Here is a 60,948-nt window from a genome sequence, read left to right as displayed (position 1 = left end):
AACCCTTTTTGTTTTTTTGTTTTTTTTTTTCACTTTTTTCCACAATTTTCTTTGTAATTGCTTTGATCCATTTTTCACTTTATTAGCTTTTTTTTTTTTTTAATATACATCCATGATTGACTGGATGATGGTGATTTAAACCTAATGGACCTCATTAGGTCTTGTAGAAATGTTTTCGTGCTTTTCCCTCTGTGCCTTACTTTGGCGAACTACATACTAGTGTTAGTGTTTTAGCTTTGAGTGCTACAGTGTAATTTTCTTGTGCTGGTTTGCCTGCAGTGCACATCCAATAAGTAATATGCAATCAGACCTGCATGAGGCTGACTGACCAGTCATTGATCTCAGCCCAGATCAGTGATACGTCAGTGTTTTTTATATCAACCCTTGTCTGAATGTTGAGTGACTATCAATTTTTTTGGGTGTTTGTTTTTATATCACTGGGTTTTTGAGGGTCAATCCTAAATACATGCTTTTGGAAATTGACTTTCTTGGGGTTTGGGAAACTGCAGTGCCTCCAAAAGTTGTGTTTTGCAAGTTCTACAAGGTCACATTAGTTTTTTTTGTGATCTACTTGCAAATACACAGTGGACTGTGCTTGCTCTCACATGTTCTCATGGAAGTTTTACTTTATTTTCCCGAGAAGCATTCTATGAATCAGCCCATCCACACACACGTATACGCGTACTCGAAGCCCCTACCTCTTTTCAAAACCCAGCAATCCAATGGAGTCTGTAAAACTTCTGTTCTCAAACCAAAAGCCTTAAAGCCAACAGATGCCTTTTCGTTATCATTGCCAGTTATCACTCTTAGCTTCCTCTGATAAGACTTTACTTTCTGACCCACATGTTAAGGAGTTCAATTTATCAGATGCACCAGAAGCGCGGATGGGGAGGTGGAGGGATGAGCGAGTCTCAAAAATACCCAGAGGCTTGAGAGATGAGACGTAATATGCCTTTTTTTCCCTGCCAGGCTGGTGGTGTTTCTGAAGCGGCGTTAGTACAGTAAGGAGCTCAGCATCTAAAGAGGCTTTGGTACATGCGGAAAGATGGGACATATTACAGCGAGGCTAGAAGCCTGCTTGATTAATGGGCCAGGATAATCACCTCATCAAATCACTCTCACTTATTAAATCTTGTTTAATATCGTAATGAGGGCCCTCCCGAGCTGCTTTGGCAAATTCCCCTCTCTCCCCGACTCTCCACTGCTCTTGCTTTTCCACTTCTGCCTTTCCGTTTCAGCAGGAAGGCTGCCGGTGCCAAGTTCCCCTCTGTCCTTGTCTGTCTCGCTTCCTTTTGTTGTCTTAACTTCCCTTTTCTCTGTCTTCACCACCATATCCTTAATATACAGAAAACTGAACCTTTAATTTGCTGCTGTAGCTTTCGAGACTGTGCAGTTACAATACATCATCTCTAAAGCTGGAATTGTTGTATCCACAGCCTCAGTCTATTCACCTAATCTCCCTTATTTATGATGGATGATGTGCTAGATTGTATGATCATAAATCAAAGTATGTGTGGGTCAGGACCTGATTGAAGAGTGATGCTACTTCCCAAGGCTTTGGTACACTGGAGTTTATGGAAACACTTCAGGTGAGGTAATATCTCACCTGTCTCCTTCCGCATGATTTGTGATCTATATCTGTAGTATCACGGCATTCCTGAGGTTACTTCTACGTGTGCATAATGTGTGTGAGGTTTCTGGAATGGGCTGGCATCTCCTTCACTTGACCTCCGAGCGAGACGATGTGCCTCAGAAGAAAACAACATGCCATTGTCTTATTTATGGTGTTCCATGTGTCACTGTGCAATCTTGGTCGCACAGCTGTCACTTTGCAATTCTTCCAAGGAAATAAAAATATTTCTCCTTCCCTCTTTTGCCCGCTCTCTCTTGTCTCTCTTGCGAATTATATATGCCTTTCAATATTCATCCCCCTTCCACTAACTTCATCTCAAAGTTGTATTCTGGTTTGTCGTCTCGGAAGGCTGGCAGGCAACAACTGGCTCAAGGTGACCAGTTCAGGCTTGGGATAGAGGTTAGGGCTGCATCTTCTCCCTAAGTGCCTTCCATTTTTTGCCTTTATTGTTGGGGAGCAGCTGTTGTGTACCTGGACCCCATGAGTGGCGCCTATGCTGGGTATCTTGGCAGCCAAGCTCCCTAGCTTTGGATACCAGAGTGAATCAATTCTTAAAGATGACTGTCTGCGTGCCGTGTCACATGGACAGGCCCAGAGTGAAGGGCTTAGGGGGCTCTGGAGCTGGAATGCTCTTTGATGGAGGGGCTGGAGAATGAGGAGGGAGGGGAGGAAAGGAAAATATGGAAGGGTATGGTCCTATTGTTGTGCCAAGGAATGCCCTTGACGGAGATAGAGGGGTATTGTTTTAATGTCCATGAACTCTTTTGGACATGGAAACCTAAAGGTGAAGGAACTGCAAGGGTGATGAACATCATAGCATCTTTGCTGATTTCATACATGCCTGGAGAAGTTCAGCTGTCAGATCCTGCTTTTTGCTCTTAACTACGTGCTGAAAGTTTCTCTGGGATGTGGCATGTGCTAGCAGCTTAGCATCAAGCAGCCATGTGAACGTGTAAAGGTTGGCCAATTATTTGGGGGCTGATATCGCCCCTCTGCCATAATACCCACAGAACCAAACTCATCCTAAGCAGCGACTGACAACAGCTGACCAGGACCTTGGTGATCTACCTGGCTCATAAGACTAACCTGTCTAAAGTCTGCTCAGAAACCTGAGAAAGTGAAGACTATAAAGGATGATAAAAACACATTGCCACATAGCCTGACCTCCCTCCCTCCCACACTCTATCTCTTTTTCCTTCTTCTTATCCTCCTTTGGAAAACAATACCATTCGGACCGCCCCCTCCCTACCTTTCTACCTTGGAAAAAGCAGGTTTATTAATAGTTCATAGCAAGGTGCTTGGGGCAAACTGCACTAGAAGGTTAAGGATGAGGTGAGTTTGCAGTCGGTGCTCAGCAGCCATAGCAGCAGCAGTAGCGGTAGCAGTTTCTTTTTTGGAGAAAGAACCTCATGGTCATCCCGTGTCCGTATCCATTTCATGACAAATGAAATACCACAGGCCCTCGCCAGAAACAATGGCTTGTTTGGCTGGCTGGAGGCTGTGGTTGTGGAACGGTGTGTGTGTGTGTGTGTGTGTGTGGTGGCGGTTGGGGGTAGCGGGGATGGGTGAAGGGGGGATTGGAATAAGATTGGCTTCCAACCCTTGCAGCTGTCCCGGTTGTCACTCCTTGTCTTAAGGCTCACTCCTGGCTCAACGCTCCAGCCCATGGATCAAGGGGATGTGTGTGTGTGTGGGTGTGTATGTGCATGCATCCCGAACCCCAAGAGATACTGCATGTCGATTCTCGGTACTGAAAAATGGCTCCAGACACAAAAGGCAAGTTGTACGGTGTTAAGACCCCTTCGGTATGGAGCAGACCCCAGGCATGAGGTCATCAGCCTTGCTTTAGCAGCCTTTGTCCTACTGCTTGATTGACAGGAGGGGTGGCTATCAAAGACAATTGTGGGATCAGTTACAGCTATGGGTGTCGCTCAAGATACAGCAGATCTCAAGTCAAAACACTTGTGAATGTAGTTTAGAAACGTAAAACTAGAACCACGTAGACTGTGTGCAAATGCGCTGCGATGTTCAAGCATGATAATGGTTTCGCACCTCAGCCCTGGTGGGCTCACCTTAATGTCAATTATAAAGTCTGTGAATCTTTTAATCTGCGTTGATAACAGGTGATGAACTTTAATACGCAGCTAAAATTCCATAAGCAAGCCTATGTGTGCATTACAAAGAATAAGACAAATTTCCCCCCCACCCTTTATCGCTCTCTCTCTCTCTCTCTCTCTCTCTCTCTCTCTGCCTCTCTCTCTCTCTCTCTCTCACCCTTATGTCTCAGAGATTAGCCTTTGCTCAAACACCTCCTGTTCATCTAAGTAATTAAAACATTAGAATTACTGGATTATAAACTGCTTTCCATTTAATCCAGCACTCGATGCTCCCATCATCTTGCCAAATGGGTCAAAAGGAAATATAATGGGGCTCTGTGATTTCTGTTTCAGGGATCTGGAAGAGGCAAAGGATGCCAATAATGGCTATTAAAAGAGATGTGTGTTTGTGTGTGTGTATGAGGGAGTGATGGAGAGAGAGAGAGAGAGAGAGAGAGAGAGAGAGAGCGAGAGATCCCAGACTGGCTTTGCCCCGAGTGCCATCTGTCTTGGACCCACTAGACCCAGTTTAGCCTGGAAGAAGCCAAACCAGTTCAGCTTCTATCTCTGCCCCCAATGCACAGTTATGTACACACAAACACGTTCCCTGTGAACGTATCTTCTTTAAGTGATTAAAGAGCTTCTTAATGAAGAAAAACATCTAAAAGGGAGTCTTTCATCATTATTTGAGAACTCTACCAAGGTTGGGTGTTTGTGTGTGCGTGCTTCATAAAACCTGTTAACAGGTGTTTGCCCTTGGGACACCCACCTCATCCTCACGGCCTTAGTGGGTGTCTTCAGTGGGCTGATATGTTTTATATATAAAAATTTCTTTCTTTTTCTTTTCAACTGGCTACTTTTAGCACATGTTCTCACATGTGCACACATTCACAAACATTCACTTTTCTTTCAGTTTTCAGGGAAGTCCCTCCCTTCTCACTTCGCCCCCTGTGACATTTCTTGGCAGCTAAAATGAAGGGGTGCTGCGGGGATTCACAGTTGCTGTCTTCTCACCTACACTGTCTATACTAATTTGGATGATCAGTATGTGCTTGGCATGATTTCTGTTCGTGCGTGTCTCTGAGTTTACATCCCATATCTTTGTGCAGCCTTTTTATTTATTTATTTTTATTCTGTGGTTATGGAAGCACGCGCGTAGTCTCCTCCGCAGCATGTTTTCTGTCGGTGTGTGTGTGTGTTTTGTGCGCTCGTTCTTGATGGTTTGTGTTTGTGCTCCTCGCAACAAGAGGTCCAAGTTGACACAGTGACAGTTCCTCGCAGAGCGACAGTGGGGCCCTGCCATCCAACAACAGAGGCTTTGTTGCTTTGCTCCTCTTGGCTTGTTACGGACTTCCTTCTTTCTCTCTTTCTGTCGCTTTCTCTCCCTTTTTTATTGAGCCCATTTTCTTGTCTGAAGTCTTAATTTGGGGCGCTGGCCAGTGGGGAGAGGGAAGAGAGGGTAACCGAGGGAGGGAAGAACAGGGGGAGAAAGAGAGAGAGAGAGAGGAGAGGAAGTGCAGAGTGGTGATAGCTGCAGATGGACGGCACTTTGTTCCTTCTTTCCCAGGCTCCTCTCTTGAGCCTCCGAGGCTCCAGTTGCGTTCAAGCCTTCCAGGGAGAGAGAGAAAGAGAGGGAGACTGGGAGGAAAAAGAGGCCACAATGAGCTGCCCAACTGGAATCTTCCAATTGCACAAACGAATTTGCACACATGGAGGAAAAATGAAAGCAGAAGAATTGAAGAAATAAGTGAATGAAGAATAAACAGAAGCGCGCAAATAGGGACAAGATGGGACATGCTTAAAAAAAATCAGTGAGTCTAAACTGTGCATACTAACCACTAGGTGTCCCCATCACTGGTGCCAAAATGTGGGCAGCCCAGAGTTAATCCCATGATTCTGCCAGTGGCTCTGGAGCAGATCGGTGTGCTGCTCCATCGACAATAGCTGAAATCCAGTGTTAAATCACCAACACATGCAGAATGAATCCATCAATCTGTGCACTGCGGAAATCGCTTTTCATGGTTTCAGATTAAACCCGAATCATTTTTTCTGTTTAATTATAGGTCCAATAATCAAATAAAAGCACAGATGAGCAAGAAAAGGTGATGCACAAATGCGGGCAAATGTCCATTATCTGTATAAGGACGGAATTATTCTACGATTCAGGCTTTTAGCCCGCAGTCATTTTGCAGGAGTAGGTGTCAAAATGTTTCAAAGAGTGGACAGCTCATTTGGTCATTAGTAGGAGGATTGCACAGAGAAGAAATCGAAATGAAATCCTAAGTCCTTGTGTTTCTTCATCACAAAGGTTCCCCAGTACGGGGAATTACGTCAGCTCTTGTGTGTGGTAATATTTACTAAAAGTTCTTCTATTTGTTGTTGGGTCGGCGTGCTGTAAATCCCTCGCTGCCACAGAGCTGTAAAACACACTTTTAGACTAAATGCATGATGAAAGCTTAAAGGAAGCCTTTCCAGCTTAAAACAACACTCTTAACTAAATGGAAAATGTTCTTGAACCTGAGTGTGTGTGATAACAAGTGATCACGAAGGGAGGAGGGACTTGGATAGGGACCTTGGGGACCATGTCAACGTTTTGTGTGCCAGAGCAGGGACAAACATTGGACAAACATTGGGAAAGGCTGGCAGCCTTTGAGATAGTGGGCCGTTGATCTAAGACTGAGGAGCTAAAGTCCACTATCTCCTGTGTGATACGGCAGCCAAGGTCTTTCTGACACACAGAACAAACATGGATACCTGAAGACAATGACCTTTGAACCCTCAGCAGGGTCAGTGGAAAAAACAGGAAGCAGGGAAAGTGACTCTAGTGACTTCCTCTCTGCAGGCCAAGAATGAATCAGGTGGAATGATTGTAAGTACACGGGTCACTGTACATAAACCATGCGCGCACACATACACACACAGGTGCACACACAATGTTCAAGAGTAGGAAGCACAGATGTGGTGTGTGTGCATGTGCCTGCTTGCGAGCTTGTGTGTGTGCGCGGAGGAGGAAGCGAGGGAGTGAGTCTTCAGATGTAGCGACAGATGGTATTTGATTACAGAGCAGACGGTCGGTGTTGTACAAAGATGCTGTCTCAGCCCAACCTAAGGAGCTGTAGCCTCCGGTTAAGGCGAGCGCAGGGAGGCAGGCAGAGGACGAGAGGGAAAAAAAGAACACGAGAGAGAGGGAGAGAGAAAAGAATAAAAGCAAGCAAGCAAGAAAGACACAAAAGAAGCAACTCCAAAAATGAGCATCAAAGCAAAAAGAGTGAAAAGCAGTCAGGCAAGAACAAAGGAAGAAAAGGAACAGCAACGGGCAGGCGTGGTGGAGAGTACAACCGAGGTCACCATAAGAAAAAAGCAAAATGATACAGAGAGAGCGAACCGTGCCTTTAAAAAAAAAAAGAAAAGAAATAGTCCCACGTTCGTAAGTGATTCCTAAACTCACAAACACATATTTTTAGAAAACTAACAAATAGGGAAAATATAACGGGATGAGTCATGCATCTTCTTGTAAAAAGATTTTTTAATCAGCGTCTCTTTTTTGTGGCCAAACATTATTGTAATTTGAAGAAACACGCACACACGCACATAATTTATTGGTTAAAACTGCAACGATTACATGGATAATTGCCCGATGGACAAATAATGAACATTAATGATGACACATTTTTGAATAAAAACATATACAATGCGTCTCATCTTCATTTCTTTTGGATTGTTAGCCGATCAATAGAAACGCAACTGCTTCACAGCATTTCTCACTACTAAAAAAAGCGTGACAGAGACAATAACCACAGATTAATAATGAAAACGACGACTCCTCAGCTTCAGTTGTGAATTCACTTTCAAGAGGTTTGTCTCTTTGCTCGGTCCTCAGACTGTTTTCTAAACATTTATAATCCCCCTTTTCCCACTTTACAAAGTCTTTCATAAATCCTTTAATTATTTCCTGCAACCCTTTTTTCTAATGAGGAGAATACTTCACTGTGTGTGTGCGCCCGTGCTCGATTGTTGCATTTAGCCTGATGAGGCAGCACCTGCAGTTGTCTCCGGAGCCTGTAGAGAAACTATGATGGGAGGACGGTTCTCTGCAGCCAAACTCCTAATTAATGATCACTCTGCGAGCAGGACAGCTCTGATTCACTCAAACAGGACAGAATAAATTGCACTGTCGCCAGTGATCCTTTGGTAACCAAAAAACCTGGGAAGCAAGGTAGTAAATTTCAAGCGAATACCATTCACCATTAAATTACAGTAAAGTACTGACAGATTTCCCAGCATGAAACGGTGTACCTTCGATAATCCATAACATTTTGTTACTCTAAAAAAGATTTGACTGTTATCATACCGTTATTCTTCTTCTATTCTTCTATTATTTTTGTCTTTCTTGACAAGATATCCCCTTTGTTGCAGTTTTCCTATCCCTTTTATCATGCGGTTAAATGAATTTGTTACATTCAAATTTTAAAAGCTACCCTGAAGCTGATTAGTCATTACAGAACTCTCAACTATGGCCATTACTAGCTGAACCCTATTGCTTTTTGGCCACAGAAACCCAATAAACTGCTTTATACACCCATCAGCTTATACAGAAACTAACTGAAATTACCACAGCACTTCTAAATTGATCACTTGATTATTTCAATTTCCATGATTCTTTTTTTTAATGCTTGCTAGCGGAACAAAATAGATTTCTGCTAGTATGTTCTTCACTGAAAGCACCAGCTTTTACAGCATTCATGTATATTTCTAAGTATAGATATCTTTATAAAGTCAGATTCCCCCCCCCCCCCCCCCCATGCTTTAAACACAAACACAGAAAACAAACCACAAACAGCTGCCACTTTTCACTCTCTTTTTCATTTTTATTTCAATTTTTTATTCATTTTGCACAAGCTTGCATATATACTGCACATACATTCAGTTCATAGAGGGTGAAGGCACGAAAGGCAATTTGACTACTGGTTGTTTTTGGGCTGGGCCAAAGCAATACAAGGGAAAAAATCTCAAGAGAAAATACAAAACTGCTTCAAACTAGTTTCGGCTTTCAAGTCCACCCTCTGCCCTGTCAAATCCAGTTTTTTTTGTTTGTTTTAACTGTCCAGTTTCACGTAGCTGCCAAAATCCCCACTCATCTTTTCTGTCAATTTAACTTTTTTTCTTTTTTGAAATTGTAAATTCGTTAAAGTGTAAAATCTTTTAAGTTGGTTCTACTTATTCAAATGCAGTACAGCCTTCCCTGTTTGAAAAAACAAAATGAAACAACATCAAATAAATTAGGATAAATTAAACCAATAAATTACACAAAATCTGCAAGACAAATAGACACCGATAACAGGAAAAAAAAAAAAAAGCAGCCATGTCATGAGTTTTATTTTTACAACCTGTGTAACTATTCAGACTGTATCTGAAAAACATGGCTGTTCCAGTTGGAATTACTGCACTAAAATTGAATAATAATGTCATACAAAAAGCATCAACAAAACATTATTTACATAACATATTGCTAAAGTTATACAAAGGCAGTATTTATCACTGTAAGTCCACGTCATTGATATTTACAATAAAAGAGGAGCAATGTGATAATAATAAAAAAGGAATTACTACTGAAAGCATCGAGAAACAAAAACCTCTTTCAAACAGGTCAGAAAACAGATCAGAGGAAATTATCGCAACACACACACACACATGCGCACACACCAAACACATGTTGCCAAACGCTTAATGAGAGTCATTTACATGTCAGGATGGTACTCCCAGGGGTGGGGGAGGGGCCACAGTGTTGAGAATTGTGTCACACACTGGTTCACAGGTTCTCATAATCGGTATTTTCTCTCACGCAGACACACGCAGTCATATACAGTGCACACACACACATGCGCACGTACTGCAAAGCATACAGAAATTCCACAAAATTCCAAACTTTCATCAACTTTTAAACCCAGTGAAAAGGGGGTACAAATCGCTGTTTTTTTTTTCCCCCTTCAATCCGCAATCTGTTTTTTTTTTCTTTCCCCCCTTTAATCTGTCACTGTACAGTGTTCCCCATCCATGGATGGCACTAGTCTTCTGATGACAATGAGTTCCTGTCTGTCTCTTGGGTCAAATCTAGAGCTACGTTGGCGGAAATCTGCCCTTGTTTTTTTGGATGACACAAAGAGCACAGGCTGCCAACGGGCCGCGCTGTGACATCACCGTTACCCCACCGTTACCCCACCGCTCGTCTGATGCATCGTTCTGTTCGGAAAATTAAAGAAATGAATGCTGGTGCAACTTCAAGGGCACTGCCGATGGGAAACCGTTTCCCGTTAAAGGCATGGCAGAGGGAGGGGGGGAACAAACAAACCAAAAAAAATACCCCACTCCTCTGTGGATATTTCAGAAGAGTGCTTATGAGTCCAGTTGGAGAGTGGGTGAAGTCTCCTTTTTTTCCTTTTTTAACCACTCACCCCTCTCTAGCACTCTGAGTGATAATAGAAAAAAAAAATCTGTACAGCTATTCTTTGTTTCATCCTGACAGTATTTACAGCAGCGACAACAATATTTCATACTCTGAAAAGGTATTCCAAGTTTATTTTTCTTTTCTTTTTTTGATCTCCAGAAGACAGCCATTCAGCACAATACAAAAAAGGTAAAGAAACCAAAAGGAAAAACTGGTCACAAAACCTGCAAAAAACCTACTACTATTGCTCCTAATCTACCAACAACTCATTCAGAATACAGATTGCAACAAAACTGTCACTAAAAATACCCTCAGGATTTCTTTTATGAAACAGTTTCTAACAGTGCCTTTCAAAGAACTTCCACTATATATTTTTTCCCATAGATTTATACTTTACATTATAAAAAAAAGGCTATATATGCATTTCAATAATGTTATCCTAAAAATTAAACGACCCCAGAAAACAAAACCTGACAAAAATATTCTCAACACGGCGTTAAGGTCTTGCTAATCCTTATTTTATTTATTTATTCTTTTTTTTTTCCTTTTTTTTTTTTTGCACACAAGTTCTTCATTATCCTGAATTAATCTTTTTAGACGCAGGAACTCTTTAAGTTTAGGGTGGAGTTGCAGGAAGGGAGAGGGCATGGAACGATAATAATCTGCGCATCAGATAAAAGTGTCCTTTCCTTTCTTTATCCTTTGTCTGTGGCGCTTTAGAGCCCTTGGCTGGTGCTTTGAGACTGAGACATGCAGGGCCTAGCCCATCCTTCAGTGAGAAATGTGCGCCGCTCGCTCTCTCAGGGCTCCGGATCTTAAGAAGAACACTGTCCGGGGACGAGAAGGGGGACATAATGAAGGGAGTAGCTCTCTGTCTTTCTCTGCCTTCTTTTGTCAGGCCTTTTGTCTCGCTTAGACAAGTCAGCAGGTTAAGCAACCTGCCCCTTTTGATCTTTTGTGCCGCACACACAGACACACTATAAGCCAATGTCGCAAGGTGAGATCACCAGCTAGCTCGCACGCACCAAGCAAAATATCAAAGTCCACTCATTGCTTCAAACTTACCTCTTCAAAAAGGTCATCTAATATCTAATACTTACTGCTTCGTAAAATCTTAACAGCCTGAGAGGATGGGTGAAGGTAAAAAACAAATCAAAAACAGTACATATAGAAGTTCAGCTCAAGTGAAAAAATTTGGGATTAGAACTTCAGGTAAAAGTGAAAGGAATGCCGTTTAACAAACTGGGCACAGTGGCTTGAACAGAGACACACTTTGGGTCTTAAAAGCTGCCGGTGTGGGACGGCAGGACAGAGCAGAGGGCTTCAGGTGCATGTTGCTCCTTGCTCTGCGCCTTTGTCCCTGGTCTTTGTAGTGCTGAGAGCTTCTCCGTCTACCCCCTGGGGGAAGAGTGCTCACCTCTAACCTCATGTTGTTGCACTGAGAGAGAAGCTAAATCACTCAGCAGCAGGTGAACATAGAGGGAAGGAGCATTGTGTGTGTGTGTGTGTGTGTGTGTGTTGTCATCAGGGTAAGTTCTACTTGAGGCAGAATTAATAAACGGCTGTTTATCAGCCTCAATAGATTCCTTTTATCTTCACGTCTGTTCAGTTAACAAACCGGTACTTCAGGTTTTGATATATTCAAGTATCGACTGCTATTAAAGTAACTTCATAATGCCATTTACACCATATATAAGCTAACCACATTAAGAGCCAGCAGTGTAAATATGTTAACTTCTTTCACGTGAGCTGTTTAGTGCTATAAAAATTAAAAACAAAACAAAACAAAAAATCAGACTTGCACTTATTATGTATGTTCACTAATTCAGAACACAGACGTAGAAAAATATTTTGTTATTAGATGAAGAAGTGCTCTTTAAGGGGGAGCAGATTAGTTTTCAAAGGTGGAACAGCTATAGTAAATCAAGAAAACACACTTTTACCAAATACTTCTTATTTACTTTATGTTTCTTTAGACTATGTTGGTTATTTTTAGCATCATTACTGGACTGATCCTGTGCAGGATGAGCTTGTCACTACAGGTGAATAGAGAAGCCCACTCTAATAAATTCCCTGGAATAAAATCCAAATCCAGCAAAGTTGCCCCAGCAACCAAACAGCGAAACAAACAAAACAAAACCAAAGTCCACGCCAGTGATGAACAAACTGAGGAAAGTGAGTAAGGAGAAGGAAAATGGGGAATGAGGAAGGTGGAGGAGGAGGAGGGGGGAAATACTTCAGAATCTAAAAATCTTTTGGAATAATATTCATAGCAATAATTTATTTCTTTCAGCAACGGCATCAAGGGACAAACAAATCTTGAAGTGCCAATCTTCAGCAAGCAGTAGTGACAAATAATAATCATAAACAACAACAATAAGAATAGTAATCAAAAATAATAATGTACACCCAATAAACACAATGCCCCTATTTGCAGGGAAAACACACTTCAAAAAAAAAAGAAAAAAAGAAAAATGGTAGAGCTCAGTAGCTATTTGAAACTGGTCCAAGTCTCACAGACCAGTACCAAAAGTCCAGTTTTAGTCCAGTCAACAACCTCACTAGGCCTTGCTTTTTGTGTGCATGTGTGCATGTGCCTGTCCTGTTAGGGACATCTTCAATAGCACAGTCTATTAGGCACCCACTTTGTATTAGGGAAAGAGGGGGTAGGGTGGGGCAGTTCACATGGATACCCCCCGAATTGGAGGGGCCTCTGTGGGTGCCACGAGTCAAGTCTTCAGGGAACCCAGCCTATGTTCTTAGCAGTATAAATGGGAACTCGGGAACTCTTTCCACACATGGAGGGCGCCGTTAGTGTTGATCACAGAACAGGCCAAACAGAGTGTTCACACGGTCCAAGAAAATAAAAATAAAAACACCCAATAAGATCAGAGCCTCTTCAATTCAGAGTCATAGAAAAACAAAACATATAATAACCAGCATAATATAAGAACAAGAACACAATAGCTAGGTCATTTAGGAACTGCCACAAGGGGCTTTAGATTGGGAATGCTACTCCATAACTTTCATACATTCAAAAAAAATAAAATAAAAATAAAAACAAACAAACAAGAAAAAAAAACAGGAAATCAAAAGTAAAGTTGAAGAAAAGGGAAAAAAACAAATCATAATATAATTTTGAAATTCTATGAAATCAGAAAAACAAAGAAAGCGCAAAGCGGTAAGCAAGGAGGAAGAGGAGGAGGAGGTGAAATTTACTCATGTAGAAGCTCTTGGAGACAGTTTGGGGACTTAAAGATCTCTGGGACCTCGCTGTCCAGTTTGCAGATGACCTTGTAGATGGCCTTCTTCCAGGACGGGTCCACGTCTTTGCCGGCCACGATGGCATTGAAGAACTCTCGCAGTGTGATTTCTGCCACCTCCAGGAAACGATCAGGGACCTTCGCGAACACAGAAAGGAAGGAATGAGCAATTGTGTAAACAGATGTGAGGAGTACACGGAGGAAATCCTATTTTAAGGTATTTTAAGACTCACTGCAAAGTTTGCGTCCTTTATGTCACTCGACACAAAAGCACCGTTGTAGTGGTTTGATTTTAAGGCACTTCGTTATAATGCCAACCCTAAAAGTGTTTCGACCACTGAATACTGAGGAAAATGGGAACGAAACTTGACCGACTGCCAAAACCCAAACCAACTTTCCCAAACAGCGACAGTCTTCGCCCCCCCCAGTTGTAGAATATGTTCATATTTTCAAAGTGGATGTAAAACCATAAATCTCCTGTCTCTTGAGTCGCTACTTCCTTAAACGCCGGTTGAGGTGTTGGCCTGAGAAAAGTCACTTCTTGCGAATTCTCAGGTTTCTCACACCTCCCACTTCCCCCACCTTCCACCAGCAGCGTGGCGGGCGTGACATGTTTATGAGTCCCACTGTAAATCTGCGACCAAACAAGAGAGCGGAGCTGAAGAGCGACAGAGAGGTGCTGGCGAAAGAGGAAGTACTAAATGCTTTGGGAACGGGGAGACACGCTGCCTCTTTAGTGTCCCTGACAGCAGCGCTCACCGACACCATGGAGATGATTAGTCTGGCAAAGATCTGTGACACCTTCCCCCAAGCCAACACTCTGTCACACACAGACACACACGCTTATGCTGGTGTGAGCACACACACCAGCGGACACACCTCCTTGTGCCAAGGAGATGACACATCCTGTACTGTGACAGAGCTCTACATAATGCTCGCTGCACGCACGCACACACACATACACACTCACGCACCGGGTACCCTGGTGTATTTGGCTGAGTCTCTTTCCTCGACTCAGAGCTCCAGGGCGACGCAGCCTTCAGGGGTCACCTGCTTGGATAATGCTGACTGTCTGCCTGCCCGCCTCCCTCGATGCTCACACACACAAACACATATTGTCTCACACACATACAGCAGCAGCCTGCCCAAATGCCTGACAGTGCGTACTCCACTCCTCTCCTCCAGTGTCCTGCAGATACTCATCAGGAGTGTCAGGACACAGCAAGGTTAGTGGCCACTGGAACACACACACCGATGGACAAGGACCCACACACACCGACAGGCCTCTTCAACCACACACATATGCACTTAAACACACATGGGACAGCTACCAACCCCCCTCGGGGTGATGAATGGAGGCTAAGATGCCTGTGTGTCTGGTTGGTGTGTGTGTGTCTGTCCACTACTCAAGTGAAAAGGTGAGTTGTGAATAAGGAGCTTGTGCACTGTGTGTCTGTGTGTGTTTGACGGAGAGAGAGAGAGAGAGGGAAAGGAAAAAAACGAAAGATAACCCAATTCCCCAAATATTGAATTCCCGTCTGGTGGGATAAAAGTGGATATAATTCATTGTTTGGGCTGCTTGTCGTTCACGGAATACTGGCACAATGACCCCGCTTTGAGGCCAGCTACAGTAAGTGTGTGTGTGTGTATGCCCGCGTGCACTTTTCCCGAAAGACCTCGCTAACGGGACGGTGCCGCGTAGCGCCCTGGTGTTAGATGCAGGGAGTGCCGCATTACTAAGAATATTCCTGCATGGAATTTCTCCTGACGTTTTGACTATAAAAGGACAGCAAAATGCTGACTGCAAGGAGAAAGCAATGTCAAGGAGAAAAGGGTATTGGTATTTCAGATCCTCTTGACTGAGAGAGTGAGAATGGGAGGGAGGGAGAGATGGCGAGAGAAGGAGGGGCCGAGAAGAGTCTAAGGAGAGAGAGCGGCGCAACAGAACAAGGGAGTTATTCCTGTCCCACAAGCCTTTGTTTTGCGAGTACATGTGAGTTGTGTGTGTGTGTGACTGAGCTTCCTCCTGACCAGCAGTGAGCCTAAACTGTTTGCACCCCCTTCCACCTTGTCCAATTCTAACCCCCCCCCAAACCGCCTCACTGCCTCCCTCCCTCCCTCTTCATCTTTCTATGTCTCTCTAGGGTCAGCTGTTGGGCCTTTGTTCCAGAGGCATTGTGGGGGATTATCCAGTGTGGCCGTTCATTCGCTCGGCTGTCCGGTAAATGGGGCCAATCGCGTGGCTCACAATCCTTCATACATATTTCATAGGGGTTTTTAACAACTTCTCAGCAGAGCCCAAAATTAAAGGACAGATGTACAAACAGAGAGGGAGGAGAGAGGGATGGATGGAAAGAGGCAGCGAGGTGGTGGAAAGGGAAGGATGTGGAGTTGCATATGTGTGTGTGTGTGTGTGTGTGTGTGTGTGTGTGTGTGTGTGTGTGTGTGTGTGTGTGTGTGTGTGTGTGTGTGTGTGAGAGGAGTGACGCCTGGAAAAGGCAAACAAGGTGATAGAGTGAATCTATTGCTAAGCAGGCTAAATCTGAAAACGAACCTTTTCTCTTTGACTTTTGGTCCATTTTTCAAAAGTGGAGTAAAAAAGTAAGCTTAAATGTAATGCCTTTAATTTGGACTAGCAAAACACGGAAGGGGTAAACTTTCTTGTCTTGCTCATGTTGAATTTTGGCTGGCAAACGCGTGCGGCAGGCAGCGGCAAAGCATTCAAAAATCAACCAATAAAGAGCTCTCATGAAAATGAATGCTCTCGCCCTGTGTAACACAATATGAAAAGCGGAAGACGGAGTGGGAAAAGGGGTGGAAAGAATCGGCAAAGATGATAAGGCTGCAATACCCTGACATTTACATTGTGCTTGGTGTTAGGGGGCCTTCTAATCAAGGAGAAAGGCAGGGTGGAAGAAAAAGGAAAGTAGGGTTGATAGCACTAAGGCGGTAAATCAGTCTTTTTCAATGGCTGCCCCCTCTCCCCCACGACACTCTCTCCCCATTCTGTCCATCTCTCTCTCACTCGTGACAGGTTGCTTTGAGACAGAAGGATAAGCTCTTTTTCAGAGAGAGGGAATCGGATTTCCTGCTTTTTGATGAGATAATAAAATATGACGGAGGACAATAGGAGCCTGTGGACGGCTTGCTGGGAGCTATTCACTCGAGCAGCAGCCCTCATCTTAAGACTGCTTAGACAAACGTTTAAAAAGGTAGCCAGAGGCCCAAGCCCTCAAAATAAAGGCTACTGTTACACACTCTGTGTGCAAGTGTGTGTGTGTGTGTGTGTGTGTGTGTGTGTGCGCGCGTGCACGGGCCTGTGTCTTTCGCATGTGTTTCGGTAAAGCCTGAGAAATCTCTTCTCTCTCGGTGACTCAGGGTTGGCTGTTTGTTTGACCAACGTGTTTCTCCCCTTTGCTTTTGGGAACTGTCAGGAGATGTATTGCACCTTCTATTTGCACAGTGTTAGCCAAACAAGACAAGACCCTGGAAGATAAGGCTGTATGCGTGTGTTTGTGTGTGTGTAAGTGTGAGTGAGTGTTCTAGCAAGCTTTTGCCTTGAAGGATGAAATGCAGGGACACAACATAAGCCCTCGCTGCAAGCCAGGTTAATTCCTAACCCCAACTCAGCCTGGGAATACCAACACTTCCCATGCTTTTTTGGTCACTGTGTTTGTGTTTGTGAGACGTGGAATTTATAGATTTTGTAGCGCACTCAATGCCACAGATGGGGGGTTATCTGACTCTGATATCCAATAAGTATTTTTGTGATACCCGTGTCTTAAGTAATCTAAAGTTTGCACACAGTAAAGGGTCTGAAAACAAGAGCTGAAACTGACATTTGAGCGAGTCAAGCCAGAGGTTTGCAAACCTCGAACATGCACTGGCCCATAAGCCTCCCGTGCCTCACATATCTGCTCCAATCAATAATCTACAAAGGTCTTGATAAGCCCTTGGTCCATACTGTCATTTTGGACAAACACAACCCATGTCCCCTCTCTTCCTACCCCTCACCACGCTTGCCCCCCCAGCCCCCCAAGCCTCCCATCCGATAAGATTGTGCCACAGCTGAAGAATCTGACCAATCGGGAAAAGTCACAGAAGATCCGTAGTTAAATTTTTTTCTTCATTTTCGCAACATTGTCCAAAATATAATTTCATTCTTGACATCTCTCATTGGAGAGGTTTGCACCAGCGTTTAGGAGACTGCTGGGACGGGAAATGGGCCTCAAAGCTGAGCAAACATCAGCCACCCTCACTCCACTGATAGCCTTGAGAACAGGGAGCCTTGAGGGTCTGTCGTGCATACATGTGTGTGTATATCTTGCTGTCTGGTGTGCTTATGTGGACACGAGCATAAGCGTCACATGGACTTTTCTCAAGGTGCACCTCTGCTGGCGAGTCAAGGGCATGCCAGGGTCAAAGACACTGATGAAGTCGCTCTCCTATCCCATCCACAATGGTAATTTTTCTTTCCTCTCCTCCTGCTGTCCCTTCAGTTTCAAGAAATTGTCAATTGTTTGAAGGCTACAATCGACAAAACGTGGTGTGTACAAAGAATAGCTGCTAACAGCAGGGGAGCTCTGAAATCACAGTTTGTCCCATGTCTGGAGACTTAAAAATTCATCGACTCAGCTTGCATGGGTGAGAGAAGCCAATCTGGGAGGGGGGGGGGGGGGGGGTCACTGAGCGCTGTAACAGGGCCTCCTGAGGTCAGGAAGTCAGCTCAGCTTTGAGAGACTGAGAGCGCAGGAGGCAGAAGGGAAAGAAAGGAGCAAGGGAGTCTGGAAGATAGGAACAGGACATCTGGAGAGGAGGAGAAGAGGGGGAGGGAGGGAGAGGAAGAATAGAAGGGTAGGAGGAAGGAGGGTGTTGGGTGGGTGGGTGGGCAAACAATAAAGGATGGAGCGCAAGGAGGTGCGGCAAAGGAGGGAGGATAGAAGATGGATGGACGGATAGGAGTAGATGGAATGGAAGGGCAAGTGAAGGAGCAAGATGGCAGGAGACGAAAGAAAAATAATAAACTGCAGATTGGATTGAAGGAGGGAGCGTCTGGCATCAGTGGGGGAAGCATGAGTGTGTGTGTGCGTGCATGTGTGTGTGTGTGTGTAAGATATTGGGGGGTTGCTTTGACACATCTGCAGCTCTGATGCACGCCCTGGTCATTTTGGCATGCGTCCCTTTGCCACGCTTCATTAGCCTCTCTCTCTCTCGCTCTCTCTCTCTCTCACTCACACACACACACACACACACACACACACACACACCAAGGGAGACCAAAATGGTCCAGAAATAATGACATAATCAGCAGCTGTGCCACAGAGCAGGCTGCCCCTCACAAGGTGACCAGGGACAGAAGGAGGAGCGAAAGAAGGAGGGAGCAGAGGGGAGAAGAAGAGAGGAAGAGGAGGATGAGGTGGGTGTGCGCTGTTGGAAAAAGCAAGCTAGCACAACAAGATGGTGTGTGTGTGTGTGTGTGTGTCTATGTGCACGAGCAGGTGAAAAAGGAGCAAAGGGATCATGTAGTTCTTTAAGTGATTCCTTGCTACCCCTGTTGCCCCAGGCTCTACACGCAGCTCCGGTCATTTAATCGGAACACAGAATAAATCTGTAAATCACATATATGCACACACACACACATACATGCAAACACACACACACACACACACACACACACACACACACACAGCCTTCACAGTAAAGAAAAGACCTGTCAGGGTGTGTCAAACGGGGGTCCTTAATAGCCCCAAGCTATTCAGCGAGAAGCAGATGATCACACGCTCTATTCTTTTCTTTCTCTAAGTCTTCTCCGTAAGAAAAAAATTCAAAAGTCATGAGACAAGTTTGAAGTGGCGCTCACGGTTCAGTGAAGGTCTGGGTTGATATCTGAAGGTTTGTTAGAATAAGATCCATTTTGTAGATGCGCTTACTCCTGCCAGCAGATACCACCTGGGAACAGTAATCTTGATGCAAGTCTCACTTTGAACAATTAGCACCACAACAACAAATGTCTTCACTTCTTTTTCGGTGGTATCTTGCCAGCTTGTAAGAAAGCAGAATTGAAGTGAAGAATTGACGAACAGATTATCCAAAAGGTAAGTAAAGTTGTTGCTTTTTGGGGAGATGCTGATTTTTGAGCTTCAAACAAACAAACAAACAAAATTCCTTCCACCTCAATTCCAGTGACACGGCAGAGTGTAATATCCCTAATTCTATGACGGCAAACTTTGGAAAACGGACCATTCGAGCCTGTTATCGTCACCAAGTTATTACATCTCACAGTCTTATTTATCTCAGCCCGAATCTACGAAGGTCTACCTGTGACTCAGTTCAGGTTTATTAAAACAACAAATATGATTGCACAACGCAAGACATTTCCCGCCCTCAGGTCAGCATCGTTGCCTTAACTCGAAGGCTTTTCATCATCTCTCTGAAAAGCAAAAGGCAAACATATTCATGAATATGTTTACACAAGACGAGTGGATTATTTTACGTATTGCCGCTGCGCGTGACGCATTGCTCTGCAGATTTAAATGTTCAGGAGGAGAGGTGAGATTTTAATAGGCAGGAAAGTAAACCAAAGTAGATGCTGTGTAGACGAGATGAGGGAGAGAAGAGGGCGATGGGAGGTGTGTGTGCATGTGTGCTGTTGACATAAACCCACTGGCAAATTGTACTGGTTGTATTTTTGGCAGGTCTGAACCTAAATCTATACCGCCAGCTTCTCATCTCTCGTGCTCCATCTTCTACCTCCTTTTGTCTTCAATCGCTTTTCAAAGAGAACCCTAGAGCCGTTTGAGTACAAGCGCTACACCTGTGTGAAAGCCTGTGTTTTTAGGTACTTATGTATGTTTATACTTGTTTGCGTCACTGTGCATCCAATGCAGTGACTCTGACCTTTTCACCTCAAATTCCCTGAGGTCAAATGCGGTCAATGCCACCCCATCCCACCTCCGAGCCCCACAGACACACACAAACACACCGTAGCGTATGTGGTGAAGGAATAGGGGGAAAAAAGGGGGTCAGAAATGAAGGAGTGCAAGACGGGGAGGGGATAAGCAACAGTGGCGGCAGGAGGAGGAGAAAACAGACATTAGCCTCTCTGGGTGGAGAACAAATGGAGCCCCGAGAGGGACGTGAAGAGGAGGAACGAGGGAGAGCGGGGGGAAGGAGAGGTGAAGCACACAATGCTATGGGGCACGGCGGTTGGACAGACAGCATCTGCTCTCAGCTCTCTGTGGCTCTGGTAATGGATGGAGAGACACTCAGAGCACGGGAAGGAGGGAGACGCTGGGAGGAGAAGTTGGGGAAAGGAAGAAGAGGATGGACTAAAGAAAGTTTTGTCCCTTAGCTTTAAGAAACAAATAAAAACACAGCAGAGAATCTCCATGGCAGGATGTTATCAATTCAAATAGAGAGATGACAGACGGACAAAAGGGGAAGAGAGAGAAAAGGAGTGAAACATCTTTGCAATAGAAAAAAGAGCAGCTGATAAGGGAGGACACATGATACCCGGGTGTGTGTATGCAGACGGGGGCTTCTCACCGCCTTTGCTGGTACCTCCCTCTCACATAGAGATCACAGGGACTTCCTCTTTAAGCGCCCAGGTGTGTGTATGTGTGTGTGCCCTCTGTGGGAGGAGTGGTCACTGACAGAGAAAACTTGGCCTAGGCTGCCTTATGGAAATCTGAGAGTTTCCCAGAGCCATCATAAAACTGCCTCTTTATGAGACCCTCAAACTCTTTCTCTCCCCCCGCTGTCTCTAACCCATTACCAGGTCACACACATTCCTGTCTTATGAAAGATGATGTGTGTTGTCATTGGAGGTTCAAAGACAGGCAGAGGGGCTGCAGAGTAAAAAGAAAAAGGACACTAAGTGAGAATTTTCACTTGAGTCCTCACATGAAAGCGCTGCTCGCTCAAAGTCAAGGCTTTGGGAGGCCGGGTGTGTTTCGGAAGACTTTGATGGCGATGGACAGAGCGAATGAGAAGCGGAGAAGAAAGAGAAGAAGAGAGGGGATCAGGAGGGGGGTTTGAGAAAAGAGGAAAGTAGAGCCGGGGTCTAGATAATTAACGGCAAGCTCTTTAATTACTGCTGGTGTTCATTGTGCCAGAAGGAATGTGACAATTATGCCATTAAAACTTCCTAATAGGGGGGGGGGGGAAATGGGGAGGGATAACGGAAGCAAAAAAGAAGGATGAAAGAATGAAAGGAGGGAGGGAACAGAAGGAAGAGAGAACGACGAGAGGGAATGAGGGAGGAGGGATATGAAAGGAAAAGGGGAAACAATCGCGACAAAAGAGAAGCTGGGAGGGAGATGGGGAGCGTTTTAGGCCAGCACAGTGACAGAGCAGATTAGCATCAAACAAGAAAGGCCACAGACGTGTGTGTGTGTGTGTGTTAATGTGTGTTTCAGTGTGCGATCACTGAAACAGAGGACATATTCATTCCAAAGACGCCACCAAGGTGGATGGAACTTTGATGATGCAGAATCTGGCAAAGGGAAAACTCAGTGTGTGTGTGTGTGTGTGTGTGTGTGTGTGTGTGTGTGTGTGTGTGTGTGTGTGTGTGTGTGCTTGCTGAATCTGCGTAGGCTCCTGTTTCAAGTGGTGGTGCAGGCAGGTAGGGGAGGAAGAGGAGGAGGAGGTGGAGGAGAAAGGGGAGAGATCCACAGAAAAGGGCCTTGGGGGCATCCTGATACACATCCAGTACATTTCCATCTCCACATTACCTCTATGACTCACACACACACACACACACACACACACACACACACACACACACACACACACACACACACACATAAGACGGGAAAAAAAACATAACAAATGTGTCCGCGCACATATGTAATACACACAAACACATCATTCCCACACAAACATCAAAAAGCAAAAAACACACAACCCACGCACCCGCACTCACACACACACACACACACACACTCACACACACATTAATAACACCCACACATGTGCACCGAAAGCCACACACTAACACTCTTGCACGCAGAGTCTTCGTGCTCACCAAGGCGGTTGGTTTGTCAGGGGGGTTAGAATTTGCATGGCTGGGCAAATTTTCCTTGTGCTAAACTCTAATCAGCTCCTGTATCTCTCAGACACCTGCCCAGCAAAAAAAAAAACAAAAAAACCTTAATATGCAAAACACCTTCCCACCCTCCTCCACCGCTGCAACTCCTCGGCCAACAGAAGACTTATTCACCTGGCCTCTCTCACTCTTTTCCTCTCTGTCTGTCTTCTTGCAAATTTTTACATTTATGTATGCAAATAGGCTGTTCCCCTTAAGCCTGTTTCAACAGTAACTTCCTGGTTCCAGGAGAAGAATGATAGTCTTGTCTAAAAGGTGCCTCATCTAATTTATGCTTCAGAAACAAGGGGTTTTGTCGGGGGAGGGGGTGGCATGTGAACGCTGTGTGGGCAAGTACGGGATATTCACTGGATGTTGCGTGCATAGTTTTTTAGGATTTGCAAACTCCAGTCATGGAGATTACGTGAGTCACGCAAACCTATCCAAGAATGTCATTTCGTGTGTTTTGTATGTATGGTGCCATTTGTAGTGTGAGCTTGTACGCTGTGTGTGTTTACAGGTTCACTTAGTTACATTTTTCAAATTTACTTACATTAAAAGCCAAAAAGCCAAACCTACTTGAAATTTAAACTCCATCTTCAGCCAACCTTTACTAGTTTAAGCCATTAGTAGTATTAATGTGCAGTCCACATATGAGCAACTATATAATTAATATATATCATTCTGCATAGAGCATCTTTTAAAAGATCTCTGTCGGCCTGACTGTACACCCAGCAAATTTCTGGAGTGGGGTGTTTTTTGGTAGCTCGTTTCCCAAAAGGGACTTCCATTTCCTGTTAGGGGTGTCAGGTGATTCCTCACAGGGAGAGCATAATTTGATATGAAAGCTGAAGCAGTCTTCTGGAAAATATCAAATTTAAGGGAAAAAAAGAACCCTTAATGATTAGAACACAATAAAGACATAAAATAAAATAAAATCCTTACCATTGTCCTGTCAGAGTAGGTAAAGCGCTGCTGTTGTTTTAGTTTAGACCCGAGTCTTACTGACTCACGCAATAATTTCTGCGCTCCTCACGAGCAGTTGAATAGAAGGACTTTCCTTCTGTTTTGCTCTGATGGCCTTTTGCCATATTAAGACCTCATATATATACAAGTGCCTGCTACACTCTTTCAAAGCCTCCCTTAAGAGGGTTGAAGATGGATGTGGGGAACTGCGTGTGTGTGTGTGTTTGGGTGCACATAGAAGAGCCCCAGTGGACAAATAATGACAGAGAGAGATAGACGGAAACACAGAGAAAGAGAGTGAGGCACTTTAAATGTGAGTGCTTGCAAAACTCCCACTGCTCGCAAGGGCACTTCGCTCCTGCACGTCATCTCTCTTTCTCCCCCCCATCTCTCCTTCCACCCTTCTTTCTCCCCTTTCCATTCGCCCCTCAATTCCCTTTTTCCATCCCTCCCTTCATCGCTTTCTCCTTTGTCTCTAAGCTCTCACCCTCTATCCCCTATCTATCCATCTCCCTCTTCCCCCTTACCCCCCTCTCACTCTCTTTCTCTCCCCTTCCCCTCACTAAAACAGTAGGACGCTTAACCTTGATAACAGTGAGATTTTTCCCCCCTCAAAGTGACACACACACACACACACACACACACATATGCTGGAGAAGTGCTTTGCCAGCATGCCAGGCCGGTCCAAGGGACGGCCGTACCCTTCGAGGTGAACAGGACACTGGGAAATGCAGCAACAACAAAACCCTCGCATACACAGGCTCAATCTCTCTATAACAAATACACAAACACGAGTGCTCACCTGCATACACACACACACATGCGCGCACACACCCCAAATCCAACTCTCTTCAGGGCCATCTTAAAACAAGCTTTTAAAAGGTCTTTTGTCAGCTGACATTGAGAGAGTTCGGGTGATCCTGAAACATCATACACACACCGCCACACACGCACGAAGGTAGGCAAAAGGAGAAGTGAGAGAAATGAAACACATTAAAGGTGAAGTTGCCTGCTGAGAATTTATGATTGCAATACGCTAGAAGATACACACATAAACGTCACGCCACAGTGACAGGTAAATGAATACGGGGAAGTAAAATGTCGTTTTTCAGAAACAAACCTGCAGACACACACACAGGCGCCCTCCCGAGAGGAAATTAACAACGATAAATGCAAAACTGTTAAGTTGTCAGCGAGGCTTCTTCCTCATTAGATGAGTTTCTCACGAAGACTGGAGTGAAAAACACGGATCTTCCGATCTGGTGATTCGGAACTTTCCCTTCACACAAACCCTGAGAAAATGCACCGTCACAAACAAAAACACTCTGGGCTTTATGTGATGGCGCAAAAGCTACCTTATACTGTGCATTACAGCACGGTGTCACAGGATGTATAAGACACTTGAACTCAGCATTGAGGACAGTTGCAGTGAGACAGTGTCAGAGAGGACACGGTGTCACAGTACCCGCCTACATCACCAGGTATCAGGTGAAATTCAGCAGTTTTTTTTTTCTGCTCATAAGGGCGGCATGTGTACTCAGTTCCTCCTTAGGAGCATGTGCAGTTTTTACGGTGTGGCGTGCACAGAATCGCTGAAACCTGGCTGGTGTTTACCTCAAAGTCGTTGGCCTTGTTGTAGTGCATGTTGAGGGCTCGGAAGAGCTCGCAGTCTCGGCTGACGCTCAACTCCTCTGTTCCGGTGACTCCGTCATTGATGGACTGCCGGGCAAACTTCTCCATCTGAATGTAGTAGAACTCCCGGAAGTTGCTGAACCACTTTATCAGCTGGGAGGTTATGCAGCGGTTAAACTGGAATAAGAGATGAGGGAGGGTTTAGCACGTTTTAGGAAGACTGCTTCACACGAAATTCAATTCAAAGACATTTTGAAATATGCAAATACGCTTCGTGCAAACTTTACAAAGACAAGGCTGTCTTCTGTAGACCTAATTAAGCTGTTGGATTTGAGCGTGAGGGGAGAAGAAGTGTAAGGATGACACAGTGTCTTTTCATATACGAGAGCTGAAGCGTGATCTGAGGTGGCGAGAAACCCGGGTTATGGAGTGAGGGAAGATAATAGAGATATTAACTAAGACAGCAAGCCGTGAGGGGGGCAAGGCGAGAAAAGAGGGAGTGGAAGAGAGTGTATGTGTGTGGCTGTGGTTCATCTTCCCCGCTGGGAGCAGACCTCCCCCCTATCATAACCCTGAGAGTGGAGGGAGAGGTGGAACAGAGGGGGTGAGACCGCAAACACATAATTGACCAGAAAAACGATTAAGTCATCATCTGAAGCGCCCTGGCCCGCGGGGGGCTCAAACATGTACTTAACCCCATTCACCAATTACACTCTGATCCTCCTCCCCTTTCCGCACCTCCCGCACAGGAAGAAAGGAGAAGAAAAAGAGCAAAGAAAGAAGGAAAGGAGGAAGAGAGACAGAGATAAGCACTGTGGCTATCTGATCTGTGCCGCTCGGCTGGATTCAATAGGGCGAGGTAAACCTACTAAGAAGCTCTACGGGTCTCCCAGCTCTTTTTTCCGGCTGGCCTCATCAGTGAAAACACACTGTCTAAACATCCATACAACTAGATAAGGACACCAGGGGCTCAGGATTTTGCCTAACCATAAAATGTTGCACTCAAAGTTGTAATTTAATTCCTAAAAACACATACACACAGAACATTTTTGCTTTGCTGCTCAGACTCCTTGAAACTGCTTGAGCTCAAAATTTTGAAAAGCTTGTACCCCTAAACCATCGCCCACATCCACACACACAAAAATACACGCACACACACACACACACTCACAGGCCTTCACTCCTCCCTCCTTTCTGCTCTTTCTGTGGTGCTTGAAGAATAGGAGGACAAAACGCTACTAAACGCTGAGCGGACTGCTCGCTGGGGAGGCAGAGCGGTTTTGACATGGAGATTAGACTCTGGCCATTGTTCGACAACACAGACACACAAACACACAGACACACACACACTTTGTAATCTGGGATGGCAGTCAAACACACGCAAGCGCACCAAAATGGGAGGAACCAAACGGGCAGAAAAGTTGGGGAACCAGAGGTGGTGAAACAGCCGCACCAAGGTGGAACAGGGCTAAAGGAGTGGGCCGTGCCTTTCTGGAATGATCAGCGGATGACATAATGGCGGAGTGGAAAAGAATAAGTCCGCTCGACATTGTTTGGCAGGGGTTTAGGAGGGTGTGTGCAGAGAGGAGGGGTAGCATGGCGGCTGTCCTAAAGTGCAGGGTGAGCATAAATGGGGTGGAGGGGAGGGTTGCAAGAGAGGAGGATGGGTGCAGGTCAGTGCTGTCGGACAATGGCGTTTCACTGGGGGTGGCGGTGCGGGGGGTAGAGGGTAGGAACGTGAGCAGTCAGCAAGCTGGGGTCGTGACATCAGAGTGTCAAACAAACAAACTACTGACACTTACAAATACCTGGGCTGCACGGGGCTATTCTTAAACACACATAATGCAGCAGGCTGGCGAAGTGTGACGGTGCACAAACGCGTTGTTTCACTTAAGTTGTCAGTGTAGCGTAAAGCATTTCTCGCATTCTATTGGGGGCAAATTAGTGAATTGGTGTTTGTTTGGCGAATCCACGAGACCGTGCGTGTGCGTGCGCGCATCTGAGCACATGCACAATTGAGGACTACATACTGAGATTGAAGTCAGTGAAAGAGTTGCCATCGCTCATGCAGGAGACCTTAGGTGTCACTACAGCTGAGTGACGGACACATTTGTCACTTCGGACAAAGATTACTTTATTATACCGACAGCTTGGGAGAAGATGTATTAGGGCTCGACTGCAGTAGCACAGGGCATACAAAAAAAAAGATACAATATTTACTAGAGTGCAGGTAAATACACTAAATTATATTATAGCCGCATTAACTGCACTCAATACACTCAGGGATTTAATTTTGGCAAGTCCCCCTACAGCTTCCAGCAGTCTTGGTTCATTAAGTTGCTGGTGGGGGGACCGACACCCCCTGATAGCAGCTAAGGACGAGTGTGTTCAGTGTAAAAGGAGGGAATCGGTTCAAAGGAGCACATCACTGCAGCTCCTTAATCAGAGCTGGCAGGGGTCAGCCAGCACAGACATGAGATGCAGTGAGGAAAACGTCTGTGTGTGCATGTGCGAGTCACACACACACACACAGCATATAAGCATATATAAAGGTGTGTGTGTGTACGTGCACTCACTTGGCTGAGAGGCAGATGAGAGAGAGACAGTGAAAGCGTGTTTCTCACACTCACACTCGAGAGCCTGTGAAAGGTCAGCGCTTAGTGTTAAGAGCACAAGATAGAAAGCGCCGCACACACGCTCACACGCATGTTGTGCTCATGCACAAACGCATACTTAAGACCACAAAAGGAAAACACTGCAGTATCTTTAATCTGAACCATATTAGTAGCCTGCCAAAAGTATTCCAGTGCTTTAACTGTCACTCACAAACTTCACACGCACATCATTCATATTTATGTAGACTGTTTTAAAGTAGATTTTGTTTTTTGTGGTGTGGGGTTTATTCAGATGTTATTCAGATGCTGAAAGGCATGCAGATGAAAGGCCAAACTGTCTCTCTCGCCAACATTTTCTCTGATATGGTGGTCAACAATGGAGCAGAAAGCACACAGATGACCTCAGAGCGCTAAGCTACCATCCAGAACAACCGGAGAGGAGAGCAGAAAGACAGAGAAGCCTGTGCGGGCCTCCCTCGCTCTCTTTCTCGTTCTCCCGCTCTCTCTCTCGTAAGCCCCTTCACAGTCATCAGGGCTTTCCAACGTTTCCTGTTTTCGCAGGAGTGAATTGTGGGAGATAATCTCTGGCTGCCTATTGGCTGACTGCACACAAAAAGCGGCCCTGGAAAGCGGGCTTTTGTTACTGCGGTGACTCAAAATCCAGCCGCTGGCTTTTCTTTCTCCCCGGCCCCGCCGAGGCGCACATACCATGCCACACCATCAGCGAAAAAAAGAAAGGAGAAGGAATGACATATAGAAAAGAGAAAAACCGTCCTGGCCTCTGCTGCCGCCACAGCACATGACTGGCCCAAATGCTGAGGCTTGTTGCTAAAAGCCACAGAGAGATGGACCAGAAAAATAAAAAGTGCAGGTGAGGGAGGTTGTGGCTGCTTGAAAATGAAAGCGAAATGTAGAAAAAGCAGCAAAATCAAAGCTACCTATAATTCATATACTGTAAAGCCAAAGTACAATAACTTTAGCTGACTTTATTAATTGACTGAATACGTTTATCTAATATTTCATTATTCGCCAATCATTATAACAATATCCGTAACAATAACAGAGATGTCTTCGAGCTAGTGAGAGGATATTCTGTCATATCAACAATGGAATCGTGACAAAACATTTAAAAAAACACCTCAAAGTAAAGAAAGAAAGTCATAAAAGAAGCTTAATGAAGGGGAACAACAGTCATGGCGTCCTCCACTTGTTAGGGCAACCCACTTCCCACGTTCACAGGGTTCTTGACAGTCCAGACTTGATTAGTCAGGACCCGATTAGCCTTCACGACTTTTTGTCTGAAGACAACCACTCGCTAAGAGGCTGCGCGGGGTGAATCTAATTAGATGGTCTCATTCCCATACATGTCTTCTAACTTACAGCTCGAGTCTATTGTCCTCCTCTGGAAACAAAAACAGACCAGTGTGTGACTCATAATCCCCTTAATTATCTTGACCTTGTTTAAGTATCTGATGAGGCCATTCATGAGGAGAGGCCACCTCCATGGGAATGATTAGTCACTGGAGCAAAATGGTTAAAAGCCTTCAATATTAAGTGTTTGCGCTGTTTAAAAAAAAAAAAAAAATAGAACAGGAAAATTGAAATCAGTCTGAAGCTGTAATGTTGTTGTTTTTTTTTTTTTTAAATGATGTGAGAATTTCCAAACATCCAAAGAAATCACGAGTGAAAGTCAAGTGAACCGCGAGTCACGGTTGGTGGTGACAGCACACAAGAGCAGAGGGGAGAAAAAAAGGGAACCGTTATCTTCTGATTTGAATGAGAAAACCTGGGTCTGTCACAGTGTTTACTCCTCTGTGTAGTCCAAAAAGAAGCATACATACATAAAAAAAAAAAAACCGATAACACAAAACAACCATGTTATCTACAACGGCCATTGTGTTACTGGTCCTTTTTTTTCTTGTGCAGTATTGTTCTTCCTTTTCCAAATTTTTCGTTAAACTCCCAAGTGGCGCTTGCAATTATCCCTTCCGTCTTCCCCGACTGAACTTGTTTGCGTCGCCTCTCCCTCCATTAAACCGTCCTCCTTACACCTGCTCAGATAACCACTCCTCTGTCTCTAGGCTCCATCCTCCTCTCTGCCCTCTCCACCCTTCCATTACTCATCCCGGTCTTTATCTTTAGAATACTTATAGGCTCTACAGCTCCCTCACGTAAACCCATTCCACTTCCTCTTCTTTCGTCTTTTGCATAAAGCCAATGCCTTAGTAAAGGAAACAACATCGTTTTAAGGGAAGACAAGTGTACATTGTTCGTGGCAACCGAAGCTGGCATATCACAATTAACAAATCAAACTTCCCCTTTTAAAGCAGGTGTGTTGGAAGTAGAGAAGAAACTGGAGCAAAAGACAAAGTCGGAGAAGGTGTCTGCCTGTCTTTCATTTGTTACACACGAGACAGCAAACAGAGAGATCGTCAAAGCAACATTAAAAGCAAATTATTGAAGGGTGTCTGGCAAAAATGGAAAGGTTTGTAAGGTCAAAGAAAGTCTGTAGATCATGAGCATGTTTTGGACTCACCTTGACATCAGAGAAATACATCTTGAGCATGTTAGAGCTTGGGTAGCGGGTATAGAAAAACATGAGCTTGGCCTTCTTCAGATGATTTGGGGAGAGACCTTCTTGGATCTGAAAACAGCTGGTATTAAGGAAAACGACAGTAGTTTGAGGGGGGAGAACATCAAAAATAAACTTCTACATCAAGCAAACACAGACATTGCCACAAACTAGAACTTGGTAATAAATGGCAGTAATTTTGGCAAGAAATAATCATTTGGATGGTGGGTAACCAAATTTCCTTTTAGGCATGAGTGCGGGGTTACTGCAGAGGGGGGTTGAGGAGGCTGAAGACAGTGCACCAAAGCAGAACCATTTGCTTGCAATTAGCATCGTGCGTATCAGGTGTGAGAGCGTCACGGTAAATAAAAAGCTGGCCAGCACTACAGCTCTTGCTTTTACATAAGGAGGCTCATTTCACAGTCAAAGCGAGCAAACGCCTTTGCCTACACCCTGTGCTAACCTCCGCCCCCCCCTAAAAAAAGGAAGAAGAAAAAAGGAGACATTTGCATATCACAGACAAAGACAGCAGTTAACGCCAGTGACGGGCAAGAAGGCCTAATGGCTTGGCGACAGCACATGCCAAGCCTGAATATGACTGTCTGATGTTGGCTTCATATCAGTGACAAAACAAGGTCTAGGAGATAGTCCTGAACACCGGCACAAAAACCCAGCTCGTGCTCACAGAGACTATATTCAAATACACGTCAGATTCCCTCGTCTTCCTAATGGATCGCCTGGATTGAGCAGCAGCGAGCGGATGGAGATGGGTTGGTGGGGGCACCTTGAGGGATAGCATGGTTCCAGCCTTCAATTACATCCCCCTCCTCCACCCCCTTGCTCCACCCCTGCCCCCCAGCTCCTCTGATGCTGCCAAACCCTTGGAGGAGCAAAAGAAGGAGGAGGAGAAGGAGAAGAGGGGCTCTGAGGCTTTGGACTCAGCCAGTGATGGGGAGAATGAAACACATCTGCGCCACCGAACGGCCCAAGCCATTTCCATGGTGAATTAACGGCCGTATAATGCAACTGATAATATCAATCTGGAGGATAAGACATTGAAAAGGGAACAGGGGATGGGGGGCGGGGGAACGTGTTAAAACCCCGGGCTGTTTCAACAAGGGTTTTCATCAGCGAGGCAGGGATTTATATCACACAGGAGATACAGCTCTAAGTTTTCCCGAAGACTGTTTACACTTGAGCGGACAGGATACATTGCTCGACATAATTTATGATGAACCGGGGTGACTGCGGCCGTTAAAATCAGTCAAGTGTCCAGATGTAGCTGTAACTATAGAGCGGGAAGAAGGCATCAGCTGCTCGATTGGATTGCCCTTGGCCTCGGGGTTACACGGCAAAGCCAGCAAATGCTGAACCACGCTGGGTTGGCTCCTTAAAGACCCTGTCTACTTTGTGTGATTCAGTAAGAGAGAGAGAGAGAGAGGGGAGAGTCAGTTGTATACGCAGCGAGGGTCTTGTGGGGGAAACCCTGGCAGGCTGGTGTTACTCTGACAGGCCTGGCCAAAAGAGCAGCACTTCACTTTCCACACCACACCATCTGCTCCGAGTGGAGGGGATACAATGGGATCTTCAGACAGAGCGAGCGAGAGGGAGAGGCAGAAGGAAAAGAGATCTCTGTTGCAATAAGGCAAGGTGGGATTTGTTTGAAGCCCCGCTTTTACACTTAGATTAATTTGTTTTTGCTTTTTCAATTAGTATACGGGTCGCTTCATCCCCCCCCCCTCTACGTCCTTATCGCCGAAATTAAAATTTGTTCTAAGACAAAGATGTTAAGGTCTCACCTCTCCGGTTATATCACCATACCACCTCCACTGAGCCACCAATTAAGAAGCTTCATATTTCCTAATGAGACATTTCTATTTCCAATTCACTCACAGCTTGCAAATGTAATTGTGATTGGACTTAGGGGTGGTGTGCAAGGCTATTATTTTGTCATGATGGTGCACTCACACCAGCTGGCCCACTGTTCGCCTGCCACATCTGACAAGACATCATCATTCTCACAACACTTCCCCAAAGCCCAAAGTCATGAGAGGAAAATAGCTGCTCTACTTCCTAATTCCAGGTGTAAGGACAAGAAAATTTGGAGTCGGACTGTGAACAAATGAGGAAATTGATAGCAGCCATCTGCTCCACAATACTGCCGAGACCTGGTGAACTTGAACACACCTCGCAAAATGTCTGACAAGCTGTCCCTGACTTCTGAGGCTTAGGGAAAAAAAAAACACACTAATGGAAGCTGCTATAAAAACAGATGCAAATTCAAACAAACAAATTCATACATGTCACGCTAATTAAAATAAAGAATGCGCAAAACTATATCTCGTAAATGGCCAACTTTGCTTCGAAACCTGTGGATTGAGAAATAAAATATGAAAAAAATAAAAACAAGCACATGTCAAACACATGTGGACATGTTCTTTCGATTCTTTTCCATTTAAGAGTACGTCTGTTAATGCCCTGAATTTATAAATGCTACAATGAAAGCCACAGCATCTGGCATACGTGGTTTGATTGTTCTCTACTTTCTCTCAGTCTCTGTATGTCTCTCTCTTTTCATCCCTCCATCGGGAGCCTGTAGAAGCAAAGGATTATGGATCTCTGGAAAGCGTTCACCCTTGGGTCAGAAGACAAGACAAGGCGAGGTAATGAAAGATAAACAGCTCGCTGCAAACACCTGTTAACGTCCGCTTCAAAGAAAAGACAGAAAGGAGGGAGGAGGGGGGTGTGGGGGGTTGCAGGGAGGGAAAACAAAAAAAGAAGTATTTGGCTGCCAAGCAACAGCCGAAGGGCCCCCCGGGCTGTTGACAGATCTTTATGAAATGAAAAAAAGAGAGAAGAAACGACAATGATTGTGGGCTTTTTACAACAGCGATGGATGATAAGAGGAACACAAGAGAAAACACAAGCAATCATAAATATACATCTTTCCCGAATCCTCGGGCAAACCTTTTGTGACACGCACACACAAAAAGACACGCACACACGCATCCATGCACACAGACACACAAAAGGCTCTGCACTCAGGTGTGCACAAACGAGGGAACCAAAGTGTTAAGTGTACATATTCACTCGCTAATAATATCGACAACAGGTACAAAGCGGTAGGATTAATTAGTTAAGCACATAATGAATGTTAATGATACGAAGACAAAAAAAGGTAGTGTGACGCCAATCAAACTTTTATGAGGGTTAAGGGGTGTTGAATACTTAGGGACTAAGGAGGTACACAGGAAACGGAGAAGGCACTGAATGTTTAAGCTATTAGTCCCGTGTCCCCAGGGGATTCAATTTGAGCCTCCCATAGGGGATAGCCTCTTTATCCACAGGGCATGATTGGGGCACACAGGGGTTAAACTATAAGGCAGGCTATATAACACTATTGTGTGCCAAGTTCCAGGAAGCTATTCCCCTCCTTGCTCTTCCAGGCCATTTTTATAAAGAGAATTGGGGTGGTTAATGTCGTGGGGGGCCTAATCTTTTGCGAGTAAGCGATATGTGACAAGAAGGCTTTTAAAGCACTTAGGTTTGAAGATGGAAGAAAAAGCTGTAGGGTGCTGTGAGAAGGAAGAGGTATGAGTGTAAAAATAAATACAACAATGCAGTACAATGGAGAGGAGAACAGCAGTGGGAGGAAAAGTGATTCATCAAAAATTTCTCAGTTTCTTAGGCTAGTTTCAAACATACTCAAAAAGATTTGATTTTTAACTCTTTGTGGCTCAGATGCAGTGTTTCGAACCTGTATCTATGGGGAATTACCACCAGAAATCTGATTTTTTTCCCCCCCCTGGCTTACAGAGGCATGAGATAGTCTGATGCATCTGTAAGTTGGGACCACACAATGTTAAAACATTTATTTATTTGGCCTTTCAAGCGTCAAACGCAGCTGAGACCGATAACACGCGCACACTCACACGCACACCACCCTGATTTGTTAAAGGATACATTGCTGCCTGAGTAGGGTGAGATGTCAGCCATGTCCTGGAGATCACTGCACTCAGACTTGATGAGGGACAGGGAGAGCCCCTCGGCTGTGCTGCCGGGGTGTGCTGGAGAACAAGAGCGATGGTGGTGCCCCAGGTGATGACCTGACGACATCTTGGTCCTCAAGCTGGTGCTTTCCCTGGACAGGTCCATGGAGTCTGGTGAATTACGGTCCTTGCCTGTATAACTACCTGGGGGTGCGCCAAGAGGACTCTGGAAAGGGTAGCCCATGAGAGGCAGTGGAAAGGGGTGTCTAAATGATGGGGGGCTGAAGCCCATGGAGGCAGAGAGTGAGGAGGGGTGAAGGGCGGGGTGGTGGTTTCCACCGTGGGCACCCACAGCTGAGGCCTGGTGGTGGTGCTCACTGGGTGTTTTCCTCACTACTAAGGGCAGTGCCTCAGTTTGGTCATTGGTTGCGCCGGGGATCCCGGGCATGCTGGTAAAGGAGTCGAGCGGATTGGGAATGATGACATCGCCAAAGCACTGCAGCCTCTGGTTGGCGGTGTGAAAGTTGGGGTTGTCTCCATTGACAGCAGTAGGAAATCTTTCAGGAGGTATGGAAAGTGTAGGAAAGGCTTGCTGAGGTGTAGGGCGTGGAGGCTTTGCAAACACCTTAACCACTGTGTCCACCACCTGGGTCATGGCAGAATTGAGTTCCTGCTTCAGCGTTTCTGCCAGCTGTTTGCCTTCAGCATGCATCGAGGAACCCGGACCTCCGTGTCCTTTGTTCCTGCTAAGCCCTTCTCTTCTTGGCTTCTCTCCGTCAGCCAGCAGGGCTTGCTCCTGAAGCAATGCCCTCGCCCTGTCTATGAAATGGCCCGGATCCAGGTCAGACATCTCATTGTCTGAGCGCAAGTCATCTCCACCCCGATCGTCACCTCCGTTATCAGACCTGCCTGGGCTGTCCTCTGACATGTTTCCTATGTCATTGTGGAGGTCGTTGTGTTCTGAGTCATCAGTTGAGTCGTATATCTGAAAGAACTTCTCCTGCAGCTGCCGTAGTTGCTTCTGCATGTCCTCCAGCTGCAGTTTGAGCTGCCGTCGCTCTTCCTGCTTCTGTTCCTTTCTCTGGCATACCAGCTGGGTGAAGCTCTGCTGTTGCTGCTGTGGCAAACGCTGTTTACGCTTGTTCTCTCGGCTACTGCTGCACACCTCGCCTCCCCGTGGGCTGCTGGGGGCCTGCTGTTGAGACTGAGGAGGTGGGCAGTCCAGCTCCATGTCCCGTTCTCCATCCATATCATGGTCACACTCATGACGGGTAGCAGCAGGTACTACCACGCTGGGGGAATGGCTCATGCCACGGATAATGTTCTCTACGCGAGCTCTCTTGGCACGCAGGTGTTCATCATTGAGACGTTCTATGTCAAAGGTGGCCAGGCCAGGAGGACGGCCAAATGGTGACAAACACTCTTGTGGGGTGCTGTCCTGGGAGGAGTTACTGCAGGCATCCTCTTGGGGAGCATCAGAACTTGCATTAGAGAGCCCTGATCCAGGGAAGCCAGAGTCCCCTCTATCACCCCGGTCCCCTCTTTCTCCCCTCTCGGGCCCTCCTCCATTTTTGGCGATGTTATTCTTGAGAAGCTGAGAGATAATGGTGGTGCCAGGGAAGGGCATCATGGTGTCCTCGTATGAGTTGGCCCTCTTCAGTAGCTTTCGGAGTACATTGGACTTGGACTCACTGTCACTAGCTGACACAACGCCAGGCCCACCATGTGGCTGCACAACGGAGCACTCCATGGAGTCGGTGTCTGATCCGTGGTGAGAATGAGAGCTCAAAGAGTTCATGGCACTAAAAATGGCTGCTTTGGCGCGGGCAATGTTATCAGTGGTGGCTGTGGTGACTGCTGCTGTGGAGGAGGATGTGCTGCCCACGGTCCGCTTAACACCAATGTCCACACGTCTTCGCTTGGTCTGTCTGTTCAGGAGGGAGTCGCTGTCATGGTCCGGCATCACGGGCTGCTGCTATTGGGCCATATCCCACACACCCAGTCCTCTAGGATCAAAGCCTCTGAGTACCTGGAGGGGGAAAAAAATCACAGCTGCATGACTCACCAAAGTGAAAAATATTTTCAGAATCTAACTCCCTCACTTCGGCCTGTCCTTAAGCAAGAACCAAAGCTGTACCAAAAAAAAAAAAAAAAAGAAAGAAAGAAAAAAGCTTAAACATTTTTTCATATACTGAAAAAGTCAGAATCCGTTAACCTCTAGAGAATTGGAGTAGCCGATTCGATGGGTCTAACCTAAAGATATTTTTCTCAAAGCAGCAGGGAGTACCTCGTCTTAGTTTCTGCAAGTGATGAACGTTAAACATTCATGATTACATTTAGGTAGTAAGGACACAGGGCTAAAGGGAGACGGGGTCAGAATTAGGCCTTGGCTCGACATTCCAGGGCAAAGTCCTACATTTTATCCTGTCCCATGTTACATGCTGCGCGACACTGAACCAATTCCCACGGAACACAAAGCTGCATAAAATTATGATAATTACTTAAGTACTTGTCCTCATTTCCATGATTGTGCAGTGAGAGCCAACGTAGGAGCTCACAAAATCAAATAAAAAGAAACAGGGTTAAGATCATCAAAAAACAAAAAAACATGCAGGAGGATGCCGTACACATTCTACATATCACTGCACACACTTTACTGAAGCCTAAAACGCTGTCGGTCAATTCAACAAGAAATTTCAAAATATTTAAAACCACGTTTAGTCTTTGCGCAATTGTAAAAGTCCTGCATTCACATTAATCAATATGGCCATCATATCGTACTCAATGGGAAAAGTGACACAAAAAAGAAACACAAAATAGGCCTATTGATTATGGTGCCAGCATGAGCTCACTTCTGTGTTTTTTGTTTGTCTTTTCATCTGGCAAGGGCAGTTAATTCTGCTCAAATGAATAGGTCACGCGGGTCAACTCTGGCAAGGAGCAACTTAAAGCGCTCTTACAAAAAACCCTAATGCCCTTCTGAAAGCAAAACGTTTTGTCAGTACAGGGCTGCATCAATAATGCTATGTAAGCAGCGGTGGCAGTGCCTCAGTCAGAGCCATATCAGATGCAGCCTATCTCAAATGTTATTGTCAGAAACAATTTAATATTTCTGTAAAAAAAAATTACATATTTTGAGGTGAGTAATTTGTGAATTGTTTCAGTGTTTTCTTAGGATAAAAGTGTAGGTGGACATTTTAATTTTTATTTTTAAACAAGACAGTTTTTGTCAGGACTCGCAATGGCTCAGTCAGAAAATGATAAAATCTAATGAATTTAAGGTAACTTAATTTTTTATAGTGTGCAAACATAAAAAATATTGATTTGGCTCACATGGAAATGCAGCTGCAGTCATGTCACATGGCGGATTCAGATCTATGTTTATAATTTAACATTCAAAGGCATTCATTTCGAAGGCTCTCTTTGAAGTGCAAGTGAAAGCAAACAGCAGGAGAAATTTCTCTCTTTTGATTCAGGAATACTTTTTCCTCAGCTACAACTAAAAGAAATGTATCATCTTTACATTGTCAGTGCATGTGAAAAGACTTTTTAAAAGACTTCTGTCTTGCCACTAAGGCCCACACTTTCACACTGCATGCACACACACACACACACACACACACACACACACACACACACACACACACACACACACACACACACACAACATCGCTGTTGGCTTTGTTGCAAACTGTGCAGTGTGGTGCACATGTTGCACATGGTATTTGATGTAATTCAGGGAGGAAAAATTACATTTTGTAGCAGATAAAACTGTGAAAGTACAGACTTACTGGATGCACACTGGGTTAAACTGTGACACCAGTATTCTAAAATAAAACATTTGATAAATGCCTTTGGCTCAGGTCGTGATAGCCATATCCAGGCATACAGACAAGACCTGATACATCCACACGAGTAAAAAAAAAAAAAGAAAGAATGAAAGAAGAAAAAACGCACTTCACTGTCTCGGGAAACTTGCTTGAAATAGTCACCAGCACCTGTCTTTGCCGAACACGCACCTGTCCCCTATTGCCCATGCGCACTCTCACACTCTCCCGTTCTCTCTCTTAAAGAAAAAAAAACTTGCAACAATTTTAAGCATCTGTCATACTCACATACAGAAATTCACTCAAACTTAAAGGATACACCTTAATTAAAAACTCATAAACAATACACGCATAAAAGGACCATTTAAACCTCTCACGGAAAAAAAGGAAAATGCAAAAAGTTTTTTTTAAAGGAGCAAAGTTCAAGTTTTAAACTCAATTAAAAATAATTCTTTAAGGTTTGAACTAAAAGTCCGGCAACATTTCTTCAAGTGAGACTGAAATCTGTTGGTTTGGATATCTGTTTAGTTGCCAGCGAACAGACTTGGATATCAAAAGAGTTGCGCACACAATCGAAACACTGCGCTTTATCACATCTGTCCTAGAGAGCTACCGCACAAGATAGAAACCCCATTTACCAACCGGGAGGGCTGAGTACCTCGGTAGTTTACTGTGCAAGACTCTTTGTTTGACTTATCAATTAAAAAAAAAAACCCGTAATGAGTCGAAATAAGACTTAGCCAATGGGACAAAGACAATATGAGGTCATAGCAAATTCACAGTTTACAATAAGCGCGGAGGAGAGCCAAACACATGAAGCCTAAAAAAACAAAAAACAAAACCCAAAACAAAACCAAAAAACCAACCAAAAACAGCCCTTGTTAGAAATCACGATTCCTTTCGCACAAAAACTCGCTTCCCAAACTTACTTTTTTAAAGTTGGGAAATCAACTTGATCTCTGTGCTTTGATGAGGAAGGCTGGGCTACCGCTCGCAAATCATCCTCGAGACAAACACGGGCTGCTCGCGCAACTCTCACCACAGATCAAGATGAGGGTACGAAACAGAGCAAATAATGTCGTATCGAAATGATTAGCAGTTGATTACCATAATAAATGTCCCCGTTAACGATGTTTGATTTGTTTATTTTTTCCGCCCACCGTGCGCAGGCGAGGCAGAACGAGAACAAGAGAGGGAGGTATCCGAGGACAAGGTTACTTACCCTTTTGATGAAGAGGGGGACAACCTGAACTCCTGCGGGGGGGAAAAATGAGAATACGCGCAGGGCACCGAGGATTGTTGTATGCTGGAATATAACAGTGTCTCAGAGAATGAAGAGCTGGAATAAAGTCGGCGACGCGAGCGAAAAGAACAAAATAGGGGAAAAATATAGAAGATGAAAAGAGCTCTTGCGCGTCGGTCTCTCCCTCTATCCTGTGCTGTCTGAAAGAGTGAGAGACATAGAGAGTATGCTAGAGAGAGAGAGGGAGAGAGAGCGCGAGACCGCGTGTATGTGTGTCTCCGAGGCGCACTGGATGCAGAGGACTGGATGCTGGAGCGCTCCTCCGCCACTAAGATCCACTTTAAGACACGGCTGAAGGAAACAGGAAGACGTGCGCGTCATGAGCGGCGTGATGTAACGGTCGCAACCTACCAATAAGAAGCGTCCGTCGGGTCCGGAGAACAACTCGCTGAACTTGACCAGAGAATGGGACTTGAGCATGCTACCAAAGAGAGAGAGAGAGGAGGAGAGAGAGAGAAAAAAGGAAATAGCAGTCTTACTAATGTTTCTTCACAAATCACCGACGACGCGAGTAAGAATCGTTACACACTTTGACATGACACTTCTTAAGCAGCGGGGAAAATCACAACACACAGACACACACATACACATGGCTATGTTATTTATTTTCATGGTTATTCTTTAAAAAAAAAGAGAGAAAGTTTCTGTAATAAACGGTTTAAGTGCTGCGTAGTCCCAGGAAATGTGGAATAAAGTGTCAGTAGCTTCAGCCAAGAATTTTGAATGTTTTTGAAATAATAATTGTTGGGAATATGAATCAAATAAATTGATTCATTTCGAAACGGATTAAAAATCATATTAAAGTTATTGTTAACAGTAAACGTTGTACCGTTTTTACGCAAATGTCTCCAGACATCTTTCAGCCTTCGTTTTATTTGTTTGCAATAAATTTCAAATTAAAGGTCTCTTTTGGAATCCAGTTTTTTTTAACCCTTCTGTTATTTCAAGTTTCGATCATACTCGATTAGGCATTCTTTCAAACCCAGCCATCTTTAATGATTGGAATATAATAATATTAACTGTGTAATTTGATCCTTGTATGTCAGAGGAAACTATGCACGGCGTATTTTTTTTTAGATCAGTCATGGGTATATACCGCATATACTTTTTTGTTTTATTTTTATTTTTCCGGCAAAAACACTGCCACACGTTTAGACCGTGCATTCTCGTGGGGGACAAACAAGTTGGGGGTCACTTGAGTATTGGGGGATAAAAATGGCATGTAGAGATATTTTACGCACGCGGGTTTCTCATTGGTTGCACCCAAGTCTGATTAATGGACGAGTAAAGCAAAGCAGCACATCACGCTTACAGCTCTGCTTTTGAATTCAGATTATCCAGAGAAGCCACTGTCTGAAGAAAACTAAACATCACTTTTGTAAAAAGCTCAATTAAGAGCCGAATATCGTCACGAAGCTTCTGTCAGCTTGCTGTCACTAAAATATCCCCCCTAAAGATGAATTCTAACCTGGTGGTAAAACGAAGAAGAATAAAGAAAAAGAATTTACCTGTATGTTTGCAAACCAAATGATTTTCAACATATTATTAGTTTTTCCACCCACCTGTAACACAACCTTGCGCACAGTGACACCTGATCCTTTCCACGAGGCTTCTGATTTATGAAATGATGACGGCTGCTCGCTCTCAGTCCTCCTGCTTTCTTACAAACTGGATGCTTCATCATAACACAGCCGCTTTTGCGCGCGGCTAAACAAATGTTTTAACCTTCGACATTTACAACAGGTGATATTCACAATTTTTTCTTAATATTACGAACATTTTACTGGGGCTGGATTTAATGTTTAGGATGGAGAGAATTATTTTATTCGATTGTTTTTGAGGGTACATGGCACATTCATCTATACTGCTGATCTTACGTTCCAGGTTGGCAAATAATAGTTTTCAGAAGAAAATTATTATTATAATTAAAATTATTATTATTATAGTAACGTAAAAACTTGATTTTTCATTTTTTTTCTTTCTCAAATTATATTTAACAAATGTTTTTAAAACGGTTTAAAAAGTTCTTGCACAATTGCTCATGAAATCAGCTATTTTTATTCCATGCTTCTCGCTTCGGATCCATTTTGTTGCACGTTTTTCTTTTTTCTTTTTCTTTTTCCTTCTTTCTTCTTTCTTTTTTCTTTTTTCTTTATCCTACTGAACAAACAGGATCCTAAAGTACTTAACGAGAAATCTTATTTTCCATATGCCCCTCTGTCAGGCGCCAAAAAGGAAAAGGCGAGTCTCTTTTCCATGTCGCAAGCAAGTGTTTTTTAGGACGAACGAATTGCAACGAAGTCAGCAAAGTTTGGTGTCTGGAGTGGCTTTTCCAAAGCAGGTGTCCCGGCCCCCCTCCTGCTCCCTAACTGGCCTGTGGCTGATTTGGCCTCGGCTCCCCTGGGTGCCGTCGGTGCGCACACAGGCTGGAAAAACAGGCCGGGACATTAAAGAAAGCGTGTTTGGAAAAGGAAGACTCGGATGAGGTGTAGAGGAAACGTGTGGTTTAACACTGGCTGCTCTTATCGCGGCCCATTCCAGGTGGATCAACCCGTGGATTTGTTTCAAACTCCCTCTCTCCTCCCCACCACCACCACCTCTTTTGGATCGAGTGCGACACACCTCGATGCCCAAGACTGATAATACGCTCTGACATTGCGCACTGATGGCCGAATTTACTGACATATTTATTAGAGCTGTGCCCAAATGCAGAAGGAGGGAGGCTACAAAAACAATATTTCTCCCAGAGGTGTTATAAAGCCACATTTTTATCTCGTGCTGAGTGGTAATAAGTGCACGCACTCGGCGCATGGTATGTCGAAGTGGAGAGGAGCCAGTGGATTTTTCCTTAGTATGAATTTTGATCAATGTCGCCATTATTATTATTATTATTATTATCACTGTTATTATTATTATTATTATTATTATTATTATTATTATCTATTATTATTATTATTATTATGTAGCCTGGTGAATTGAATGTGAACAGACCTAAGCCGGTGGAGATTTCATGAATTTAAGTTTCCTGAATTAATGAAAGAATGAATATTATTTGGCAGAAGAAGAAATCTCTTGAGCAGCAGTTATAAAATGACCTTAATCAGATAATGACTTGATGAGCTCCTACAACAGCTCATTTCTTTTCAGAGAGACAGTTTTTGGAGAAATGAGAGAGCGACACAGAGAGAGAGAGAGAGAGAGGGGGGAGAGAGAGAGAGAGAGAGAGAGATTTGCGAAATCATAAGCAGGGCGAGATGGTAGCGCTAAAAGCTGTTTTGTTCCGGAGAGGTCTCCGGGTCCCTGAATAAAAAGGTTTAGGAGACAGGACAGAGGAGAGGAGAGGAGGATTTCGGGATTCGAGTGTAATAAGTGAGTAGGAGTCTGAAGTCCTTGTTGGGCCTCATGTCCAGGACTTAATGTATTCAGCTTTCACGGCGGAGATGAGGATGCAGGAGGAAAATGTGCACTTGTTTTTGTGGTCAAGGTAAAATGGAATCTGAAATATAAGAAAGCTCCATAAGGCCCCAGCGCTGTAGTAAAATAACAGCAATTTACACATGTTTATTAATGATATTACTCCTTGGCTACCGGGTTGTGATAACTGGCACAGTGTGTTTACCCCCCCACTCCGCAACCACTACCACCCTCCGTGACCCACATCTCTCTTTCTAGGCTACAAGTAGTGGCGATTATGGAGGCGTGTGCTTGTGCGCGTGCGTGCAAGAGGTGGCGGGGGTTGGGGTCATCCTCTATCGCCTGTTTTATGGCAGTTCACACGCACGCACACAAAACACACACTATCTTAAATTCAAATATGCTTTATTTGCATGAATGGGTATTGGCCATAGCTGCAGAAGCAAATGTATGACACAACATAAAGAGAAGCTAACAGGGAAATATGAGATGCATGTGCAAACCAAACACGGAGCAATGATAAACAGTGACACACACACACACACACACACACACACACACACACACACACACACGAAGACTGCACATGTAAAAATATTTCCATGTATATATATATGTTTATTCTGACATTCGGGATAAGGTCTGGGGGATAAAACACACCTTTCTACAGATTAACCCAGTTTCCAACAGTTAGATATGAACCTGTTCGCTCAAACATCTCATGGATCTTGTCAGGCCTGCCTGAAAATAATAGCCAATTAAAAGAATGCTGCTCAGTGAGGCTGACGGGAATATGGCTGCAGTCGAACTCATTAAAATCACAGATGCCGCATATTCCGAACATCGTACATCTGCTTTGGACGCGTAAAATCTGACTATAGCTTTACGTTAACGTGTCGCTCTGATTTCTGTTAAGTCTGAGTAAATTATTTCTTGGAAGAATCTTTTTCTTTTTTTTTTTAAATCATTGGCTATGACGGGAGCTGGGCTAAAGTCAACAGGAACGAAGGGCGCACTCACACATATCAGCACACACACCCACACACACACATACAGAGGGGCACACACACAGCGCCTTGGAGGTGCTTGGGCGAACAGACATGCTGGGAAATCGCCTGGAACTGTATTAAGCCTGACGTCCTTAAAACAAACAATGGCACCATGAAATAAGGGCTTATGCGCTCAAAGTCAAAGAGCCCCTTTAGCAACTCTCTCTGTTTATCTCTCCCTCTGTCTGACACACACACAAGCTCTCTCTCGCGCGCGCACGCACTCACCATTTCTTGGGGGATTACACACTCAGGCTCGCAGCTCCATCGGGAGGGGACCAACTTTGCTCCTATGAACTCTCACCTGTCAACATGGAGCAGAGGACTTTACTTGGTAAACATGAAAGGACTTTAGCTGTTTACTTCTGGCGGTGATTTATCCCACTGCAAAGCCACGGTCACAGCTAGTTATGCGAGTGCTTTTCAAGGCGAGGTTAAATCCACACCGATCCCCGTTCAATAATGGGACGATTTGAATGCGTAGCTGCATTTTCAGCGACTTCAGTTATTTCCACTGGTCACCTGTCTGTGCTAGTCCAAGCTGATTTGACTGGATTAAAGTGACACATCCAGGTAAACGTTTGGTGTGGCTTAAGATGCCATCGCCCCATATAAGTTATGATTACACTAAAAATCTCGTCATTTTTCGAATTTAAATACAACTCTTTACCAATGAACTCTGATCATATGTTTTTTTCCCCCAAACATGGTGGCCCCGTGTCCACAAATAAAGCAGCATCACCTTCTATGTTTTTCGGTGTAGTGTGGCATCAAGCTCTGCATCTGCACCACCTCTGCCTGCAGTTCTTTTCTTTTCCCCCCATTTTTAAAAAAAATATATACTTCCACAGCCACAGAGCCCCCGTCTGAATATGCTGTTTGAAAAAAAAAGGAAAGGCAAGAGCTGTAGCAGATAAGCGGCGGTCTGTTTTCACTCCTCTGATCAGCGGTAATTATATTTGTTGGCGTGGAGGCAAGTGGTCCTCCCCGGGGGGCGTATTGTACTCGACTCACTCCATGTCATAAAACAAAATTACAAGGAAAGGAGAAGATATCCTACAATAACAGAGGCGAGTCATGAAATCAAAGAGGAGCTAAATTAAATCTGAAGAGGGGGGGGGAAAAGTCACGGAAAATACATTAGTGCTATGAAGGACAAGGGCAGGGGGCCTCAAATAAAACGCAGGTTAATGAGTTTTTAATAGCTTCTACGACTATATGGTTGGTTAACAGGCACACATACACCTACCCTGACACACACACACACACACACACACACACACACACACACACACACACACACACACACACACACACACACACACACACAAAGCCTTCTCCACCTCACTGAGACGTTTAAGAGTAATTAGTGATCATTTAAGCTTACCTGTGCTTCAGAGGCGTCTATATGGTCTATAGTGACAGGCTTAAGTAGCTTTAAAGTGCCTCTCTCACCACATATTAGTCTCCGGTTATAAGTTTAGCTCTTTGAAACAGTCTGCTCTCCTGTTACAGTACTGGACATTCACACTTCTCCTCCTACCTGTTGGCACCCTCTTGCCTGCTTTATGTATCTGTGTAACCTCTGACCTGCAGCGTGGATGTCTGGCCTGCTTTACCCAGCAGGACCTCCCCAGCAGAGTGGCCTTTCGCTGGTGACCTCTCACTGACCTCTCACACCAGAGGAGCTCAGTCTGCCTTAGCAGAGGTCAGCGGGAGGGTAAGAGTTATAATTGGCCTGTAAACACATACATGGAAACAGAGACACACATAAACACATACACAGACTAACACTCACCTTTGAGGAGAGTGCTGATTTCTGGTTACTCGTTACCAGCTTATCAAAATAAACACAACTCAAATAGGGAAATATTGTTATTCTTGTGCTCCTCTGTGTGTCTGCTCACTGTAGTTACTTTGCAAATTAAGATTTGACATCAAATTAAATTTACCTAGTTTATGGACTGTGACGGTCCATTCTTATGTATATTACCCAGTACATAAATTTACTATACTTAGATCACATTAAAATGCAAGGAGATGTTATACCATTGAGTTATAATGCACAATGTAGGGGTCATTTTTGTGACTTTTACTTAAGTAAAGGATGTCACTACTTGTTCCACTAGTGTGAATTTCACCATGACATTACTTTACTGTCTCCCATAGTTTTTCTATTAGTTACTGTGTTTTACATTACCTATAGGATCGAGTGTTAATGTATGCATGTAGCTTGTAATTACGCACCATCTATCCTCTGTTGGGCCATGCATGAACATGCCCCAACCACAGGTTAAAAACCAGCAGCCTCAAACTGCTCATTTAAGTTAATGCACACACACACACACACACACAGAGGGCACGCACACTCGAGAATCTGCTGTGCATATACACGGGCTCATGTTAATGCAAACGCGTACACACGCACACGGCGTTTTCAAAGACTTCCCTGTGGACAGAAGCGTCTGCCAGCGCTGCTATAAATCACATTGAGGCTGGTGCTGAGGGCAAGGCGCACCTTGTCCACATCGCCCCCACTCCTGGGCTGAATAAACCATAACATCCTGCCTCTCGTGCTGCCCGACGCCCTCTGAGCATGACCCTAGAGGAGACCCCCCCCGCCCCGATGCCCTCATCTGCCCTCCTCCTCCTCACTCCATCCCCGTCATTGTTCCCCCCTCCTTTCCAGTCTAACTTGTCTATCTTTAGGAATTTTAGCTGTTGCTGTGGACTTTTGGGCAGGGCTCTGTTTACTTGGAACAATACACAACCCCCTCCTCATCTTAATTTAGGACCTTTTTTCATTCCAATGACTTCCTGCTAAAAGAGTGGAATTAGTGAGGGGGGGAGCAGAGAGAAGGCGAACACTGAACAGCAAAACAGCAGGAAGCAAGCATTTATGGGGGTGGGCGGGGGGGGGGGGGGGGGGGGGGGGGGATGGGATGCTGACACCCTCATCCTGTCGTGTGCCTACTTGGCACAGGTGTTCTCGGCCAATCAGCTCCCTCTGTTCCATTTACCTCAGGGTGTGCCGAATTTGGCTGAGAAGGTGCACCTTCCTTTCATGACCCTCTCTGGAGGAAGTATAATGTTTCTGGAAAGAAGGAGAGGATTTTGCAGACCGGTCAGGAGAGCCAAGTGTACAGGCTTATAATAGAGCAGATAGCAAACAGACACATAAAAGTGAACAAAGACCTTATGAAGTGTTGAGTTATCTACTGACTATGGTTCCCTTGATTTTTATGGCTGCAGCGGGAGAAGCTAAGCAAACAATCCACGCAGTGGTTGGTTCTTGGCATTCCAGTTGAAGGTCTTACAGTAGACAAAACCCACATTGGAAAAGAAAATCTCGGCTGTGTGTTGCTTGGCATGAAACCACCGCGCTGATTACTTCCTCTAAAATTCAATTTCTAAAATATCTCAGAGTTGCCAATAAATCCAATGATATGCAAGAGTGTGTTTTAATTTAAAATGCTATTTTCTGAGAGAAAGGTGGTTGAGATGTTTTTGGGTTTTTTTAATACTTTGTTGAAGCACAGTTACAATATGTTTGGGGAAACTAAATAAATGTAGCACTGTATTTATTTTTTTTAAGTTGCGTGGTGTAATGAAATAAAATGAAAATAAATTAAAGTGCAACAACTTTCAAATGATTTAAGCACTAAATCATCACATGACAATGTAATAAAATGTTGCTTTCAGTGAACATGTTATCATTTTGAATTTGATTGTCAGTGTTTCAGAAAAAGCTGCTACATGGATAAGAAACGACTGGAAATCTTGTATAGTGTTAAATTCACACATGGGCAAACGTCACACAACTACTTTTTAACCCAGTAACAGCTCAACAACATGACTGGGTATCAAAGGGGTATTTTTGAGGGAATGTTGGGGAGGAGGTTTGAAATGCTGACTCCCTCTGTGGAGGCCTTATTAATTACTTTACAATTAATATAAATGACAATTGGGGAAGCTAGAACATGTATAGAGGCCATGTAAATGGTAAATAATGCATATGTATACAGGATTTGGAGAAATATATGTTACTGTCTAGACAATACTTCCAATCCATCCATCCATCCATCCATCCATCCATCCATCCATCCATCCATCCATCCATCCATCCATCCATCCATCCATCCAACCAACCAACCAACCAACCAACCAACCAACCAACCATCCCTTTAATGCTTATCCAATTTAGGATTACAGTAGCCTGAAGGTATCACAGTCAGAGGGTATAATCAATTTAGAATACATGATAACTCATGCATGTCTTTGAACTGTGGAGGAAGCTGGAGTACATGGAAAGAACCCATGCATGCATAGGGGGAACATAAAAGCTTCACACACAAATATCCCAGCTGGTTGGTGGATTCAAACCCAGAAACATTTTCTGCGGGGAGACACTGCTGGCAGAGGGGTTCTTGGTTATGTCAGCATGGTAATGCCAAACCAAATTCTGCATCTTGCATGGTTACATAATGAATAAAAATATATGACAAAAAGTTTCTAAACCTCTGAACGGAAGAAAGAAATGCTCGCAAATGCTTGTACCGTGTTAAACAGAAGTAAGAAACCCACAGTTTGAAGTTTACACACTAATATTTGGTAAAATATCTCATAGCAATTTCCATACAACCAGTTGCTTTTGGTGGCCATCAACAAGACTCTGGCGTAATTTTGGCAGGACCACTCTTCCTGGCAGAATTGGCAGAGGTTGGTTTCTGGGCTTGGTTCACACATTTTAATAGGGTTGAGGTCAGGGCTTTAGGAAGGCCATTTCAGAGGCTTGATGTTAGCCTGCTGTTGTTTATCTATTACAAAACCAGTTTTGATGTATGTTTGGAACTGTGTCCAGGTTTCAACTGTCCAGCTGCTATTTTGAGGTGAAGTTGAAGAATTGCAGAACTTTCAGTACCACTGGCAGCAAAACAGCCCAAGATCATGATACTAACACCACCATAGTTTACAGCTTCTGTAGTGTTCTTGAGCTCGAAAGCCTTTACTCATCCAAACACCCAAACTCTTATTTTTGTGGTCAAAGAACTCAATCTTTGCCTCATCTGACCACAAAACTTTACCAGAAGGAATTTGACTTGTCCGTGTGGGCAGCTGCAGTCAAACTTGAAGGTATCAATTGTGGAGCAGAGGATTCTTTCTTGGTCATCACCCTCTTAGTCCAGGACATTGTAAAACTCACATCACTGTGCACAGTGATGCTGGTGTTCCAGTATTTTCCAGATCATGCAGGCTTGAGCCTGCATGAAGAATTTCACCTTGAAAAAAGAAAGTTCAAAGAAAACATTAAAAGCCCAAACCTACCATGACATTCATGCCCATGATGTATATCTGTAAAACAACAAAATATAAAAAACATTTCTCACTTTTAACATTTGATATGTTGAGCTTTTGTGTCTGTACTATTTATAATTTAACATGGGGGTTTGGATGATTTGTAATTAATTGGATTCTGTTTCATATATAGTTTGCACAGCAGCCCAACTTCTTTTGGAAACAGGTGTATATTTGCATATTGATGTGCACATATTCACACATAGATCCTAATCTCTCCCTAACCCCTTGTATGCTTGGATACATCCGCCAGAACACCAGAGGAGTCCTGAGAGGACAAGAATAGTGAGCCATGTGCCTATTTGTGGCATCATTGTGAGAGAGATAAAAGATCTCACTGTTATGCTCGCACACACACACACACACACACACACACACACACACACACACACACACACACACACACACACACACACACACACACACACACACACACAGTTGCACTCTCACACACATGCTTGAGCAGCTATGCACTATATTCGTTAATGTAACCTTCAGCAAAAGAGAAATATTTACTTATCACAACAGTAAGATATAACCTGAAAAAGGCAAATGTCCAACTGTGCAAGTTTCTTAACCTCTCAATCTCTCTCTCTCTCTCTCTCTCTCTCTCACTCACAGATGCAATGGGTAGTTCTTAGAAGAGACAGTAATTTTCTTTTTATACACCCATAAGCAGCTTCTTTTACTCTGCTGCCTGCAATGTGTTCACTGTGTGTGTGTGTAAACAACACACCGCGGCTCCATGCCTTTACCATGGCCTAACCTGACTATAAATGAGTTGCAGTGGCACCTGTGCTGGTGCAGCTCCAGTGTTCGGACAGAGGAAAGTCCCATAATAGGACACAATCTCTTTTGTTCTGTTGGTATGAATAGCTCTAGGAATAAGTTCCCCTCCTCTGACCTATAACTGTTCTGAGATGGACCGTGTCAGTCTTAAGGTGCCACTTGTGTTTTACACAGCAGATAAAGACACCTGAACAGATCGGTATTATAAAACATTCAGCTGTAAATGTGCTATAGCTCAAGGTCTCATAAGAATCAGATCTGAGTAACTGGGACACAACATTTCTTTTTCTTGAGCCTTTGTTGCTTTTATCCTTCCTTATTCTTGTCAAAGTTTATGGGATTGTCATAAACTTTATTGCACATGAATTTGAAAAATTTTGCTAAGCTAAGGTGTCCTCTCCTGTCATTATCAGGTCAATCTGATTGATTCCCCTTTGTAAATCCATTAATTTACTCATATGTCTGCTAAACTTCAGCCTTAGGAGTCGCTCTTACACTTTTATCCGGTTTTAGCTTTAGTTTTCTTTGTGGCATGCAGTGTGATGAGATCAGTCCGAAAGAATGAATGTTACAAAAGTTTGTGCATGCCACTGCACACACTGCTGTTTTCTGTGTCTTTAGCTAAGCCAGGGGACAAGTGATGCCTGAGGCCGTTCCTGATCCTCCTGGCCTTTTCCTTGCAGGAATCTCCTCTTCCTGTACGGAAGTTTATTGTGGCCAATCCGCCTGTCACTGACGTTTCCCAGAGGAAAGTGACAGCGGCTTTATTCACCCGCTGACCTGTGAAAAGGATAAAGGGGAAAAAACAGCTAAGTATGTGTCTGCTCATGGGGGTGTAACCTGACTAAGGGCTTCTTTTCTCTCAAGTAAGGAGACAATGTGATTCTTCTACAATCAGCACAACCTCTGCACATGTGTGTGTTATGTGTATGCATCCAGTGTGGTGTCCTTTAACTGACTTCCCTACTCCTTTCGGGGCTCTTTTGTGTGTCCAGACAAATCTTTGTTTTTGCCAAGTGATACAGTTTAATCTGCGCTCTAAACAAACAGTCCAGTTCCTTTTTTTAGAATTTTCTTTTTTTGTCTTTTCATCTGAAAGTTGAGGCCACACAGCTTGAAGGGAGAGAACAAAATAGATGGATAGAAGGATGAAAAGATGATGTCCATCTGCTCTCATGATCTCTCTCCAACTTTGACTGGCATCAGCCTTTTCTCCATCCCACTTTGGTCCCATCAGCCCCACAGGACTTAGGCACTGGCCTTGTCTTGACCCAGTTCAGGGCCTTCATTCCGGGCTAGCTGATCTGTTCAGCCCCCCTCCCTCTTGTGCTAGGGTTCAACCGAGAATCCTGAGATTACCAGATGGTCACTTAAGAGGGACCGAGAGAGACCGAAGTGCTGTCCACTTAGCTGAAGATTATCCTTTAAAAGGAAGGGCTGACGGTGGAGATGGAGGAGAGAAGGAGAAAAAAGGATGTGCTTAAGAGATAGATATAGAGGGGGCGGATAGAGGGAGAGATGGGAGGACATTCAGAGATATATAGAGAGGGCAAATGAATCATATGGAGATAAAGTGTGTGTGGGAGAGGGTTAACAAAAAAGCGAGGAGAGAAACACGGCATAGAGGGAAATGTCTAAACGAAAAGCTGAGATGGAGGTGATGCGATTGAGCGAGAGAGAGCGGAGGAAGGCTGACAGAGAGAGGCAGAGATGGAGAGATAAAGTAATAGGGAAGCAGGACAAGAGCTGGATTAAGCTGTAAAAACAGTGACTGTGAAGAGTTCACCACCCAAACTGAAGGCATTTAGAAAGGTTTTTCTGGGTTGCAGGGTGCACTTTCCAACTTATTTGTCAATCAACAACAAAACAACTGCATGCTAGATTTGATTTATTCAGAGTGGGGATACTTGTGATTTAATTTCTATGTAGTCTTTGTTATTTTTAAGTCTGTAGACCATTAAAGATGTTGCACAATTGTTACATGAAGGAAAGGAACTCTTAATTTCTCCAAATCATTTCTGCTAGTTATTATAAAATACAGGGAAATAGGGGGATGCTGGCTATCAACAATCTGTTGATACACAGAGTTTTTCTTTAGATGCGAGCACAAGATTTGTCGTCATGCAAACTCATGTAGAATGAGCTTATATTAATAGTCGACGGCTTCCTGAGGGAAACATCTGACTGCTAAATGCTCTGCACAATCAGCCATTAAATACTCCTGGTACTGCGTAGGTCCATTGCCTCGTGCCAATCAGGTCTAATCCATCAGTCACAAACATAGAAGCTCTCGGGGTGTTGTGTGGTGTCTGGTGAAATGTTGGCTGTGAATCTTTAATCTTTCAGGATGAAGCCTCCCTCCTGTGTGTCCTGCAGATACTCGATTAGATTTGGATGTCAGGTTGACGCTTTGGGTTATTTGCCCTAAGTTGACCCTGAGCATTTTTTGAGGTTCTGTGTTCTTCATAATGCAAAAATCAAAGTTTTAGCAACAAAACATTGCAAAATAACCAGACAATCTTTGTATTTCCTTCACCTGTTAGTGGTGTGCCTGATCAGTGTGTCCACTAATTATTAATTGTTTGTCTTTTTGGTTCAGTGTTTGGGCCTCCTTTGGCGAAAAAACTAAATTGTCTTCATGAGAATAAAAATGGCCTTTTGAAAAATAGAGTGAACCGTGACCAGTGAGCTGAAAGATAAAAAAAAAAAAACTCCACCTACACTTACTGACTACTTCATCAGGTACACCTGCTCAGCTGCTTGTGAATTAAATACCTAATCAGCCAATCACCTGGCAGCAAACTGATGCATTTAGGCATATAGACATGGTGAAGATGGCCACCTGATGTTCAAGGAAAGAATCTAGGGCAGGGGTGTCCAACTCCAGGCCTCAAGGTTCCTGCAGGTTTTACATGTTTCCTTGATCCAATACAGCTGGTTTAAATAGCTACATGACCTCCTCAACATGTCTTGAAGTTCTCCAGAGGCCTGGTAATGAACTAATCATTTGATTCAGGTGTGTTGACCCAGGGAGATGTCTAAAACCTGCACGACACCAGCCCTCAAGGCCTGGAGTTGGACACCTGTGATCTAGGGTTGTAAGTTTAATGTTCCCTTTAATTTTCTTTCTTTTTTAGCATATCCTTTTGGTCAGCTTTAGCAAGCTGTTGTGTCAAACACACTTTCTTTTGCTAAGAGGAGCCCTATAAACGCTCTATAAGCTCCTCTTGTTAGTCAATTTCTTTTTATTTTATTATTTTTGTTTCTATTATTGTTTTTTTTTTAATGATTATTCACATGAATGTGTTTTTAATCTTCAGTCCCACTAGCACACACACTTTACAATCAAATTTTGAAGTGCCCCTGACCATGCATGAATAAAAATGAAGGCCTTTAAACAAGCAAGTCTTTAGGAATACTACTACTATTACTAATACTAATAATAGTAGTAATGATTATTATTGTTTTGATTATTGCTTTTTGGTTGTTACTTACAGTTTTCCAAAACACACAACTTACAAATTGCTCAGAATTATAGTTAAATTGCAAAAATGTAAAGAAAACAAAATAATAAATGGAAAAGTGTAAGGCTTGACCTTTTAATTTAAACATATTCCAGTATTCCATATACAATATCTTAAGTTGTGGTAAATTTCATTAGAGTTTATATCACTGCTGGGTTTCTTCACAAATTTCATGGCGCTATCATATGGATCATATGGGTGTAGTTCTTTTCCCCCATTTCATTTCTTGCCCCGGGCTGACACCTGTTATTCTTTTTTCATTTCTGCTCTAAAATCCAAACTTTAAAAAAAATTGAGCCATAATGAATTTCTCTTTTTTTGTTGTTGTCATTTTTGTTTTGTTATAAGCGCTTTTTTTGGCTTCCTCATTAGATGCATTTGCTTCAGTTTCTTCAGTCGTACTGTCTTCTACCTTTTCGTCTTAGAGGTGCAAGCTTCACTCATTGACAGTTATGCAATCGCGCTCGTTTCTCACAAGAAATTTTGTCCATAGCTGCTCATATTGCGGCCCAGTTGTGTTGTGTTGACCGTGTTTAATCATTCATTTGTTTTCTCCAATACTTTAAAACTCAGCACCATCGATTCATGAAGTTAAGTCAGTGAATAAAGTGAGTGAGCTCATTCGCTCGTCTCATCAGATCAGTGGCCTTTCCAGTGCCCAGTTATTGCATTGCCCCAGTAGACAGGATGTGCGCACATACACAACGGGTAAACTGAAGGCTGAAACTGAGTGTTTCAAATGGGCCACACGAGCTCTGTGTAGCTGCCCCTCCCTGAGCATGACGAGAGAGATGACACTCTCATTTGAGGCAGCAACGGGGATTCAAGGATGAGAGGTAGGGAAAAAGCGAGAGAGTGAGAGAGGTGAGTGCGAGAACAGAGGAAGAGGATGGTAACTCAGCCCCACCACCACCTCTACACACACACACACACACACACACAAACACCCCCTCACCCACCATGTTAATCTCCTCATTTTCATTTCTCTTACCATGTGGGATTAGAATGATTTTATTTAAAGTGTCAGCTTGAGCCTCTGGAATGAGAATTCTGGATTTTATAGGGATTAATATTACAGAGAAAATGCACACACACACACACACACACACACACACACACACACACACACACACACACACACACACACACACACACACTCACACACACACACACACACACACACATTTCAGATTTGTTTCTTCTCTGCCACTCACTAATGAACTGCTTGACCAACAAATGTTATTTATCCTCGATATCAGTGCAGGGGAGGTGGATGGACGTTGTGATACATGGTGAAGCATGTGCAGCTCTGTTAGTGTGTGTGTGTCTGTGTTTGTCGTGTTATTATTTGTTTCGTTTTTTGTTAAGTCTTAGGAAACAACACATTAGCTCTTTTTTTAGACTCTTCAAATTCAGACCCCCCTTTTTTTGACCTTGATATATATGTAATATACTCACATATCTATATTATTGCTAATATATATTTGTAATATATCTATATCATGGCTAAAGCACTTCTGGATGGATGCAAACTGCATTTCGTTGCCTTGTACCTGTGACATGTGCAATGACAATAAAGTTGAATTCTATTCTATTCTATATTCTTTTATATGACCAGAACATCAGGCAATCTCCTGTTAACTTAGGCCAAGCCAAGTGAAATGAGGTGAACAAACTCTAACGAAAGCTTCACCCTTCTGTGCGTCAGATTTAACATCTAATCTACATTAGTATAAGGCTTTCAGGGGAAAAAAAGAAGAATAAAAAATGGCATCACCTTTTTATCCTAGGGCCAAGCCTTTTATTCCGCCTCTTCTCATTACATTAAAGGATGAGGGCGGCCGTACAGTGGCTGAGCGGTATTTAAAGACACCATCCCCTTCATCTGTTTAATTTCTCTATATTTAAGAGACTCCCTCCTCCCTTCGCTGCTGCCTCCCACTGTTTAATTTCTCTTTATGTGAAGACTCCCTGCCTTCATCTCACTGATTGATCGTTGTCTCTGTAAATGACACAGTGGAGTTAGTTACCACAAGATACAATCTTTAGGACAACCAGGATGATGTGTCTGTGCAGACACGGAGCGACTTTAGGTTTATACACCAAATCTTAAAAGCTCAAAAATGTTTTTACACCTTTACCACCTTCTTTAACTGTTTACAGTTCCCTTAAATTACCATATTTTGTATCTTTTTATTTTATAATATGTGCTCACCGAAAATCCTTTTACAGTTGAATCTCTCCACCTTTAACTGGTAGTAGATACAAAACAGCATTGGCAAATGATCAGAAGGATGATCAATTTACATTATTGGGGAAAAAAAATGATGTTCAAAAGAATTCACTATCAAAATACACACGGTAACGGTTTGGTAATACTGATTTTTCCAGTGCGCATCAGATGAGCTCTTTCATGGTTGCTACTTTAAGACGACATCCCAAGTGAATAAAGTCTTGTGAGTTTGATCATCAAAAAAGATGAAATTAAGAGTGATTTAGGGTATTTTTTATTTTTCTGTCTGGTTGTTTGTGCTTTTGCTGTTTAATATGTATTACAATATTCTGAGGATCTTTTTTAATCTTACAAGAGTTGACAGAATTGATTCCTATAATGTTTTGCCTATTTGTTGTAAACTCTTGTGGTTGGCGTGGTCAGCCAATAACTTCAAAGATGTTGACAAACATTTTGTGCTTTAACCAATCATTATTCTAATTGCTGATTGACTTGCCAATATGTTTTCCCATCAGCTGATGAATTGCTCTGTGTAAGAAATTGTGAGATTCACTATAGAGTTATAAATCGCAGGCTTTTCTTCAAATGAAGAGAAGCACACACACACACACACACACACACACACACACACACACACACACACACACACACACACACACACACACACACACACACACACACACACAAATCAAAACATGAATAATTAATGCTTTTTATAACCCTGAGATCAGTCAGGGGTTATGCTGCAAGTCATTTCCATTACATACACAACACTTCATACCGTTACAGCAAAAGAGCTCATGATGTCAAAGTATACAAGTATTCAGAGGTTATCCTAACGCATAAACACTGATGCACTCACACCCATTTAAAGAGCCAGGTCTTGGGAAGTAGGTTAAGCATGCCGGGTTCACCTCTCACTGCCTCGTGGGAGGGACGGGTGACGGAGGTGGATAGAGTGGGAGTGCTTAGAAAAAGATGGAGAAATCTTCCAGAGGACATCTGTCACTGTGAGCAACTTGCGAGCTGCTTTTTTCCAGCCTGCTGTGTGACCCACAGATTCTCTTGCATGACTGACCAAGAACTATGAGCGTTTTTAGAGGGGCCCTTAGCCCCTGAGCATGGCCTGGGAGACCCCGTGTGGCTCTAGATAGGTTAAATCATATGAGGCAAACATGATACTGAATGCTCAGTCTGAGTCTTTGGATATTTACCAGAATATTCAAAGCCTGTTTTACATAAACACACATTTTTATAAAAACACCATGTAAGACTTTAGATGTTGATTTTGTGGCCATGTGCACATCTAAGGGCGGCCTTGGTCCTGAATAGAGTGCTGCGCATTGCTAAATTGAATGCATGAGAAGATTTCTCTCCCTCTCGCAGGTGTTTAAGCTGTACAGTAAACAAAAAACGCTTCACACACATAGACACACAAACACAAAAGGCTCATTGTGTGTAACAGTGTGTCTGCTAACCCATCCTTTTAAATCTGGGATTATGGCATTCCCATCGTGATGGCAACTGAGGAAACAATGCTTTATTTCATGGGAGCAAATGTGCAATAATGATGTTAACACCTCAATCTGCCTTATTTAACCATTACATGGGGGCTCTCTGTTGTATACACACACACACACACACGAACACACACTGTCACACACACTTTTTTGTATTTGTCCCTTGCTTTTGAAATTAAATCTCTTTTGAAATTAAAACCGGTCCAGGTATGAAATACAAATTAAACTACAATTTGTCAGCAACAAAATATTTGTGCGCATGTGTGTGTGCGCGAGTGAGTGCCTTTGAGCCTTATTGTGAGCATGTAGCATGGCTGGTCCCGTGGGGTGTAATCCGACACTAAAATCATCCATTAACACACTATCGCGTCTATTCTTCTCTGTTGTGTCACACTTCCATGAGCCATTTGTGGCTTTATCGCTGTGGCATTGCAGCCTCTTAAATGCAGCTCTCAGTCCAGGGTGCTGAGAAGTCTTCTTTGTGCATGCAGAATATTAGAAATCTGTGTTGCTTAAGCCAGAACGTGGACTGCGTCAGTTTTAATCTAGTGAAGACATCAAAAATGTATGTAATGTTTTTTTTTAAAAAAAAGTTTGTTTTTGATTTTATGTTTTTTGATGTGCAAGTAATCAAAGCAGGTTTCATGAGTGAAGCAGCGATTAAATGCTGTCTGGATTCAGAGATCGGGGCCAGAGGATCATACTGGTCGCTTCTGTGTTTGAGAGGTAACGGTGTGCTGGTCTGTGAATAAGACTTCTGATGATGGCTGTATTTTTATTGTGAGGGCCCCAGGTGCTGCCAGCGTCACACATGGACACTCATGGCACCGGTGTCCTGGCACACGCATACATGCACACTACCAGGGAAGGGGCCAAAATGTGGTGTGTGTGCTGAAAGAGTGAGTGTTTACATGTGTGTGTGCTAAAACAGGTCTTGGTGGTGCATGCATATATGTGTGTGTGTGTGTGTGTGTGTGTGTGTGTGTGTGTGTGTGTGTGTGTGTTTGTGAGACTCTTTTGCCAGAGAGATAACCAGTGTTGGTCTGGAATAGAGATGAGTATAATCGTGACACCCTATGCTAATGCTAATCCATCGCTGCACTTTGTCATATTTTCCCAAAGGTGTTTCATGCAGGAATTTAATTTTTTTAGGTCATGCATTGCACTCAGTGCCTGGTAAAATAAGTAAATAATGATGACACGCAGCAGAAAATCTTTTTTCTCACAGCGTGTCAAGAAATAACCCGAGTGCTTCTTAAAGCCTCGTAAAAATTAGCTGTTTATCTCTGAGCATTTACATTAGTGCTTTTTAATTTCAGGAGCATTTAATTACTTGCAGGTTTAAGTGCATGCGAATGTGCATGTGTGTACATATAAATGCATGCTGGCATGTGTGTGAATGTGTGTGCGTGAACGTACCAGCTGTCTGATCAGTTAGCAGTGGGCTAATGCAGCCTTCTTAACCCGTGGGCCTCATAAGACCGACTCTGGCCCAGCCCCTCTCTCTGCTACTGACAAATCCATTACCAGGACATCAGATGTCAGTAAACACACACTTGCATGCAGAGATTGTCTATACATGCTCCAAAGTGTATTTGACTGAGGTCATGAAAGGAAAAATGTCACTAGAAAGAAGAATATTGGGTAATATTGGGTTTCGTTTTACTTTCAGTGCCAAATTGGTTGCAGTATGGAAATATGTACTGTGTATACATTTACGTAACTACTTACATCTTTAATCCTCCAAAACTCCACTCTGACTCACAAATAAGTTCTTAGTTTTAACTTAATCTTTCAGAAAAGAATAATTAGCCAATAATAAAATTTTTAAACAAGGGAAGCAGCCTTTGAAGGAAAAGGAAAACCTCTCTAAAGGGATCCTGGGCATTTTGTCAAGGCTCTGTGACCAAACTGCCACTCTACAAAGGCTAACATAAATAGCACATAAACTACACTGAAAACAGCCCCTTAGAAGTGCCACAAAGACTGTGGTGGTGGCTCCCCAAGGGCCTGATGGTAAGCAGCAGCGTTTACATATCAGCAGCCCTTGTGGCATGTACGTTGATCTGGCAGGTTGGAGAGCTTTGATGCTCTGTCACCCAGCAGGTCGGGTGTATCGATCCCCAGGGCGGTGCTGTTTTCTGGGCTGGCCTGCCTGGGTGACAGGGCCCCCTCCTGGAAACCTCCCTGGTGCCCATACCCAGCAGATGGCCTCAAAGAGGAACTAGAGACGCAGGGCCAACATCCAGCTCTCAAACAGAGGAGCAGAGCAGCAAATGGCCTGTTAATATTTCATACAATCACTCTCACTCATCTCCGCGCGAGGAAACGGACAGGACTGAGAGCGTAGCACAAGTGTGTGTGTGAGAGAGACAGAGAGAGAGAGAAAAGGGGCAAGTGTGTGTGTCTGGGAGAAGACTTTTTAATGAAATATGGATAGTTTTCCCACTCAGAGGCGCTTCACAGATCAGCTTCTTGTGCAATCATCACTCACTTATTTGGCAAACATAAGACTTTGTGAAGACTTTTACTCAAATGTACGAAACTTCCTTCCCAGTACATGAGAGCCTCTTCTCTCTATCACACGTGCATTCAGACAGGCATTCACCTCCCCATTTACTCTCAGCACCAGATCCTTCCTCAAGCCTCTGCCGTATCTTCCGAGCGTAACCTGTGTGCTAATAGCCCATAACCTCTGTGCAGATCAGTGGAGGTTATGCTATTTGCTAGTCGGTAATTGCCCTCTTCATCAGTACTCTGTGTGCGCAGGCAACAACGTGGCCAGCCCCGGGGTCCTCCTGATGTCATTAATGTGTGATTAGGGCCGGTGGGGAGAGGCAGTTAGGAGGTTAAAAAGCCCCTGACAGCCCTCATCATCGGCGAGGAAACCCTGAGACTGATGCAGGGGCCGCGCAGATGGGCGAGAGCAAACGGCTGCCAAAGCTCTAACTTGTTATTCCTCCTCACCTCCAAAAATGAAGCCATGCTAATAAATGGTGCTGACATGGGCGTGCATGTGTAGAGCAGTAATCGCACAATTACTGTATACATGTACTGTGCGCAATACGAGCACAATATGTATAGACACAGAAGATTTCTTAATTGGAGAGAAAATAATGTTTGAGTAAAAACTGCTGTTAGGAGCTAGACCTAGAGAGAGTTAAGTACCCTTAAATGCACAAAGGTTTGCCATTCTTTTAAACTTAGTGACAGTGATTGGACTTGAAATGACGAGCTGGTCTTGGGAATAAAAAGCTGACAAGTTAAACTTGACATAAGCAATCTAAACTACAACCAAAAGTGTCTGCCTAAGTGCTCAATCATGTCAGGGCTTTCAGATTCCTTTAAGTTGTCATCTTTAATGCATGAGACAATTTCCAGCCCGGAGTGTGCAACAAAGTCATTAGATTGGGAGGAAAGATGAAATATAAATCAAGCGTCCCTCTCTGCCCCCTCCCCAGTGAACAGGTGGCTGAGTTGAATGAGAGGGTGCGCTAACTTGGCTGTCACCGTGTTTTCCAACAGAACCGCTGCCTTCTAAAGCCAAACCACCGTGAATTATACATCTATGGCAGTAATTCTCTCTGAGGAGAAAGCGGGAGAGAGAGAAAGTGAGAAGGGGAGCTAAGAGAGTTAGA

General features: G+C 43.9%; 1 protein-coding gene across 8 annotated transcripts; it reads right to left on the bottom strand.

Annotated features, from left to right (window-relative positions):
• Positions 1-10,525: 10,525 nt before the first annotated feature.
• On the bottom strand, positions 10,526-44,757 carry LOC146617113 (prospero homeobox protein 1-like). 8 transcript variants are annotated; one of them, XM_085372223.1, is made up of 7 exons: positions 44,632-44,757; positions 44,118-44,193; positions 39,778-39,847; positions 34,271-36,325; positions 30,272-30,379; positions 25,103-25,297; positions 10,526-13,575 (listed from the first exon to the last, which is right to left on the bottom strand). In XM_085372223.1, the coding sequence occupies exons 4-7, from the start codon at positions 36,257-36,259 to the stop codon at positions 13,390-13,392; spliced, it is 2,478 nt and encodes an 825-aa protein (XP_085228349.1). In that variant the 5' UTR covers positions 36,260-36,325; positions 39,778-39,847; positions 44,118-44,193; positions 44,632-44,757; the 3' UTR covers positions 10,526-13,389. The 8 variants fall into 8 exon arrangements, with proteins under 8 accessions (XP_085228349.1, XP_085228348.1, XP_085228351.1 ...); XM_085372222.1 differs by lacking the exon at positions 39,778-39,847; XM_085372225.1 differs by lacking the exons at positions 44,118-44,193; positions 44,632-44,757 and adding an exon at positions 40,989-41,304.
• Positions 44,758-60,948: the final 16,191 nt, after the last annotated feature.

This window comes from Diplotaxodon limnothrissa, linkage group LG15 (assembly GCF_057381915.1).
Source record: "Diplotaxodon limnothrissa isolate DT_005_m linkage group LG15, D_limnothrissa_male_GT1.1, whole genome shotgun sequence".
Lineage (NCBI taxonomy): Eukaryota > Metazoa > Chordata > Actinopteri > Cichliformes > Cichlidae > Diplotaxodon > Diplotaxodon limnothrissa.
The sequence above is the reverse complement of the archived record's forward strand: the minus strand, read 5'-3'. Positions and strand labels throughout refer to the sequence as shown.

What these genes read in the sequence shown, in the direction of transcription:
- LOC146617113 (XM_085372223.1), bottom strand. Translation starts at nt 36,259, where the DNA reads ATGCCGGACCATGACAGCGACTCCCTCCTGAACAGACAGACCAAGCGA. An exon ending in CACCCTACTCAGGCAGCAAT is followed by an intron (nt 30,380 to 34,270) that starts GTATCCTTTAAC and finishes AGCTGTTTTCAG; the next exon opens with ATCCAAGAAGGTCTCTCCCC. An exon ending in ACAAGGCCAACGACTTTGAG is followed by an intron (nt 13,576 to 25,102) that starts GTAAACACCAGC and finishes GTGTTCGCGAAG; the next exon opens with GTCCCTGATCGTTTCCTGGA.